Consider the following 70,587-nt stretch of genomic DNA (forward strand, 5'->3'; position numbering starts at 1 on the left):
GTCAATTAGACAACTAGATGTTAAGAATGCATTTCTTCATGGTTTGCTTAAAGAAAGAGTCTATATGGAGCAGCCACCAAGTTTTATCAACCCAAAAGTTCCAGACCATGTTTGTTTATTACATAAGTCTCTTTATGATTTAAAACAAGCATCTTGTGCTTGGTTTGATAGATTATCTCAATACTTACTTACTCTTGGTTTTTTGTGCAACAAAGCCGATCCATCTTTATTTATTTATAAGGAACACAACGATATTATTTTACTTCCTGTTTATGTTGATGATGTACTTCTTACAGGAAGTAGTTCAAGACTTATCCAATGTCTCATTAACAAACTAAGCAGTGAGTTCACACTAAAAGATCTTGGTCCTCTCCATTACTTTCTAGGAATTGAGGTCAAGTACTTTTCTGGTGGTATCTTTCTTTGCCAACAAAAATACATTTGGGATCTTCTCTCTTGAAAACAAATGATGCACTCATCTCCTCTATCCACACCTATAGCTGTCAAGCTGCCTACATTAGCCGATGATCACACTCTAGTCAATGAAAATGATTTTTGTAGTATTGTCAGGGCTCTCCAATACCTCACTTTCACTAGGCTAGATATTACTCACGCTGTGAACAAAGTATGCCAGCATCTTCACCAGCCAACTCTTGCTTACTTTCGTGCTGTCAAACTCATGCTTGGCAACCTCAAAGGCACAGTTACATATGGCCTTCATATTATCTCCTAAAGTGCTTTAACTCTTAATGGTTTCTGTGATGCTGACTGGGCTGGATGTTCTCTCACTCGACGAAGTACAACAAGGTTTTGCATTTATCTTGGCTCAAATTGTGTATCATGGTCTTCAAAAAAACAACCCACAGTTGCTTGCTTAAGTACCAAAGCTAAATATCGTGCTATTGCCTTAACTCCAGCTGAATTAACTTGGATTAGTTATTTGCTTCGTGATATTGGTGCCACCTTATTGCATCCCCTTAACTATTTAGTGACAATATAAGTGCTCTCAACATGACTAAAAACCCTGTTTTCCATGCTCTAATGAAACATATCGAGATTGACTATCATTTCGTACACGAAAAAGTTGTAATTGGTGCACTTGAAACTAAATTCATACCATCATTGCAGCAAATTGCAGACGTGCTTACAAAACCACTGCCAAAACATTCTTGTCGAATCTTTAGAATCAAGTTGGGAGTTCACAATCTTTTCCTCGCCAGCTTGAAGGGGCCTAATGAAGCACATATCCAATTAACCATCAATCATGACAGCAACAAAAAGGAAACAAAGGAAGTCAACCATTCTATCTAGCTGTTAAGGTTATATATGGCAATATATATTCTGGAAACACCTTTCACGGGACTGCATATTTATAGCTCCCTTTATTATTTTATACAGTTGCTTTGTTTCTTTCCTTTTACAAAGATTGACCTTTTATATAAAGACTTGGTTGAACATCTTGTTAAGTCAAGAAAGAGTGAATAAGAATTTTCTTCACTTCATTGCTTTCTTTTTCAAAATCATTAAGTTGTCTTATCTCACCTGGCAATTTCTTGATATGGGATCCGAAAAGGTCAAGAATTTCTAGGTTCTTAAGTTTTCCAATTTTAGCTATGTCGTCCACATCGAAGTCACATAAACACAAGGTACAAAGATTTTGCAAGGATGATAAATGTGAAGCTAACACCTTTGGATAGTCACCAAAAGCTATCCCAGAGAATTGTAATACCCTAAGCAGTTTTATCCTGTCAAGAAAATCACCTAGGATTATTTTCGAAGATCTGCTCCACATGCAAACCATTAACCGAAGCTGTGTATATTCAAACCTTTCAAAAAGTAACTCATCCAGATAACCATTAGGCAGTGAAATTTCTTTCAAGTTTTCAAATTTTTCCTCTCTCAAAAATTCTTCTACCTCACCACCATCTCTGAAACAGTGCATATTATGATTTTCTTCTACAATTGATTTTATAATATCTTGAACCACATCATGCATTTTAACTGCGCCAGAATCATCACCATCCAACAATAAACAACAATCTTTCAGAGTATTGACCCAACCATGCATTCGATCTCTCGTGTTTTGCAATGTCATGTCACCTCAAAACATGCCCATACCCCAATAGTATCTCATCAAACATTCCATTTCTATGTTTGCATCTTCTTTGTGTAGAGAACGTAGAGAAACTAATTTCTTTGTTTGATCATTCTCTAGAATATGGTAACATAATTTGATAGCAGATCTCACAAATTCATTTTATTCAGAATTCTCTACTTTGTCAAGGCATCTCTCCATAGAGGCAACCCGCAATTTTTCAATGAATTTGCAACAATTACACTAGCAAGGGGTAGGCACCCACATTTTTTAACAATCTTATTTCCAACTTCTTTCAACACACGAGTTTTAGCCACATCGCCCACTATATCATTGAACCAGTTACTTGCTTCATCTTTTGATAGAAGTTCAACTTTGAAATTCTTATCAACACCCATATCGGCACCCAACACTCATACAAATCTCGAGGTAATCAAAATCTTACACCCCTTCTGATCATTTTCAAAAGCTATTCCAACATCCTCAAGTTTTAGTTCACTCCATACATCATCTACAACTATGAGAAACTTATTTTCATCCTTCAATCGATGTCGTATCTCAAGTGCTCTTTCAGATATCATTTTCTTTTTCAACTCTAGATCTAGCCTTTCTGCAATACGTTGTTGAATATTTTCAAGGTCCGGAGTTTGTGATATAGTAACAATAACTAAATCATTAAATAACCTCGGATATTCTTTTAAGGCCTTTCTAGCAATTTCTTTAACAAGAGTGGTTTTTCCTACACCAGGCATTCCATGCAATCCAATCGTTCTGATATTAGTGTCTCCCAACTCCTCCATTATTTCATCCACAAATTTCTCTCTTGTGACAGATCTTAGATAATCTTTATTTTCAAAATGACTTTGGAGTCTTGGACTGAACGAAATGTGATCAAAGTCGATCTTGCCTTTGAGTTTAACAACGGTCTCTCCCATCTCCTGGGCCTTTCTACCCAGTTTGTACCATGAAGCCAACCATGAAATGGACCCCATGAAAGCACAAATTATAAATATATGAAAAATAAAAGATAAGGAAAAAAAATGTTAATAATAAAAGATAAAAAAAAATGACCGAAAAATAAGAGGGAGAGAATAGAAACAATAAAAATCTTACATTGCTGAAGAATGATGGAATCAAGGTGTTTAACCTGTATGACTTGGAAACAACAGTTTTCAATTCAAGGCAATCCTCAATACGAAGACCATTTTACAATGAAAACTCCATGAAAATTCTAGAGGAGAATGTGGACAGTTTTGGAAGATCCGTAGCTTTAAAGAATATAGTTTAGGAAATGAGATGTTATCCATCCTTTCATCCCTGCTCACTATTTCTTCCATGGCCTCACAACCTTTTACCACAATAGAGTAGAGCTATTTAAAGCTGACCGCAATAGACGATGAAAATACATATTTCAAACACTTGCAGTCGGATACCACCAGTTCTGTTAAGAAACAGAAAGAAGTAGAACTTGGTACGAGTTGGTCATCCCATAACTTCTTGGCGGCATGACAGTTATACAACTCCAACTTCTCCAATTTCAGGAAACAAAGAAACTGCAGTGCACAATTAAATTAATGTCCATCTGAATATATATTTTCTCATCTCAGATAATTAAAAGAAAAAATATAAAGCTTAATAAATTGTAAAGCAATTCACTTTCAGTATATTGAACAAACATGCATGTACCTTCCCATTGAAAAGAGGCATGATGTCAGAATCTCCAACAAATGTTTCCTGTTCCTTTTAGGATGTCAACCAATTTTCTTCAAGGAGCAGATTTCTCTAAGCTTTGATACATTCTCCAACTTCAAGGAGCACAATTGGAGAAACTCCTCAATAACTTGGTTGTTATCATCACCGCCATCTTTTATCTGATGAGTAAATATCTCCTCCATCGCATTGCAATTACTTATTTCAATTTCCTCAAGCTGTCTAGCATCAAAGAGCGACAGGAGCTTCTTCAGACCACCACAATTTGTTACTTTTACAACTCTCAATGTTTTGAATAACTCTACTGTATCTTCCCCAAGACATATCTGCTTGAGATTTCTCAAATCATCAAGGAACAATTTCTCTAAGCTAAAAAAGGTAGTACAAGGATTAATTTGCCCCATCGAATAACTAACCAAGTACTGAATTGTATTATTTCTATCTAATCTCAAACTCTTCAATTCTGGAAAGCCCTCTATATCTAATTTGTTTACTATATTATTCACACCATTTAATCCCACTAGCCACAACTCTTCAGGCCTTTTCATTAACCTTTCAATCTTGTGATCTCGTAATAAACTGCTTTGTTCATGCTAGACTAGCAAATGCCTTGAACTAGGGTTTTGTGAAGCAGCTAGCGGTCCAATTTTGGTGAACTAAGGAAATGATCCCCAATTGTAATATGATAGCGGTCCAATTTTGGACTAAGTAAAACTTCTGCCAGCATCACGGTGTCTGGTACGATTAAATGTAGAGCAGTCAGATGGTCCAATTGTTTTAGCTTATCAAGACTTGCATTATTCTTTGTTTCCCCATTATTGTCTACTTGATCAACTTTATGCCAATCCATAAACGTGCCCACATACAACTTTTCTAAACGTTTAAAATGCAGTATGACATTGGGTTCAATCACTTGAAGATGCCCACAACCACTCAAATCTAACATGCGTAGACAAGTAAGTTCCCCTAGTCACTTCGCAATATCTCGATATATGATCTGGAAAGGTCAAGAATTTCTAGGTTCTTGAGTTTTCCAATTTCAGCTATGTCGTACACATCAGACTTACATAAACACAATGTGCGAAGATTTGCAGGGATGGAAAATGTGAAAGTAACAAAATTGGAATTCTAATACCTTAAGTGGTTTTATCCTGTCAAGAAAATCACCTGGGATTATTTCCGAATATCTACTCCACATGCAAACCATTAACTGAAGCTGTGTATATTCAGACCATTCAAAAAGTAACTCATCCAGATAACCATTAGGCAGTGAAATTGTTTCAAGTCTTCAAATTTTTCCTCTCCAAAAAAGTCTTCTACCTCACCGCCATTGCTGAAATAATGCATATTATGATTTTCTTCTGCAAATGATTTTATAATATCCCGAACCACATCATGCATTTTAACTGTACCAGAATCATCACCATCCAACAATAAACAATGATCTTTCAGAGTATTGACCCAACCATGCATTCGATCTCTCACGTTTTGCAATGTTATGTCACCTTTAAACATGCTCATACCCTAATATTATCTCATCAAATATTCCATTTCTATGTTTGCATCTTCTTTGTGTAGAGAACATAGAGAAGCTATTTTCTTTGTTTCATCATTCTCTAAAATATGGTAACATAATTTGATAGTAGATCTCACAACTTAATTTTGTTCAGAATGTTGAAATATAAACTTGATTATTATTGCTTTTTTTAATTATTATTATTAATTTTGTGGGCCTTAGTTACTTAAAGTCGAAGTTTTTTCTTAGAGTCCAAGTTTTCTTTATGCAAATAGGGTTAGCAACTAGTATAAATATGTTGCTGGTTTGTTTTTGTTTTGCTAGTCTTGTAAGCCGTAAGAAACATAGCATTCAATAAAATCAGAGTTTGTTTTTCCTTCCATTTTGCTCTTTTAACATAGTGGTATCAGAGCTGGTATCTACGCGAACAATAGCATAAACAGTGCATTCGTGAACAGTCATGTGAACAGTGTCTACGTGAACAGTCGCATGAACAGTATCGGTGATTTAAAAAAAAAGGGCCAATAACGGTATGGTTCCCTTCCAAATTCCAACACTCAACAAGAATAACTATGATAATTGGAGTATCAAGATCAAGGCTTTGCTTGGCATCCAAGACGTGTGGGATATAGTGGAGAAAGGCTACATTGAATCAGAAAATGAAGGTGGTCTAACTCAAAACCAAAGAGACAATTTGAGAGACTCAAGAAAGAGAGACAACAAGGCTCTCTATCTAATTTATCAAGGATTAGATGATGATGCGTTTGAGCAGATCTCGGAAGCCAAGTCGGCTAAAGAAGCATGGGAGAAGTTTCAAATCTCCTACAAGGGAGCCAATCCAGTCAAAAAGGTACAGCTTCAAACCTTGAGAGCCGAGTTTGAAACGCTGCATATGAAGGAAGGAGAAGTCATATCTGATTATTTTTCTAGAGTCTTGGTGGTGACCAATCAATTAAAAAGGAATGGTGAAAAATTGAATGATGTTCAAATCATGGAGAAAATTCTTAGATCATTAGATTCAAAGTTTGATCATATTGTTTCCATTATCAAAGAAACCAAAGACTTGGAAGCTATGTCATTGGAGCAGCTCTTGGGTTCATTGCAAGCTTATGAAGAAAAGAAAAAGAAGAAGGAAGGAATAGTGAAACAATTGTTCAAGACTCAAATTAATGGAGCTCAAGAAGAATGCAGCAGCAGTTACAGTGATCGTAGCCATCAAGGACGAGGCCATGCGCGAGGACGTGGCTGAGGGGCAAGGACTTGGACGGGCTGGAAATTTGGTGATAATCACAGCAACAATTTTCAAAGAGGAAGAGGTTTTATAAGAGGCCGTGGGAGAGGAAGTTCAGAACCAAGGTATGATAAGTCCCACTTGAAGTGCTATAAATGTGGAAGATTTGGTCATTATCCTTCTGAATGTAGAACTCCTGATCATAATAAAATTGAAAAGAAGGAAAATTATATCGAAGAAAATGGTCCGGAAGAAGGTACATTGCTGCTAGCTTACAAAGACAGTGAGAAAAGTGAAGACAACACATGGTACTTAGATACTGGTGCCAATAATCATATGTGCAGCAAAAAGAATATGTTTTTGGAGCTTAATGAAACTGTGAGTGGTAGTGTGTCATTTGGAGACGAATCCAAAGTAGCAGTGAGGGGCAGAGGTAGCATTCTCATTCAGTTAAAGAGTGGAAAGCATCAATTCATATCAAATGTGTATTATGTGTCAGGTATGAAGAGTAATATCTTGAGCTTAGGACAACTCTTGGAGAAAGGTTATGATATTCATCTAAAAGATCATAATCTTTGTATAAGGGATCATGCAAGTAATTTGATAATTAAAGTGCCAATGTCAAGAAATAGAATGTTTAGGTTCAATATTCATAATGACAATGCCAAGTGTCTCAAGACATGTTATAAGGATGGGTCTTGGCTTTGGCATCTTCGGTTTGGACATCTCAAGTTTGAAGGTCTTGAGTTGCTGTCCAAAAAAGAGATGGTGAGGGGATTACCTTGCATTCGTAATCCGGATCAAGTGTGTGAAGGTTGCTTACTTGGAAAGCAATTCAAGAAAAGCTTTCCCAAAGAGACGACCTCAAAAGCTCGAAAACCACTGGAACTTATACATGCTGATGTGTGCGGTCCAATGAAGCCAAGTTCACTTGGTAAGAGTAACTATTTCCTTCTTTTCATTAATGATTTTTCAAGAAAGACGTGGGTATATTTTTTGAAAGAAAAATCAAAGGTGTTTGAGAATTTTAAGAAGTTTAAGGCTCTTATTGAGAAGGAAAGCGATGTTTGATCAAAGCTATGAGATCCGATAGAGGAGGAGAATTCACATCAAATGAATTCCAAAAATATTGTGAAGATCATGGAATTTGAAGGTTTCTAATGGTGCCAAGATCCCCCCAACAGAACAGAGTGGTAGAAAGGAAGAATAGAACAATTCTTAACATGGTAAGGAGTATGCTTAAAAGCAAGAAATTACCGAAAGAACTTTGGGCAGAGGCGGTTGCATATGCTATTTATTTATCCAACCGGTCCCCAACAAGAAGTGTGTGGGAAAAAACACCGCACGAAGCATGGAGTGGTAGGAAACCAGATGTTTCTCATCTAAAAGTGTTTGGAAGCATAACTCATGTGCATGTACCTGATGAGAAAAGAAGCAATTGGATGATAAAAGTGAGAAGTATGTCTTCATTGGTTATGACATAAACTCCAAAGGATACAAGCTCTACAATCCTAAGAGTGGGAAAACAATAATCAGCTGGGATGTTATATTTAAAGAAGAAGAAGAGTGGAATTGGGAATCACAAAAGGAAAATTACAATTTTTTCCCATATTTTGAAGAGGAAGGAATGGATCAATCAAGGTTGGAGCAAATAGAAGAAGAGTCGAACACTCCACCAGCTTCACCAATCTCAAGCGGTTAAGAGGATGAAAGTTCAAGTGAAAAAGCTCCATGGTTCAGGAGTTTACAAGAGGTTTATGAAGTAACCAAAAATCAAGAGAACCTGACCTTGTTTTTTCTCTTTGCCGATTGTGAGCCAACGAATTTCCAGGAAGCAATGGAAGATAAAAATTGGAAAAATGCAATGGATGAGGAGATAAAGGGGATTAAGAAGAACAACACTTGGGAACCAGCTTCACTTCCAAATGGATACAAGGCCATTGGTGTGAAATGGGTGTATAAAGCTAAGAAAAATGCCAAAGGAGAGATTGAAAAGTACAAGGCAAGATTAGTAAAAAAAGGCTATAGTCAAAGAGCTGGAATAGACTATGATGAAGTATTTGCTCCCTTACTCAACTAGAAATGGTAAGATTGATTATTTCTTTGGCAGCTCAACATGGTTGGAAGATACATCAAATGGATATAAAATCTGTCTTCCTAAATGGGTTTCTTGAAGAAGAGGTTTATATTGAGCAACCACGAGGGTATGAAATCAAGGGAGAAGAAAACAAGGTTTTAAAGTTGAAAAGGCACTTTATGGATTGAAGCAAGCACCAAGAGCTTGGAATGCTCGAATTGACAAGTATCTCCAAGAAAGAAGCTTTATCAAATGTCCATATGAACATGCACTTTACATTAAAGTTCGAAATAATGATATCTTGATTGTGTGTTTATAAGTAGATGATTTGATTTCACAGGGAACAATTCAAGCATGTTTGTTGAGTTTAAAAAGGAGATGACTAAGGAATTCGAAATGATCGATATTGGGCTCATGTGTTATTATCTCGGCATTGAGGTGAGGCAAGAAGATAAAGGTATCCTAATTACTTAAGAAGGTTATGCAAAGGAGGTACTTAAGAAGTTTAAAATGGATGATGCAAATCCGGTTGGTACACCAATGGAATGTCGAGTCAAGTTATCAAAACATGAGGAAGGATAAAAGGTGGATCCAACATTTTTTAAGAGCTTGGTTGGAAGTTTAAGATACTTGACATGTACAAGGCCGGATATTCTCTATGCTGTAGGGGTTATAAGTCGATACATGGAGAATCCAACAACAACTCACTTGAAGGTAGCAAGAAGGATTCTTCGTTATCTAGGAGGTACAACAAGCTTCGGTCTTGTATTATTCAACTTCCAATGATTACAAGCTTGTTGGATATAGTGATAGTGATTGGGGTGGAGACATAGATGATCGTAAAAACACAAGTGGCTTTGTGTTTTATTTGGGAGATATGGCTTTTACATGGATATCAAAGAAGCAGTAAATTGTTACTCTTTCAACATGTGAAACGGAGTATGTAGCTGCCACCTCATGTGTTTGTCATGCAATTTGGCTTCAAAACTTGTTAAGGAAGTTGGGTTGTCCACAAGAAGAACCAACCAAGATATATGTGGATAATAAATCAGCAATTGCCTTGGCCAAGAATTTTGTTTTTCATTATCGAAGCAAACATATTGATACACGTTACCATTATATTAAAGAATGCATTATCAAAGGAGATGTACAGCTGAAGTATGTGAAGTCTCAAGATCAAGTAGCCGATATTTTTACCAAGCCCCTCAAGCATGAAGTCTTTATTAAATTGAGCTGTCTCATAGGAATAACTAACCAAGTTTAAGAGGGAGTGTTGAAATATAAACTTGATTATTATTGGTTTTTTTTTTTTTTTGGGTTATTAATTTTGTGGACCTTAGTTACTTGGCGTCCAAGTTTAGCCCAAGTTTTTTCTTAGAGTCCAAGTTTTCTTTATGCAAATAGGGTAAGCAACTAGTATAAATATGTTGCTGGTTTGTTTTTGTTTTGCTAGTCTTGTAAGCCGTAAGAAACATAGCATTCAATAAAATCAGAGGTTTTTTTCCTTCCGTTTTGCTCTTTCAACACAGAATTCCCTAGTCTTATCGAGGCATCTCTCCATCGAAGCAACCCGCAATTTTTCAATGAATTTGCAACAGTTACAATAGCAAGTGGTAGGCTCCCACATTTTTTAACAATCTTATTTCCAACTTCTTTCAACTCACGAGTTGTAGCCACGTCACCTACTATAGCATTAAACCAGTTGCTTGCTTCATCTTCTGATAGAAGTTCAACTTTGAAATTCCTGTCAACACCCATATTGACACCCAACACACGTTCAAATCTCAAGGTAACCAAAATCTTACACCCCTTCTGATCACTTTCAAAAGCTATTCCAACATCCTCAAGTTCTAATTCATCCCATACATCATCTAGAACTATGAGTAACTTATTTTCATCCTTCAATCGATGTCGTATCTCAAGTGCCCTTTCAGATATCATTTCTTTTTCAACTCTAGATCTAGCCTTTCTGCAATATGTTGTTGAATCTTTTCAAGGTCCAGAGTTTGTGATATAGTAACAATAACTGCATCATTGAATAACCTCAGATCGTCTTTTAAGGCCTTTCTAGTAATTTCTTTAACAAGAGTGGTTTTGCCTACACCAGGCATTTCATGCAATCCAATTGTTTTGATATTAGCATCTCCCAACTCCTCCATTATTTCATCCACAAATTCCTCTCTTGTGACAGATCTTAGATAATCTTTATTTTCAAAATGACTTTGGAGTTTCGAACGGAACGAAATGTGACCAAAGTTGATCCTGCCTTTGAGTTTAACAACGGACTCTCCCATCTCCTTGGCCATTTTACCTAGTTTATACCATGAAGCCAAGTATGAAAAGGACCCCTTGAAAGTACACTTCATCTCCGTTGTGTCTTCCGCTCCAAAATATTTTTCTTCAACTTCAGTGATTTTGCCATCCACTTCACTTAGCCAGACCTTAACATCATCATCAATTTCATCACCTTTTCTTTTAGCTTCATCCACCAAATCCTCCATCTTTTTTTTTTTTTCTCGAGTTTTAGATCTTTTGTTTCAGTTTTCAGGTTGCCTGCGTTGCGTCCGTAGTGGAAGATGTAACACAGCCGAAGACCAACCGAAGCAAGTGCGTACTCCGCTATTTTTCAGGTTGCCTGCGTTGCGTCCGTAGTGGAAGATGTAACCCAGCCGACGACCAACCGGAACAAGTGCATACTCCGCTATTTTTCCAGCAATCGAAACCAGAAAATCCATAGTTGCCTATAAAATAATTAAATGTAAACAAAATTAAGGATGAATAATTCAGATTCTACACAAAGGATAAACCAACTATATATATAGCTAGTAATACTACTAAACTGAACCGCATAAACCAAATGACAATCACAAAGCTCAGCTAAGAAGTAAAGGACGTACCTAGCTCAGCTCGTTGTAAAATGATCTTTTGCACTTTAATTCCAAGAGCAGAATATTTAACTCCTTTCTTCTTCTTCAGCTAGTTGTAAAATGATCTTTTGCACTTTAATTCCAAGAGCAGAGTATTTAACTCCTTTCGTCTTCTTCTTCTTCTTTCTTTTTCTGTTTTGCTTTTTCCTTTTTTTTTTTCTTTTTTTTTTTGGTGGGAACTAAATGCAAAATACAACTGCAGCAACAGAAAAATCAAGGAGAAGAGAGACACAAACAAGGAAAACTACTAGAGAAATAGCAGAAGAAGACCAGCAAATGTAGCAACAAAGTAAACTGCTTTTGGATACAACGGACCCACGGCTTCAAATAAACTTCTTCTTCTTCCTCTTCTTCCTTTTTTTTTTTCTTTTTTTTTTTTGTGTTGGTTTTTTTAATTGCAAAGCAAATTGAAAGTATGTAAAAGTAGAAAGATAGTGGCAACAAGAAAATCAAATCAAAGGAACAAGCGCAAACCAGCAAGTGCGAAACTCTGTTTTGGTGAAGATCGGAACGAGTAAGACTGCATGAAAATGGAATATTTTAATTTCATATTTTTTTTAGCTAGTATACAAAAAGATCATATATGCATATCATAACAGACCCCTTTTTTTTTTTATTAAGAGTAAAATAATTATGTGTTACCAAAATATTCAAATATTCTTGAACAAAAGAAGGAGATTAATCTCAAAAGCCAATCAGAAATGAAAATGAAAGTAGCAAAAATGTAATGGATAGAATTGGTACCTACTGAAGCTTAAAGCAAAGAGAAACAATTTCCAGAAAAATCAAGAATGGCAGAATCAATATTAGAAGCTTAAAACGGAATGTGAATAACTTTCTACTCCTATTGGACTTAGACATTGAATTTGGCTCACATCCTGAATAATTTTGAGTTGACGGGTTCAAGCTCTCACCCTCAATAATTTTTAGTTGATGGGGTCAAGCTAAGGTAATAAAGTTAGTAACATTATTGTTCATTAACAATGATTTTGTAACACCACTTTTTCCCCTTTTTTTTTTTTAATTTTTTTTAGCTTTCGTCCAATCAAGCGATGCCAGATGCGATCAAACAAAAATCACTTAGCTTATCATCACCACTGGTATAATCAACTATAACGTCGATTACATTTTTGTGTTTTAAGCTATCATATCATTTACCTACAAATTTTGCCTTTATTTCATCTGGACTCAGCTACATTTAAAAAATATTCACTTACACCTCTGTAACGAGCAGTCTTATAGATGATAATCATTTAAAACCAGCCGATTGAATATGTTTGTAGATCAAATTTCAGAGGTAAATGGTATTTCCTCTGTATAACTTGGTTGTCAAGTTATTCCATTTTCAATGAATCCTACTTGGATAAGGTAGCTTTACACCCCCAATGTGGGGGCAAGGAAGAGTCCTAAAGTTACTCCACCATCCATGTGACTGTCATTATTAGTCATCAGTCCTCTACCATCCCTTTCCAAGCTTCGTGCAAAAATACCTTTTTCTTTTTGCCTTTTTCTTTTTGGTTAGAAAAGGCACCAATTATATAATAAAGCATTTACCCGTTATACATGCTTATCCAATTCACTCAGGTCAGTTATCCTTGATGCAAATTATCCAGCGAAAAAAAAGTTCAAAGTCTAGCATTCACATTAATAAATAACCTGTTTTTTAAGACAAAAACCAACTGTTCCTTTTCGCAATGACAAAACAAGAGGGGCGCTAAGTCTCAAGTTCTGAATTCCTTTTTCCTTTCCAGGTTCTATATGAGAACGGGTGTAAAAACACACGCCAGAACCTAAGAGAGTAACTAAGCAGCAATGTCATCCATGATATGCTTTATCATAATTTTGGGTAGATACAACTGATTTTGCATTGCTTAATTAGAGATAAAAGTTTATTCAAAAAATTTTACAAACTAAGAAAACAAAAACTTGACTACTTAGAAAGAGTGGCATGGCTAAAACAGGTTGCTCTTTGTTCATCTACCAATGTGCCTTTATATCTTCATTTGAGACACGAAAAAATCTCTTTCTGATTAATTATGCTTCAATTTCATAATCACCTGAGGTTTGTGTAGATTAACATTTCTAAGAGGCTGCACAAGAAACTAAAGTTTCCATCTCCAATTTTTGTGTATGTGTACATTCTGAATATAGCTGATTAAGTTGCATCCCAATTGGGAATGTTAGCAGTAGCTTCGTTCACCATCTTTACAAGGGTAACCTGCATATATAACCAAAGTGCACGTCAAAAGTTGGGATTTATGTGTTGTCTTAGGAGAAACATAGCACGGTGCATAGGAGTTTTAAGACAAACTGTGAAAACAGAATGCCAGGAAGTTGGGAGGTTTTGTAGCAGTACAGCAAACTAATGGCAAAAATGTAAACCCTTAACAAAAACCTCCAGTAAGTTGATGGATAAATTACATGGAGTCTAAGTCAGATATAAACATGAAATAAAGGCAGGGCAAGCAAAATATTCTTTCAAACTAGAAAGAAAGAAATTCAAGGTTAATCATATTCCAACACATACCACACTTTCAGGTACCCCAGGAGGTGGGAGGGAGAGGTTTCTTGGTGGAGGTCCACGTAGGTATGATCTCTTGTCAAATCGCCACTCTCCAAATTTGCCAAATGTGAGCTCACCCTGGAAGCAGCAACATTAATGGGAAGTACTAATATTCAATTATAGCTAGTAAATAATTGTTTATATTTTAGAAAAGAGATTCAAACTTTTATTTAAAAGGTGGGTTTCAGTAATGGAGAAGGGAAGAATAATTTACCTTTAGATTGTAATCACATCCATAAGTATAATGGATGATGAACTTCCGACCAATTTCCAAATCCCATGGAGGCTGAAAATCACACAACAAAAAGATCATCAGAAGTCACTTTAAATACAAGTATCGATGCACGTCTCATTTTATAGTCAAAAACCACACACACAAAAAAATTAATTAATTTCAAGAAGAAGAGGTTATCTCATTTATAGTGAAAAGCCACATGAAGTGTTAAGTTCAAGTATGAAAGACTTCACTAGGTCAGATGTCAACCTGAAGCATAAAATCCTTCCGAAGAATATGCTGGACGCCATGTAAAGCTGATGCCACAGCATAAGCATACCTTAATCCAACAAAGGAAAGAAGAAGACTCAAAAATAAGTACAGTATACTAGAAAGGACAGCAAATAAACTGCTACTTATTTTCCAATACTTACATTTCCAGCACCCATCCAAAAGTCTTATCAGTCTCCGGATCTTCTTTCATTCTCAATGAAACATTCATCCAGGTGGGAGAAATCTTTTCCAACAAATCCTAATATTCAGTCCACTTGATTATTTTATTTTTCCAGGCACATGTAAATTATGAAAGTAAAACCAAAAACTGTACTAACAATGATGAACAACAAACAGAACATTGGAGAGTATTAATGCGACCATTAACTTTAAACGCTTATGAATGTACAAAAGAATCAACATTTTGGAAAAAATAAAATAAAATAAAATGTCCACCTACTACCACGAGACAGAGGTTCCAAAATATTACCTTCCTGATAATTACAGGAGAATTGCCAATTGGGTCAACATTTGTAACTGGACCATACTCCTCAGGATAAAATTTCCTAACAATCTTCTCGTTTTGGTCAGGCTTAATGTAGAAAAATGGAAAACCAGCCGGATAGCCACCATGTGCCAAATTAGGAAGAGGCCTTACAAATATGTGATCAGGTTCTGCCATCAATATGTATCTGCAGCAATAGGAGAATTGACAATGATTAAATACTTCATAAAGGTAAAGGTAATACTATTTAAGATGATTGGATTTGGAAAAACTCACTCTTCCTCAATTGTAGTCTTTTCCAGCCATTGCACAAATGCCCATGGTCTGTTTAAGACAATATATCCCTGGATAGATAATTTTTTATAATGTTAACAAACTTTAAACAAATTTATGACTAGAAATGAGCAAAACAACAATGATATAACCTCATTATACTGACTAAAAGAGTATGAGGGGCAAAACCATGGAAATGTTTTCTTTTTCCTTTTATCCTTTTCAATGAAAAATTCTAATTTGAATAAAGGGCAAGCAAGAGGTCTAAAATAATAATCCAAACCAACATGTTCCACGTTTCCTAAGGAATAATTGCCACCTACAGAATGTTATAGAGAAATCCTTAATACCACAGCATGGACTGTTATATAGCTTGTCTTTTAGCAGCATGAAGTGTACAGTATTCAAGGGATGGTATCACTTATAAATGTGGCAAGCCATGTAAATTGTCATGTCATGAAAAAAGAAGATATTCTGTCAGATTTGGGACTGGCCATTCTTGAAAATTTATTGTTGTTTTCTCCTCTCAAAACCATTTCCGGTCCTCCTGTTCTTTTCAAATGACAATTAAGTCCTACAAAAAGTACTCATCTAATGTTTCCTGACCCCAACTCAACTTATGGATAAAAACGCATCAAAAGATTGAAATAAAGTAAAATCCAGGGAAACTGAAAGTGATAAATATAATTGATTTTGCAAGGTGCTAAACAAAGAATTTTCAACTGATCAGTAAATTAACGAGGAGAGAGAGAGAGAAGAAAGAAAGAAAACAACTAACAGAGAGAATGAAAGAAACCTCACCCTGTCTAGGCCTGCAGGAAGTGGATCAACGACAACAGTAGGAATCTCATCCATCAAGTTGTCCGGGTTTCCTGAATGCAAAATCCGAGTGAAACCTCCCATTTCAGATCCAGGCAAATCCTTCTGCTTCTTATACCAGTAATACATTATGCGACATTGCCATTTGCTATAAGAAGCATCAGTGGCTGTTAAAGCAACATGGAAAGGCGATCTGGAATTCTTTGGTTTCCTTGCATTCTCAGGCATCTCAACAACGGGGTCAGTGAGTAGCCTGCTATTTGAACCATTGCCTACCCATTTCCCAACAGATTTATAGTGGATTATCATAGTCAACAAATTATAAGTGGCAAAGAAAAAGCCAAAAGCCAAAAGAACCAAAAGTAACGGTGATGCTCGTCCCATGGTCTTCCTTCCTATCATTGTTGATCAGAAATAAACTCATCACATAGAAAGATTCCTATCCGTCAGAACTTAAGGTGAATGGTCCCATAAAAAAGTTATCCCAGTTCAGCAGTTCCAAAAGTGATTTAGCCTTGACTCATACAATTTACAGGGGGTTTGGAAGACACCTATAAAATTGCAAGCTCCAATAAGTAACAAATAAGAAATTAGGGTCAATTGAAGACGACTTTAGTTCACAACAGAACAAAACAAAACAATTATTCAAACAAGTCTTGTCCAAAATCCCTTTACAAATCCTCTTACATCTATCAAAACCATTCCAAAATCCTACCCCAACCAACATATTGTAGCAGCAATATCATTGAGAGAGAACATATCATACAAAGCTCAAAAGACTTTTCAATATATACACCAAAAACATAATTCAAAAACAAAAACAAAAACCAAGCATGGTGATAAAATGGATGAATACAGGGGGTCAAGAGTAGATGAACTTAAATGAAAATTCAAGACACGATCAGTAGCAATTGTCATGATTAAAGTTCAAACTCATTCAGAATGATTTATTAACCACAAGACTCATTCAATTCCCCCTATCCATCAGTGCGGAGCAGAATTACGAATTATATATTTCCGAAAAAACAAAAATTACATACTACAACAAGAAATCAAACTCTAACAAGCAAACCCGGCGTAGTACAGACTAAAAAACCATCAATGTGAATTGGCGGAATCAAGTACCACAAACTTTCCCAAAATAATAACAACATAATTGCCATAGATGCAGATCAAATAAAAGTCAAACCCATCATTGCAAAAGTCAACGAACCCATACATACACTTCCAAAATGTCAATCCTATCCGAAACATAAACAGAGATTGATAAATTTTAAAACTTTAATCATGCAAACAGAATTGAGACCACCGAAAACCATAATCATTACCCAAAAGAATCCAAATTATGAGAAACCCAGTAAACGACATCAAACACCATAAAGCAAAACCCAGAAAACAAACAAAGAGCACAGATTCGAAGAAATCACTGAACAGAGACAGTTAAAGCAAAAACATATAAAAATAAGAAATAAAAATTAAAAAAGAACAATGATAAGAAAAAAAGTAAAAAAGGATACAAGAGTCGTGAGACTTAAAAAAGCATTAAAGCATAAAGAAGAATGAGTTAGAAAAACACACCGAAAGAGAGAGAGAGAGAGAGAGAGAGAGAGAAAGGAAGGACCTTGACGTGTTAGCAGAGAAAGAGACAGAGATTGGAGGAGGAAGAGTACTTTGGATCAGAGAAAGACAGAGAGAGATTTGGGTTGGAGCATTTTCTTCCCATCATTTTCCATTTTTCTTTTTTCTTTATTATTTATTTATAAATTTATAATACCATTTTTATATGAGCCCCACCAAACCATCTATAAGCTTCATGAATCACTTCTATTCTCTATGTTTCTGTCAAAGCTCCTATTTTTTCATTTGGCTTGTTGGCTGTCTGCTAATTTATAGTAGTTTTTTTTTTTTTTTTTTATTCTTTCTTTTATCAAAATAATTTCTTATTATTAGGTTTAACGCTTATTAACCTACTTTTTATTTATTTATTATAGTTATTGAATTTTATTATTTTTGCTATTATAGTTGTTGAAATTAAGTTGTTCATACATGGTAAGAAATGAATCGATTAATTTTAAAAATAATAGCATTTTCTATAATTATGTGAAATGTAAAAGTGGAGATTAACAAAACCTATCCGTATATTTAATGTATAAAAATTTTTCTGCTTTTAATTAATTCTGTTTTTGAAAATGTGTAATTTAATTTTTTTTTTTGAAATAATGTGTAATTTAATTTAAGAAATAAATAATTAGAACGTGCCAACTAAGGGAAATAAACAGATATTACTAAAATAGTAAAGCAAAAAAAATGATATTACTAAAATAAGCCAATATATTTTACACTTTTAACAAAAATATGTTACTTTTTTGTCCAAAAGTCTATGTAGTAGATAACCATTTTGATTTCGCAATAATAATAATAATAATCATAATAATAACCAGTGATTTTATTTATTTATTTATTTATTTGGCTGAGAATAGTTACTAGTATATATACACTGATGTATTAGTATTTTAATTGGAAATAAAATAAGTAAAATTATCTTTTCAAAAACACTCAGAGTAAATAATTGATTTTTCTTATTTTCCACATGTGCTTATTTGTGTAAAAAATTACACTTGGGTAAAGTCACAATTGTATTTGCGCATATATCAAATTAAGACAAAGTTCTAATAAGATCTTAACATTTATAATTAAATTGAAGAAAAATAATACATATACAAATTTTATTGAAAGTGTTATCATATTGAAAGAACGATAAATAGAAGATAATCCTATTTGACTTGTCTAAGAAAAATTTAATTTATAGGTGCAAAATAATAAAAATCTAAAATAAAAGCTAAACCATTAAAAACTAGCATGGGGCAACTGCCTTCACTCTAGATCCTCACCTGTCTAGTTTCATAGCTTCTACTCTTACCAACCCCATATTTTCATTCCATTAAATAAGTTTACCAAATTTCAAATACTATAATGACTGAACGTGCTAATTGTCAAATTTCCAAAATTTTGAATATATATATATATGTATATATGTATATATGTATATATGTATATATAATATTAATACTTCGGGTAGGAACAGTCCCAGTAGCTTTGCCAAATTTCATTTAACAAATATGAGTTCGAATTTCCCGACCAAAAAAATATTTATGTATGTATATTTTGATAATTCAAAACATCTTTTCAGCAGCTCAACATTATTCACATTTTAATGCACAAGTAATCTCCCATGAAATTGCATCACCTTCAAGCAGAAAACCATCATTGACTCCAGAAATTTGCCTCTTGCAATTAACTAATGCAACCATGAACCTCTCATTCTCTAATGAAGATGGATACATAACTTGTTCTTCCTGCAATACCAGCACAGATTGATTTAGAGGAGAAAGCAGCTAGATAACTTGTTAGAAGTGCACAAAAATGGCTAAGTAAAAATGTGATATAGTTTATTTGAAAATTCAAACCATCTAAATGGCTAGGAACAAAAAATAGAACATTATCTATGTGGTGCAATTCTTCAAAAGTGCTTCTCATGGATTAAAATAGTAATAATAACTTTAAACAACATGTCTCCTTGTGTTTGAGTTTAAACAATCACCTCAGGGAGCTCATAGAATTCGTTGGGAGATATTTGTAACAATTCAGTTGCAGCTGGACCAGTAGACCAAGCAAAAACTTTCCCACGCTCATCTGCAAGAGTGATTTTTAGGTAGAAACTTCGGACAACTTCAGTATCGAAAGTTTGATGACAGAAGCTGCATTCTGAAACTCCAGCAGTTGTGTTGCTGATAAAATGACCACAGATGGAATGTGAAAATCTTGTATCGACATGACAATGTGCCATTTGAAGCCAAACCTGAACTATCTGTCAACATATGGGGAAGATATGTAAATAGAATTGTAACTTAAATGAAGATCTCTTAGAAGTTGTATCTATCTAATGGTTCAACAAGGCCCTTTCAAATGAAACCACAATTGCATATCCATCCTCCAAGGAAAAGAAGCATCCAAGTTAAATAGCTTGAAAATAAACTAAGAAAATCGCCATATCATGATTTAATAAAATTATACAAGAAACAAGTTCTTGAAAAATACGGAAAGAAGGGTAGTTCTGTGCAGCAAAGCTGCTACTGTATAATAAAACTGACCCTTTTTTTTTTGTTGGTCTATGCTTCTCTTATGCATATCAGGCAGATAATTACAATCTGCATATCTAACTACTCAGGCCCGCTGCTCATCTACAGTTATAGTTACTTTTATGAAAACAAGGCTCCATTGAATCATCTAATTGTTGTTCATAAACAGCAAAGAGAATCAAACACTAATATGTCAACAAATAAAACCAAATTTGACACCCAAAATGTACAGAATAGCTCCTGAAAAGTTATCTGTTATTTTTTACCAGCCAAAATGAAATCTCATGAGAAATTTATACCTGTGGACAGCTGGTTTGTTTAGATAAATTGGAAAGATTCGACAACTTTTGAAGACAGGATGAGTTTAACAAAGCTGGCATGGAACTGAGGTTGACAAAAGAAGCTCCAACATCATTTTCAAACCATAATGCTTCTAGACTGTCAAATAAAGTATCAACCAGATTATGAAATATTTTGGTGGAACTGCTCTAGAAATTTAGTAAATGCCAAATCAAACAAAAGCCACACAGGTCAGGAAATAACTGTGCAATACTTAAATGATTGCAAATGATGATGGCTAAGCTTGAAACCACGCAAGTTGATACTACACATGAACTGGAAATTGTTTATTTTCTCACCAATTCTGCTTTGTCATAGAGCATGTCAGGCCAGATATGTACACTGTGTGGCCAAGACTTAATCTTCCCAGTGACCTGAGAAAAAGATATTTCGGACCAAAAAGTACATAATTAACTATCTTAGAAGGGAATGCACCAAAAGACTATTGAATTACATCATCATCGATACCAAGATTTGGCAAAATGTAGCTTAGCCAAAATTTCTCCAGTAGCATCTTCGATTCTCAGAATGAAAACAGCTTGTGTAGTTCCTCTTTCTTTCATAATATTGGTGACAACGCCATAGAGGCTAATGCCAGTCATCTTGTCTTGAAGGTCAGTAACAAATGGCTGCAAGACTTAACACAAGTAAGAAAAGTTATTCTAAATTATAACCAGATGGAAAGGCAAAATGATAATTACAAATTCAACTTTGAATTGAAATTTTAAAACAAATATATACATATATATATACATATATTTCAATGAAGGGTAGCCAACTCCAGTTGAACATTGATGAGTAACTACCATGTAGATAAAAAACAGGAGAATATTTGAATGATTGCAAAACGGACCTCATGTTAGTAGGATGTAACACTCATGATGCATTGCTGGGATTATGTTTAAATGGCTCACAAGATCCTTAAAAACAAAGAATAAATAACTAATGACAATTATGAAGTCTTGCCATTGAAGGAAAAAATAATTTTGAAACACTGTCTATGAAACTAAAAGAGATGCTAAACATATAATATAAGGGTGAATATAGATGTAGACAGCTAGTTTCATATAATATCACATGAATGCTGAAAATCAACAATAATTATAAACAAGAGTTGATAATTGTGTAAGAAGAAAGTGAATTAGAATGATGCATTCCTTTAGAAGCAAATGGCTGTTGATCCTAATAAAAGGAAAATTAAAAACAATGGAATCAAAAACTCACTTGAAAAGGATAATTACTGAAGTCAATTGACCCTTGGGAATCTCGCGGCAAGGAAACTTGAGAAAATTTGGGGCCTGTACTGGGATGTACTGTACATAGCGGTCCTGATCCTTGATATCGATTTTGTGTCAAAGTTATAGAAATCTGAGTAGCACAGAAATTATTATATATATCCTTAACGACAATCATTTTCTATGCATTACATCATGATGCATGACTTACTTGTTCCTCATGCTGAACGAAAGGAACCAAATATAATTGCGTTGCGCTACCATACTCGAGACAGATTTCAGCACTTGCTTCAACTGCACCATCTAGAGAAGTTGCAATATATGGCCTATCAAGCGCAAGCATACTTCCAATGCTGTACAATAAAAAAATTAGGAAAACAAACATATGAAAGGAGACCCCAAAAAGAAGCTGTGTTTGAAAGATTACCTGAAAAGATTAGCCAGCAGAACCTGCTCGCCCCACAACAAGAACTTTAATTTATTATGATCATTGTCAACAAGAGTGATTTGTTTCTTCTGTACACTATCAATCTTTCCATGAATTTCCAGTGACCCAATAGATTCAATCCTAAATAGTAAAAAGGAAAGTAAGATAGTCAATTTGAAAGCAATGACAACATATCTCTATTGTCAAAGAAAAGAAGATTTGGAGTCACAAATGCAAATAATCTATATTAATTGGTCATAACTTTATGGATCAAGGCATCTACATAATGACATTTTAATTTCTATTAAAATTATTTAATCATCGCCTTGCTTCTTATTAGAAAGTATGAAAATGATTGTATTTATTATTCAATCACATATTCTTTTGAAACATATATTTAGCAAACTAAGTTATCATTTAGCAAACTAAGTTATCTTACCTTGCATAAAATGAATAAGGAACTCCTCTGTTGACTTTATCGAGAGAAATAGAAGAGAATGAATCTGAACAAAACTGAGCCGCTAGCAGCATTGCATCATCATCCTCATCCTACACAAACATATATAAAAATGTGAAAATAACAACAAAAAGATAAGCCTCAGAGCAATTTCGCCTATAATATAAATCCAAAGCTTCAACTTGGAGGCTTAGTCAACTTTGAAGCATGTTTATGAATTTCCCATGAATCAAGCTAGAAAATGAACAAACAATGTGCAAATTTGAAATTTACCTCATCCAACAAAATCACCAAATAGTCTGTTGGCAAAAGCCGTGGATAACAAGATCCTTCAGCAGCAGTACGAAGATAGCATCCAGTGAGAAGAATTTCCCTTCCTTTCTTCAATATCCCATTCGTAGGATCGGCCAGGTCATAATATCTACCAGAGACAAAACATCATATCTTTGGTTGCAAATGAAATTTCAAATCAAGAGTATGTAAAATAATAAACTCATAAAAAAGAAGTAACAAAATAAGTAGCAGTTGATAAGACCATAGATATGAAATATGGCATAAACTTCTTTTGCCAATACAAGTGATATCTGCCAGAAAAAATAAAAACAAAGGGCCCTCCTATTCTTGGTAGAAGATTTTTTGTAAGAATCATTACACATGCAACATGGTATTCACTTGCTGACCTGCGGTGGAGATAAAGATCAATAGTATTCGAACTCCAAATATCCCCCAACTTAAGCATGTAGATGTCCGTACCTAAAGGATATGATATGTCATCAACCAGAAGAACAACACAGAATCAAATATACTACAAGATATTTCACAGGTTTTTCTATTCAAATGACAAGATAATTAAAATAAACTTTAGGAAGATATCACACCATGAAAATTAATTACATAAGAAAAAAGGTCCTCATTACACACCAAAGAAAGAAAGGAATTTTACTCTTTTTCCTTTGGGAGGATATCCACATTCAACCATAGGAAATTTTCTTTTTCAGTTTGAAAAAAGTAAAGTAGGAACCAAACTTATCAACAGCATGATTATGAATCAACTTTGTAGTTTACAGAATTCACTTTCCAGTTCACTCATAGAAGAAGAAAAAGAAGAACATATGAAAAAACACAAAGGGAAAAAGGAAATCAATTGGACCAATGAAGAAGAAGAATATAACTGTATACCTTCATATCTTTTTCCTTTTTAACAGTGTACGGCAGGTTTTTTGCATAATATATTTATTCCACTTCGTTTTATTATATAACCACACGAAGCCTCCTTTGAAGTAAAACACCAAGAGGATTTTCAAATTTGCAAAGAGTACCTGGGAGAAAATAAGCATCGACAACAATAGCTTCCAAAACACTACTCAAAGACAAGAAATTTTTTTCATAAATGGAGTCAATCAAGACAGTGTTTGGAAGCTTTGATCTTCTATGTTTCTTCCTCAACTGGTTGATACATTCAGGCCTCTTCTTAGTGGTCCCATCTCTATGTTGCTCACTCCACGCCTACAACATTCACACATCCCCAGTTCCCCATTAGTAGAAACAAAACTTGGCCAATCTAAAATCTTTACCTCTACCCATTTTCCAAAACCAAAAACCCAAAATAAATGTTCAAACTTTGGATTATTCGTCTTTTCCCTCAATTTTCTCGGCAAACAAACACCAGAGAATACATTGAAAAAAATATCAAAGTAAGCAAAAAAAAAAAAAAAATGCTCTGTACCTGAGAGATATCGGAGAGAAGAATCGCAGGGGTAACACCACTGGAATAAGCAGTACAAGTCTTGAGGATCCGAGAAGCAATCCAATTCCAGCTGGGTCGTTTGGTCTCTGCTTTATTTCGAATTTTGGGATCCATATCTTGGTCTTGCTCTTCTTCTTCTTCAGGGTATATTATGGATCTGGCATATTCGATGAATCTGAGAAACGGGTCCTCCTCTTCTAATTCGAAATCTTCAATGGCCATGTCTGAATCCATCTTCTTTTTTCTTTTCTTTTTTTGGCAGAAATTCAGATATAAAATTTTCTCCCCAAAAAAATAAAGGCAGAGAAAGAAACTGGAAAGTGGGAGGGAATTCGCTTATGGATTTTTGCGCGGGGGTTTTTAATTTTATTTATTTGATGAATTGGACGGCTAGATTAAGCCATTTGCCCTTTGCTTAATGTTATTATTTTTTTTATGGGTTTTCTTTCATTTAGCCCTTTGGGCTTTCATTTGGGAGGCCCAGTCTTTTGGGCTCCTTAACAAAATTGTGAACCAATATCTAATTTTAAGCTTTCGAATGGAATATAACTAATCCGTGAAATATGTCAGCTGTTTTGACCAAAATTATATATATTTTATAATTCTTTAAAAAAAAAAAAAAAAATCTTTGAGACCCAAACCAATTTTCCCATAAAATAGCCGTTGTAATTTTTCCCCCAAAAAAAAAAAAAATAGCCGTTTGCATTTCAAAATTGAAGTTCTCTCCCTTCCTATAGCCGTTGCCTAAGCTCCTCTCTAATTTTCACACTCTCTTCTTCTTCTTCTTCTTCTTCTTCTTCTTCAACCTCTCTCTGCATCCTCCTCCTCTAGTCTTCTCCTCCGTTGAGTGAGAATGCAGAGGCAGCGTCACAGGCGTAAAAACTAAGGTAAAAGTTTTTATCACGCACACCATCTGTTTTTCTTTTGGTTTAGTCATTTATTTCAATATGGAATCTGCGTTAAATTCCTTTTTTCTTTTTTTTTTCGGTTTTCTTGGATGGTCTCGGCATGTGGTGGATAAGGAATTCCATTCCGTGTCTCGGAGTTGCTCGTTTATCGAAAACAGAGCCTGAGTTTCTGAGACGTTGATTGCCTTGGTACAGGTTTTCGTCACGATGTGGACAGGTTAGTGGTGCTTATTTTTTTGAGAATTATTTGATTTTCTATGCATACATAGAGATTCAACTACATGTCTGTATACATATAATTAATTCTAAGTGTCTGTTTTGATTTTGGAAATTGGTTTTTTTTTTCCGTCTTTTTTTTTTTTTTCCCCCTTGATCTAAGTGCTTTTCTTTCATGATCTTCTGCCTGGCTTTCGATTTATTTGTTGTTTTCTTTGGCTTTTATTTTTTATCACCTCCTTTATTCGTATCTGAGAACAAATAGAAAAACAATGAAGAAAGAAACTGGTTATTGAAGAATTTTGATAAGATGAAAACAATTGGATATGAGGGAGGCTCTCTGTTTTAAGACTAAATTAATGGAAATATAAAAAAGGAAACTTTAATAATAAAGAAATTGGGTTAATAGTTATCTCTCTGATTTTGTTAAGTTGAGAATGATTCATATGATGTATCATTTTGCCAATATTTAAAACAGTTATTTAAAATCTCTCTGTAAAATAAATTGACAGACACCAATAATGCTCTATTTCAGAGGAAAAAGGGATTTGGGAAACAATCATCAGGATCTTCTTTTTGATGTTTTTCACCAAAGGTGAAATACTAAACAGACAGATAATATATTTAATATTTTTGTTTTATGTGTATAAATTTGAGTGTTAATATTATTTATGTTTCATATCAGGATTGTATCGATTATGCATGACTAGACATGAAACTGGAAAAGAAGTACATTTCTTCATTTAACTCCACCGCATAATATGGGAAAGCTTCTTCAAATGATTCTTTGTATATTTACGTTTCCTGCTAGTGTTTAGGTTATTGTGTAGGTAGGGGTTCTGCATGGTTGTATAAGGAAATGTAGTACCGTCTTGCACTGTTGTTGTTGTTGTTGTAGTTGTAGTGATGGGATGTGGTTGTTGTTGTACAAGGAGGGATTCAGATTGTTGTACAAGGATGAAGGATGAGTAAAAATGGATGAATTTTTTTGGTTTGGGAGAGAAAAGACCGCTTGGGTGTGCTTGTGTGCTCTGCTTTCTTTTTCCTTCCCCTGCATTCCTTCTCCGCATTTGCCCTTTCACTTTTTCTCAATTTGGCTATCTATTTTACTTTTCTTACTTTTTTTTTCTCTAATTTCTCATCTCTCTCTTATTTTCTTTCTCTAATTTCTCTATTTAATTTGTGTGTATCTTCTTTCTCTTTCTAATTTCTCTTTTCATTTTATTTCTTTAATTTCCTCTTTTTAATTCATCTCTTTATTTACTTTCCACTTTATTTTTCCCACTTCAATTTTTTTTTTTCTTTCCAGTTTTTCACTTTACAGTCTCTTTCTGTTCTCTCTAGTTTCATGCTCTATTTTTTAAGTCTGTCTTTGCACTTTCTCTTAATACTTTCCTCTTCCAAATTCTCTTTATATTTTTCTCTCTGCTTTCTCTCTAATTTCTCTGTTTTTCTCTTTAATTTCTTTTTCTGTTTTGGCTGGATATTATTGTTTTTGGGTTAATTCGTTTGGGTTAATGCCTACTTTGAAAATTTCATTTGTCCTTGAAAAGTTAAAATGAGCAAAATTATAAATAAAACAACTGCTGTTAGAAATTTAGGAGCAACTAGAACGAAAACTAAGTAAACAATCTTTTAATAAGAAGGAAATTAACAAGACTAAATATTTTTAAAATTGTAAAAAAAAGTATAAACTATATATACAGCAAAGTAAAAATTACTTTTTTAAATATATATATATATATATATATATATATGTGTATATATATATATATATATCTCATTAACGTTGCTTTTTATTCACCAATACTTTTTATTAGAATAATACGAAAGGAAAATTATAATTTTACAATACTTTTTGTTGTGCTAAAAAAAATAAAAACTATACTTTTGGTTAGAATAAATCCGAAAAAAAAAATTATAATGTTATATATAAGACTTATTTATCAGATTTAACTATACTTTTTATTAGAATAAATTCAAAAAGAAAATTTTCTTAACATACAAAAAAAAACATAACTATAGTTTTATCAGATTCAAATATACTTTTTATTAGAATAAATACAAAAAGAAAGCTACTTAACATGAAAAAATGGTAATAAAAAAAGTCAAAAAACCGTTTTCATAAAAATATACATACTTATAGTAAAATAATCTTAAAATTAATTTTATTAGCTTTCAAAATGGAATATTTATTTTTGATCCCAATAAAAACAAAATATTTAAATTTTATTTATGAATTTATAAACTAGTATTTTAAAAATCTTACTTAAGTATAGAAAAATCTTACAAACATGAAATAATGGAAATAAAATAAAATGTGAAAAGGAAAATCTCAATTGTAAATTCACAACTACAAGATAAAAACTTATTGAAAAACTTATTGTAATCAAGGACAAATGAATTTTCACAAAACTTGACATTGCTAGTTTGTGGACCAAATGAATTTTATCCACTATAGTGCCATGCCAAAAGAAAGAGAAAGGCTAGAGATAGAAAGCTTGGAATAGAGACAAGGTGTAAAAGTAGAGAAACTGTAAAGGATGAACGTGTGGAGAGAGATAAAGTAGAGAGAGAAAGTTTAGAGATAAACTAAAAGGCAGAGTAAAAAGTAGAAAGAGCAGAAAAAGGATTTAGTGAAACTGTAAAAAAAAAAAAAAAAAAACTCTGAGAAAAATGTAAAGAGATAGTTTATAAATAGAAAAATTAATTAGAGAAGTGAGAAAGAATGTGGAAAGAGAATGCTGACTGTAGAGTGAAAAGAGACAAAATGAATAGAGATATTGAGAGTAAAGTAGGGAGAGAATGAAAGAAGAGGAAAATGGTAGGGGAGAATAACTAGAAAGTGAAAGCGGGGAAGAGAGAAAAGAAAGCAGGGGGCAGTTTTTGTTTTTTTGTTTTTTTTTTTTAATATCATGTATTTTATCTATATAAAAAAATAAATAAGAATTTATTTCTAATAAATAATATAGCATTGTTATCTAATAAAATTCTTCAATCTTGATGAACATAAATAACATAAAATTGTCCAAAACATTAAGACAGTTCAAAACATACACGCCTAAAATTGTTCCACTAAATAATAAAATGATTTGCTTCCAAACGAAAAAACCAATCAAATCAAACCTACATTTTTTTCTAAAAAAACAAAGAAGAAGATTTATTATCTCTCTTTTACACTTTTTGCATATATAGACAATGATGAACAAGTATTATATAACAAGAATATTTGCAATTGAAGGCACGCAAGTAAACTTGTTACATAAATAGACATTATCAACAAGTACATATAATAACAATAGCATATGCAATTGAAGGCATCGCATTAACGATTCGTATACTTTCTCAAATCACTATCTCTTTTTGCCTTCACAAATTATGTCAATATGTTATACAAATTAGCTCTTGACTTTCACTTTTTCTTTTTCTTTTTTGAGAAAAAAAAAATTGATTTGAGAATGTACAAGTTTGTTTTTTGTTATTCTTTTTTGGTTTTTGTCCATTTATGGATACCTGTATACATATATACAATAGATAATATAATGTAAATATAGATAATATATATATATATATATATATATTTTTTTAGGTACGCATGGTGTTTCTCAGTTTCTTTGTTTACTATGTAAGTTTTTTCTCGTTTATACACAGTTACATCTACTCTTCGAAATCCTTAAGTTTCTCCTGTTGTCTTTTTCATTTTTAGGATAAATTTCATTCAAGTAGCTGAATAGAATAAACTGTGTCTAACTATAAATGATAATGATTTACTAAAATAAAACTATAAATGATAAAGACAAAAAATGCGGATCAATGTTATATAAAAATATTAATGTTAATTAGAGAGGGAAATAATCCATACTCGACTGCAAATAGATGGAAAGATCGTGCCAAAGAGTTGTGATGGTATATATATATATATATATATATGTGATGAAGAATTTTGTATCGCTCATAGTTATATTTGTTCAGAATCCCAAAAATTAAAATCTTAAATGGTTCAAAGACTATATGTTATATAAAGAAGATCGCTAAAAGTTAGAGGCTTAGGGATTGTTATTCATGTAGTGTCAAAAATATAGTATTTGGGGTCGAATTAGCAAAAAGAGGGGCCCCCCCTTCCTTCCCAGAATTCGAGACACAGGAGAAGAATTTGAGGGACTTGTTGTAAATAATCAAATATATATGGACAGTATTTGGAAAATAAATAAATAAGTAAAAGAAAGAAAAGAAGTAAAAAAAGAAGAAGCATATTTTCTTTGATTTATAATTTATAACAAGTCAAAGAAAATCATGGATGTGTCGACAGTTGCTTAACATGCCCTGCTCCAAGCATACTCTTTTGACTCTTTGTTTCTTTGGATTAGTAAGTGATAATAAACAACTCCATATATTACAATATCAAAAAACTAATTTATAAACCCACATTTAATTTAGACCAAGAAAATCGCGATTACAATTAAATGTTAAAATTATAGTAGCAAGAAAATTACAACAAAAAGATTAGTTAAACATTAATGTAAACTGACCCTACTTCCATATATGGAAAACAAAAAAAATAAAAATGAAAAAATGAAAAAATAAAATCACCACCTTTTCATTTTGAGACACTTTTCATATATATCCCACTAACCTTCCTCTTCTCTACCTTTAACATGGATTCTTCTGCAACTCAAGTAGTAACCTTCCAAAATCACCATGGAAACACCAAAACCAACGAATCACAACAAAACCATCCACCTTCCAATAACCATGGTGGTTGGAGAGCTGCCATTTTTATCATCTGTATGCTACAATAAATAAATAAATAAATAAGCTGATCTTCTTCTTCTTCTATTCTCTCAGCTCTTTTCCTCAATTTCTTTTTTCCTTTAATTCTTTTTTTCTTTTTTGCTGAATTTTTATCTCTCCATTAATTACAGTCGTCGAAATAGCAGAGCGGTTTACATTTTATGGCCTCTCCGGAAATCTAATAACCTTCATCACAAAAGAGCTCAACCAGTCCACACCGACGGCAGCCAAAAACGTCAACACGTGGCTCGGCATCACCTCCTTCTGTCCGTTCCTCGGTGCCTTCATTGCTGACTCCTTCCTCGGCCGCTTCCGGACCATTCTCATCTCCTCCATCATTTACTGCATGGTAACTGAAACTCTAGTCCATCTCTCATAAGTTCGAGCTTTTAAGAACAGTTTTTTTTTTTTTTTTTTTTTTTTATGTTGAATTTTTTATTTTTATTTTTTGGTGGCATGCATGCACAAGGGGATGGCTCTTCTGGCCGTGTCGGTGTCGTTGGTTCCTCGACGGCGGTGGTATGGGAAGGCGGTGTTCTTTACAGCGCTTTTTGTGGTGTCAATCGGCGAAGGTGGGCATAAACCGTGTTTGCAGACCTTTGCGGCGGACCAGTTTGGAGAAGAGACGGAAGAGGAGAAAAAGGCCAAGAGCTCCTTCTTTAACTGGTGGTACTTCGCGCTTGTGCTCGGTGCTTCTGCCGCCACTTTTGCTGTCATTTATGTGCAGGTAACATGAAAAACACTTTTGTTTTTTGTTTTATAAAAGTGTTTTTGAAACTGAAACGCAATTTGAAGTACCATCTATTCCAGTTAGAAATTATTTAAAAAAAAAAAAATCTTGAAAAATACTGTCCATTTTTCAAAGTTGCACAATGAACTTTAAAAGCTCAATAACCAAACTTCGACTACTTTTCTTGCCCCCCCCCCCCCCCCCCCCCCCCAAAAAAAAAAAAAAAAAAAAAAATTTCTTATTTTGTTTGGATGTAGAGATTGAATTCTCAAAACATGCCGCATTTTTTTTTTTTTTCCCCACAAAGGAATTTACAATTTTAACTAAAATTTTACTGGTTTTTTTATTAGACATGCCCTGCTTCCATCAATTTAGAATAATGTTATTTATTATTGTTGGTCATAAATTTTAGAAAAAACACTTATGGATTTCAATCTTAGATTTTATGACTTTTAATCGAAAACTTATTATTGCCATAATAGAAGACCCTATTTCATTATTTATTATTATTTATTAAAAATATTGATCTTATGCAAGCTAATTGACTTTATTGAATTCCATATATAAATATATATATATATATATATATATATATATATATATATATTTACATGTATGGAATATTGGGTGTGGTTGTGTAGGACAATATTGGGTGGGCAGCAGGGTTTGAGATACTGGCAGGTGGAATTGGAGCGGCATTGGTATTGTTTTTATTGGGAACTAGAAGATACAAAAAGCAGGGTCCTCTGGGGAGTCCATTCACTGCAATAGCACAGGTGTTTGTGGCTGCAACTAGAAAGTGGAATTTGAATATTGTTGGTCACAATCCTGCTGACCATCCTTATTTTGGCATTTATTATGGAGATCATGATCACTCTAATATACTTAAGCCAAGGACTTTGCCTCCTACCAATCAGTTCAGGTATTAATATTATATAGTTTTTCTATTCATATGTTATTGACCATTAAAGACAATCCAACGATTAAAATTATTAGATTTTCATGCAATTATATTGATCTCAATTTGTTCAACAGTTGTGTTTTAGGTTTTTAGAAATAGAAAATCGGTGAAATTTATCACTTGAGATTCACATGGATAGAGTATAAACATTATTTTGAGTTGGAGTTTTTTTTAAGAAAAAAATATAAGAGAAATAATGATTAAGAAATAATGGTTATGTCCTATAAAACTATGCATATCATTTTCTCATTTATGTGAGGTGACTCTGTTAAGACTGATCTTTATGTTCAAATTCAGTCGAGAAGTTAAAAAATGTAGTATTTATTAATTTCCTCGTCTACCAGTATCCAGTGGCCTGGAGTTCTTATTTTGCTTCTGATAATTAATTGGAAAAACAAAAATAATGAAAATTTAATGGTTGACTTTATATAGAATGGCAGAAATTGAAAAGTGTGCCAAAATAATTAATTTTCGATTATAGTGCCACCGCCAATTATTTGTACATTTTGTTTTTGTTTTTTTTTTTTTTTTTTAACCAAATAACCATTTGGTGTGTGAAGTGATACTTGTTCAGTTGCTAAGTCACTTGTATCTATGGTTGAAAAATTGTAAGTTCTTAAGGGAAGAGAAAATTGTTTTTTTTTTTTTTGTTTTTTTGTGTTAAATGAAAGAGAAATTTATAATCTTAAAAGTATTATCTTTGTAATTCCTTGTTAATAATTGAAATGGTGGGTAAAAGGCTTGAATAAATACATTTATTATACCAAAAAGATTGGGAACCAAGTATCATCTTAATTTATAATTTCTTTAAACCATATAGTTTGTCTAATTTAATTTAATATTTATGCTTAAAAAATTTACAGATTTTTGGACAAAGCAAGAATGATAGACAAAATCGATGCCTCAAACAAAATAAGAAATCCATGGAGGTTATGTTCAATAAACCAAGTGGAAGAAGTGAAGCTTGTCCTCCGTTTGATTCCCATATGGATGACTTGCATAATGCTCCTAGTAGTTCAATCCCTTTTCAACACGTACTTCACCATCCAAGGCAGAACGATGATCAGGTCAATAGGACCAAACTTCAAGCTTCCTCCAGCATCACTTCAAATCTTTGCTGGTTTCACAATCATACTCACCATCCCAATCTACGACCGGGTTTTTGTCCCACTAGCCCGGAAACTCACCGGAAAACCCTCTGGAATCACCGTGCTGCAGCGGATTGGTGCCGGCCTATTTATGTCCCTAGTTAACATGGTGGTCTCAGCTCTTGTAGAGGCCAAAAGGTTAAGTGTAGCAAGAGAACACAAACTTGTAGACAATCCAAAAGCAGTAGTAGTACCAATGAAGGTTTGGTGGCTACTTCCACAATATGTGCTTTGTGGTTTTTCGGATGCGCTTTCTTTTGTTGGAATCCAAGAACTATTCTATAATGAAATGCCTGAGAGCTTGAGGAGTTTGGGAGCAGCAGCATATGTGAGCATCGCAGGAGTTGCAAACTTCATTAGCAGTGCTATTATATCAGTTGTTCAAGGACTTAGCTCCAACCATGGACATAATAGTTGGCTGGATGACAATTTGAACAGAGCTCACCTTGACTACTACTATTGGATTATGGCAGGATTGAGTGCTTTGAATCTATGTGCTTATGTATGGATGGCCAAGAGATTTGTGTATAAAAAGGTTGATCAAGAAGATGGAATTGAGGAGGGAAAAACTATAAATTAATTTGAATTGAAATGATGGAAAGTGTGTTTAATTATGGAGAAAATAGCTAGTTTAGGTGTTGCAATAAATGTCGAACTTGATCCAGAAAATTTTAGTTTTATTGGTTAGATGGTTGTTTTGTATGATACACATTGGCGTACACGGAAACGTGTATATTTACACTGAGCACATACAGAACCATATAAATAGATCAATCTCTGGCTTTATACATGCCACGTTGAAATACTATTATTTTGAAAGCTTAAACAATTGAAAAGTGGATAAACTATTTTAGTCTTTAAGCTCCACTTAATTTAATGGAACTTTAGTCTAAGGATTAACAACTTAATTGAAGTAAAGGTCATGATTTTGTGAGTAAAACTCTGTCATCTGCAAAGATCAAAGTAAGAGTTTGGTACTTATTTGTTTACTATTATTGAAAACCATGAATTATCGATGTCAAGATTCAGATAGGCTATCCTTTGCAAATAATATATTTTAAGTTAGAATCTGGATAAGACATGGAAGCTGTACATGTACATGCACATGCAATTGTCTTGTACCCTCTATATCCAATGAAGAGGTAACAATGGATAGTTGGATACCCATATCTAGTTGCCTTATTGTATAGCTAAACTGTTTGAGCACAGTGCCATATGGATCAATCTCTGGCTTTATACCATGTGGAAATACTACTATTTTGAAAGCTTACGAAATTGGAATATGGATAGACTATTTTAGTCTTTGAGGTCCATTAATTAAATGGAAGGATTAAAAACTTAATTATAGTACATATTTGACCCTCAAAAGTTCATGATTTTGCGAGTAGTAAAATTTTGTCATTTGAAAAGGTCAAAGAAATAGTTGGTACTTATTTGTTTATTATTATTGAAAACCATGAAATATCAATGTCAAGATTCAGGTAGGCTGTCCGTTGCGAATAATATATTTTAAGTTTGAAAAAGGATTAGACATGGGAGCTGTGCATGCACATGCATGTCTCTTGTACCCTTTATCTCCAATGAAGAGGTAATGAATAGTTTACCCATATTTAGTTGCCTTATTGCTAATCAAAAGTTCCAAATATAAAATTAAGGAAAAGCCATCTTCTTTGCTTGATTACTAATTTAAGATATCAACATACAGGATCTTGGAGATTCTGTATGGAAATCTGTCCAATCATGTATCTCCATGATTCTGATTGGCTTCCCCATTTCTGAGTCACACATGCTTTGTTGGGTTTCCATCACACTCATCATCATCATCTTTCCTTCTAGTTTTGTTCATCTTATTCTTGTTTTGGCTATTCTGCTTGGTTTTGGATCTATATTCTGTGCAGCCAAAAAAAATGGTTGTGGCTGTAGAATCTTAGTTTCATGTATTGGCTGTTGATGATAGCCTCATTGACAGAAAGTTGATTGAGAATCTCCTCAAGACATCTTCATATCATGGTAAAAATAAAGTTTTGATTTTTGCATTTACATTCACATTTTTTTCCCCCCCATTCTATTGAAATTTTTTAGGCCTTTGGGCTCTAAATCTTGTTTTGTTGTTTCTTGCTGTTACTTCAGTAGACTCTGTAAGAAAGGGATTAGAGTTTCTGGGATTGATTGAAGATCAACAGAGAGATGCAGAGGTTCCCACTGTTTCACCAAACAATCTCAATCAGGTATGATATTTTTTACTTCAATTTATGTTTCAAATCTCAACACCCTTTGTGGGATACAGGTCTATGAACCTCTAATTTATTTACTTTGTTTGTTCCGGCAGGATTTAGAAGTAAATCTGATAATTACAGATTATTCAATGCCTAGGATGACAGGCTATGATCTGCTCAGAAAGATCAAGGAATCCAAATCTCTCAAAGACATTCCAGTTGTCATGATGTCATCAGAGAATATCCCTTCAAGAATCAAAAGGTGAGAGAGAGAAACATAAAACCTTGTCTAATTCCTCAAGTTTTTCTTGTGTGGCATTTTAATTTTATTTTATTTTTTGTTCCTTAATCTATTTTTCTGTTCTGACATGGCTGAAATGCTGATGGGTATTATTGATCAGATGCTTGGCAGAAGGTGCAGAAGAGTTCTTTTTGAAACCAGTTCAGATGGCAGATGTGGGCAAGCTTAGACCCCATATGTTGAAGGTGTAAAGCTAAGGAAACAATCCCTTCCACAACAAACAGGAGTTGGAAATCTATGTTCTTCTTTGATTAATGAAGAAAAAGGACAAGAAGGGGTTGGCCAATTTTGCACAAATTGAATGTAAGCCCAAAAATCAAAATGTTCATTTGGAGGGCAGCTCATAATTCTCTACCTTGCAAAATAATTTGGGGCATATATATGAAGGATTCTTAGTGATCCTCTAAGGTAAGGTTGAAGAAACAATGGAGCATATACTGCTTTAATGCCTGTAGGCTCAAAAAGCATATGCTTTTGTCAGCCTTTGCAAGTTTTTAGATTGAAGCATATATAGCAGGCAAATTGAATTTTACTTTTGAAGGTGGGGGTTGTTGCAGTCTTATAAGCTTTCCTCAAGGATTTTAGAATGCAAAGCTCTGTTTTATAGAGAGATTCCATGGAAGTAGTTGTCAAAGCTCTGTTTTATAGTTACTGTCACATATCCAGCAGGAGATTTGAAAAGTCCTATACAAAAAATATTTTTGTAGCCTCAACCGGACAAGTTTGTTATCTCTAGGCAGCTTATTTCTTAATTGTTAGGAGTTACTCAAATCATAATCTTGATGAACCTTTGTAATACCCCTCGTAGGAGACAATGCTTTGCCTTATGATGTATTTTGGCTTCGTCTAATGTAAAATCCAAAATATTTTGCTATCTTAAATTTGTCAAAAGCATATATATATATATATATATATATATGGGTAACCAAGTTTCAAATATTATGTGAAAGTGCTTGGGATGGAAAGAGCTAAGTAGAGAAATGGCTTTTGAAAGCAATTTTTATCTATAGATAATTTACTTTAATTAAAGCAAGAAACAACCAGATTCCAACTAAATGCATTTGCAAGATATTAGCTAATCAGAGGAAGCATACATGAAAAACAGATATTCCACATCTAAACCGTTTCCATATACATATATATATATATATATATATAGCAGCAACCTGGCAATATAAAAACTCTCCATTATTTTCCAACGCCTTCTGTAAGAAACGCGTCGTGCATGCGCATTATAGCTGAACTATATATATAATATTATAAATTTTTTGCTTCTGTGGGTGTGGGATCGTCTGGCTTTTAATGGGGGAATAAACAAACTTTCGGCGTCCTTTAGTAAGTTATACGCAAGTATATGACAATCTGACGGTCATCTTTGGCTGAGGCCTATCACTTGTGGCCTCCACTTTAGAATTGCTGTTTATAATATAACCAAAACCTATGGAATATGCAAATGACCAATGAAACCTCCTTTTCAGTTTTAAGACACTTCATGCCTCCTACTTTCTTCTTCAGCTTCAATAACTCCCATGGATTCCTCTGCAACCCATGAAGAAACAATCCAAAACCACCATGAAAACACCAAAACCCAACAAAACCCATCTTCCAACAATAATGGCGGGTGGGAAGCAGCCATTTTCATCATCTGTAATATTCTACACTAGTACAAAATACTCTGCTTTCTCTGAGTTCTCTCCCCTGTTTTTCATTTTTGACCGGTCTTTTGCTGAGTTTCTCTTCTTTTCTCAGTCGTTGAAATGGCAGAGCGGTTCACGTTCAACGGCCTTGCCGGTAACCTCATCACCTTCCTCACAAAAGAGCTCAAACAGTCCACACCAATGGCTGCAAAGAACGTCAACACCTGGCTTGGCATCACCTCCTTCTTCCCCTTCCTCGGCGCCTTCGTGGCCGACTCATTCCTCGGCCGTTTCCAAACCATTCTCATCTCCTCCATTATTTACTGCATGGTGACAAAAACTAAGTCCTTTTCTTTTTTTTGCATGCCTGCATGCATTCCTTTTGTCACCTGTTTACAAACATTTCGACATTTTGATGACGTTGTTGTTGAGTTTTTGAAACAGGGGATGGTTCTCCTCACCGTGTCGGTTTCTGTGATTCCTCGGCGTTACCGGAAGTCTGTGTTCTTTATAGCTCTTTATGTGGTGTCGGTCGGCGAAGGCGGCCATAAACCTTGCATGACGACCTTCGCGGCCGACCAGTTTGGGGAAGAGACGGTGGAGGAGAAGAAGAAGAAGAGCTCCTTCTTTAATTGGTGGTACATAGGCCTTGTGTTTGGTGCTTCTGCTGCCACATTTGCAGTAATCTATGTGCAGGTAACATTAAAAGCCCTTTTTTTTTTTTTTTTTTTTTTTTTTGCATTTACATGTATAATTATATTTATGCGATGTTTATTTATGATTTTAATCTAAATCATATTATTTGATGTACAACTTATTTCTAGTACCATATGGGTAAATAATTCTAACCCTTTGATAAGGAAATTGTTTTTATTAAAGACAAATAAGAATTTTATCTATAATATATCTCAATTTTTCAAAATCAGATATATATATATATATATATATCTAGAGAGAGAGAGAGAGAGAGAGAGCATTTCTATAAGATATTTTGTAAGGCAAAAAATATCATCAATTTGCAATGTGATCATAATATATATGGCATAAATGTAACTATATATTGTCTTCAAAAGTATATATATATATATATATATGTGTGTGTGTGTGTATGTAATCATTATAAGATAATAATAAATTAATTGACGTGGAGGGTTTTATAGGACAATATTGGATGGGAAGCAGGGTTTGGCATACTGGCAGGAGCAATGGGAGTGTCAATGGGAGTGTTTTTACTTGGAATTAGAAGATACAGAAAGCAGGGTCACTTAGGGAGTCCTTTCACCGCAATAGCACAGGTTTTTATGGCTGCTGCCAAAAATTGGAATTTGAATGAGAATTGTGATGATTTGGTCATTTATTCTGGAAATGATCATGACAGAGACTATGTACTTGTGGAGGCTCAGCATACTAAGCCAAGGGCTTTGGCTCGTACCAACCAGTTCAGGTCCATATATCTATATATATATATGTGTATTTATAACATTCATACATTATTTTCCAATTTCTTGTGCTGTAAGTTATCTCTAATTGAGTAATTCATGGCTAAAAATTTACAGATTTTTGGACAAAGCAATGATGATTGACAAGAGAGATGCCTCAAACAAAATGAGAAATCCATGGAGGTTATGTTCAATAAACCAAGTGGAAGAAGTGAAGCTCGTCCTCCGCTTGATTCCTGTATGGATGACTTGCATAATGCTTCAAGTAGTTCAGTCCCTTGTCAACACCTACTTCACCATCCAAGGCACAACAATGATCAGATCAGTTGGGCCATACTTTGAGCTTCCTCCAGCATCCCTTCAAATCTTTGTTGGTTTAACAATCATACTCACTCTTCCAATCTATGACCGGATTTTCATCCCATTAGCTCGGAAATTCACTGGACAACCCTCGGGTATCACCAAGCTACAACGAATTGGTATTGGTCTAGTTCTATCTATAGCCACCATGGTGGTCTCAGCTCCTGTGGAGGCTAAAAGGCTAAGTGTAGCAAGAGAACACATACTTTTAGACAACCCGGAAGCAATAATACCAATGAGGGTTTGGTGGCTACTCCCACAATATATCATTTGTGGTGTTTCGGATGCACTTTCATTGGTTGGACTCCAAGAACTATTCTATTCTGAAATGCCTGATAGTTTGAGGAGTTTGGGAGCAGCAGCATATGTGAGTGTTTCAGGACTTGCGAACTTCGTATGCAGTGCTATTATATCTCTGGTGCAAGGACTTAGCTCTAGCCATGGACATAATTGGCTTGATGACAACTTGAATAGAGCCCACCTTGATTACTTCTATTGGGTGATAGCTGGGTTGAGCACTTTGAATCTATGTGCTTATGTATGGATTGCTATGAGATTTGTGTATAAAAAAGTTGAAGAGGTTGAAATTAACGAGAAGGGATTAGCAAATTGATAAATGAAGGAATATATATATATATATATATATAGAGAGAGAGAGAGAGATGAGAGTGCAGTTTTTATCTTTTATCTTTTATCTTTTTTTTGTATTTTATTTAATTGTTGCTGTGGTTTAAATGTTCAACATAAAATAGTTGGTCCTTATTTGTTTATTACTTATTTACTTATCTGAAAACCATGAAAATCTATATAATGATTCTGGCAGGCCGTCCTATATTTGCCAATAATATATTATATAGGACCCAAGGTGTCCCTTGAAAGTTTAACAAGGACATAATATTTGATCCATTTGGAAACGGATTAGACATATGGAAGTTGTACATCCACGTGAATGGATTTTGTACCTTTTCTCACCATTGAAGAGGCAATATTCAATATATGGTTGCCTTAACACTAATCAAAAGGTCCAAAATATAAAACAAATAACTTAAAAGGTACTTTCTTTGCATTCTCCATTAATTCAAGAATCAACATAGAAGATCTGGGAGATCCTGTAAGTGAAATCTGTCTGATCTTGTTACCCAAACTTCCAGATTTCTGGGACGATTATGTATCTCCATGATTTTGATTGGCTTTCCCATTTAAAAGTCACTCACCGTTTGTTTTATCATCATCATTATAATCAATTTCTTCTGCTGGTTTTCTTCATCTTCTTGATCTTGTGCTTGGTTTCCATCCAGCTTTTCTTGTATGGCTATGGCTGTAGAAGCCAAGTTTCATGTCTTGGCTGTTGATGATAGTGCAATTGACAGAAAGTTGATTGAGAGACTCCTTAAAACATCTTCATATCAAGGTACTTAATTTCATTTATATGATACAAGGTGGTCTTCTTGGTTTCAAACTAGATAAAGTTTTGGTTTTTATTTCTCAGTACTAAGTTAGGTATTTCATTTTTGGTGTTTTTGCAGTTACTGTTGTAGATTCTGGGACTAAGGCATTAGAGTTTCTGGGTTTGATTGAAGATGAACAGAGAGATGCAGAGGTTCCCTCTGTTTCCCCAAAAAAGCTTAACCAGGTAAATGATAGTTCTTCAGACAATATTTCATTTTATGTTGCAATTCTTAATTTCCTCTTTGGAGTTCTCCTATAGATCTCTAATTTATTCCCTCTGTATCTTGCAGGCTTTAGAAGTAAATCTGATAACTACAGATTACTCAATGCCTGGAATGACAGGCTATGATCTACTAAGAAAGATCAAGGAATCAAAATCTCTTAAAGATATACCAATTGTTATAGTGTCATCAGAGAATATACCTTCAAGAATCAACAGGTGGGGGGAAAAAGAAAAAAAAAAGAACATAAACCTACTTCAAGTCCTCTAGTTTGTCTTTTCAAATTTCAATTTTATTTTTGTTCCTTAAATCTATTTTCTGTTCTGACATGATTTGGTATTGATGATCAGATGCTTGGAGGAAGGTGCAGAAGAGTTCTTTTTGAAACCAGTTCAGGTGGCAGATGTCAACAAGCTTAGACCCCATATGGTGAGGGGGTAAAGCAAAGGAAAACCCTTTCAAACAATCTGGGAGTTGGAAATCTCTTTTAGCCAGTGATCTCATTGGTGATGATAAAGAAGTTAAAGCCTTGGAAAATCAGTTTGATTCGTTTTATCCTGGATGAGTCTGCTGCAAGAATGATATTGGAAAACCACATCAGCAAGTTTGCAAGAAATCGATCAATCATCGCGTAGTTTTGTCATTGACAGCTCATGTCATAATCTTGGCGGCCTTCTTTAGAGGGGTTAATTGGCCAGTTGCTTTGGCAAAGCCCAAATATCAAGATGTTAACATGGAGAGCAGTTCATAATTCACTATCTTCCAAACAGAATTTGGTGCATAAAAAGATTCTTCATAATCCTTAATTTGCAGTGAGGTTGAAGAAACAATAGATCATATATATCACTTCACTGCCTATGGACTCAAAAAGCATGGTTTTGCAGCCTTTGCATGATAACAGATCAAGTTCAATAACTCCAAGCTTTGGGATTGGTTGGAGAATATGGTAGAAAATGTTTTTCAAAGAGAGGAGATTGACCATGAACCTCACCAAAGCTTGTTGGACTAATGTACTGGTTTACTGGGAAGAGTAGAAGGGTTTGCAATGCAGTTGTCTGCCATGCAATTCTTCCAACATTCTTTTATACTGCCAAGTATAAAATGCTTTTTATCGTCAAAATGGCATATTCATTTGCCTTCAGATCGGCTAGTTTAGTATACCGCAGTAAATGAGAGGTGAAATCAAGATAGGTCAAGAAAAATGTACATCAAGTATACCATGAAAGTAACTAGAAATGGAAGCCACCTGGCTAATAAAGAGCAAATCAAAATTAATAAATCAGCCACTGGTGAAGTTGTTTGGGAAGGAAGGCATAGTGATTTTTGCTCTTGCAGTCTTACATATAACTCTTTCTAATAGTCAAGGATTTGCCATAGATACAAATTACAATTGGCAAAAACAGAAATCCTACAGAGATATACAGAGCATAAAGTATTTCTTTGGCCTGAACAACACAAGTTTGCTCTATCCACTAGGCAGCGTTTGCCTTCTGATGTATCACTTTAGCTTGGTTTAAATAAAAGTTCATTTAGATTATTTTGACAATTCATTCTCTTTTTCCTGTTTTAGTGTTGAAACTATTTCATTATTGTTTCATTGATCCTTTAGGTTAAGATATAAAGCAACTAATACCGGTGGCCGTTGGCATTTTCATTGAAGTTAAAGAGGTACACAAAATAAGAGTTATTGAAATTTTCGTTTGTTTATTATGCAATTGTTGTTGTGGATAAAAAAGTGTTAATATCTTTTAATATGTTTTAAAAATTTAAGTATTAACACTGCCGCAAATCAAAAAGCTAAACCAAGTTGGATTAGCCAAAAAAAAAAAATCTAGTAAATAAACATATATATGAAGTCCACTTAATTAAATTGATCAACATTATAGTTTAATGATAAAAAACTTAATTAGTATTTGACCTTAAAAAAGTTCATGAACCGTGAGGAAAATTTTGAAATCTGCAAAAGGTCAAATGAAATTGTTAATACTAGTTTGTTCATTATTTATTTATTTATTTATTTATTATATTTGAATCATAAGATACATCAATTTCAAAATTCAGATAGAATGTCCTTTGCAAATATTATTATATTGGTTTCAAAGAGTGCCCCTTAAGAAACTTGCAAGGACACTATTCAATTTTGGGAAAGCATTAGACATGAAATTTTATTTATTTATTTATTTATTTTATATGGTAAGTAAAAATAGTAGGTGACTAGATGGTGGCACGTTTATACTTAATCTTTCTAGATTATACATCTATACTATATGGTATATGGTGACATGAGTCGGTGGAGTCATGATTTGCGGCCTGGTTCTATTTATAATATGTGGTTCAGAAAGGGCTAGAGAATATTATTAATTAAGAAAGAAATAAACATGGCAATTGTGCATTCACATGGGAAGGATTTTGTTGCCCTTTATTTTCAATGAAGAGGCAATGGACAACCATGGCCTACCCCAATAGTTTCCCTGATCCTAATTAAAAGTCCAAATATTAATTTTTTGTTTTTTTTAAATAAAAGTCACATTCTTTGCTCGTTCAATAATTAGAAAAATCAATAAAGAAGATCCTTGAGATTCTGTATGAAATCTCTCTGATTTTGTTATCCAAACTGTCATATATTTCCCTTGACAGTGATGGTTTCCTTCCCCATTTAAAAGTCACACACCCTTTGTTGGGTATCCACCACATTCATCATCATCACCATCTTTCCCTTTGTTTTTCTTCATCTTCTTCTTTTTGTTTGGTCTGCTTGGTTTCCGGATCTAGATTCTGATACATCATCGCTGCTGCAAAAATAGTTATGGCTGTGAAATCTCAGTTCCATGTATTGGCTGTTGATGATAGCATCATTGACAGAAAGTTGATTGAGAGGCTCCTCAAGACTTCTTCTTATAGAGGTACTTAATTTCATTCACATGCTACAAAGTGATCTTGTTGGTTTTTGCTTTTAGATTCATCTTTTTCTGTTGAAATTCTTTATCTTTGGGTTCTAAATCTTATGGGTATTCTGTTCTCGGTGTTTTTGCAGTTACTGCAGTAGATTCTGTAAGTAAGGCTTTAGAGTTTCTGGGTTTGCAAGAAGACTCTGTTTCCCCAAATAATCTTAATCAGGTATGATACAGTTCTTCATTCGAATTATGCTTCAAATCTTAATACCCTCTTTGGAATACAATTCTATGAACCTTTTTGATTTATTAATTCTTTCTGTTATTGCAGGATTCAGGAATAAATCTGGTCATTACAGATTATTCAATGCCTGGTATGACAGGCTATGATCTGCTCAGAAAGATCAAAGAGTCCAAATCTCTCAAAGACATACCAGTTGTTATCATGTCATCAGAGAATATCCCATCAAGAATCAACAGGTGAGAGAGAGAGAGAGAGAGATAAAAACCTGCTCTTAATTCCTCAAGATTTTTTTTTGTGGAATTTTCAGTTTCTTTTTGTTTATTAGTCTATTTTCTGCTTCTGACATCGTTTAAATCTTGATGGGTGTTGATCAGATGCTTGGCAGAAGGAGCAGAAGAGTTTCTTTTGAAACCAGTTCAGATGGCAGATATGAGCAAGCTTAGACCCCATATGTTGAAAGTGTAAAGCTAAAGAAATAATCTTTTCCAGGAAATTGAGGTTTTGAAAGAAATCATTTATATAGTTTTGCCACTGACAACCCATGGAGTCTTTGATGTCAAATCTTGCTGTTCATCTTTAATGGAGAAGAAGGACAAGGAGGGGTTTGGCCAAATTCAACTCAAAACCTCATTGAATGAATCTCTTGGTGAAATTTAGCTCAATGTAAGCCCATAAACTTCGCCAGCATATGCAATCACAGAACAGCAATTAAGCCCAGAAACTTCGCCAGCATATGCGATTACAGAACAGCAATTAAGCCCAGAAACTTCGCCAGCATATGCGATTACAGAACAGAAATTTTGGTGCCTACAAGGATTCTTAATGGAGATCATAGACAGACTCCTTGAGTGCCTATGGGGCTTAAAAAGCATGGTTTGGTATAGGCTTTGCAGATTAGAAAAGAACAAAGCTTCAAAATCCAAATCTTCGGAAGTGATTGGATCTGGATCAGCCATGTGATATTCCAACATAGGGCCATATGGCATGCAAAATCCTTGTAAAACTATTTTTGATGGTTGATCAACCAAAAATAATCAGAGAAATGGAAACTACAAACCAAACCTAAAGGGATTTTGCAGTCTTATATATAACCATCATCATGATGCCTTGTAAAATGATATTGTAGGTAACAATGTTTGTCTTCATCATAATGATGTACAACTTCTGTTTGGTTTTAATAAAAGTAAATTCTTTTGAACAAAAGAATATTTATTTATGTTTTATTCATTCTATCTTGAATATGTTCATTACTATCAAAGAAATTAAACAAATAGAGAGAGAAATTCAAAGAACCTCGCTTTATAAGATAAAAAAGAAGTTTTAATTGTAATATTTACATAGAAAAGTCAAATAGGTTTTTCTAAGAACATCACAGTAGCATTGTCCGTTATTTCACATATAAAATATATTTGGGCTTAATTGCCCCAAATAACCATAAATAAAATGAAGGGAAAAAAAAAAAAGTGGACAAGTTCCAACTGCTAATACATGAAATGGAGGAGGTTCAATATATGAATATTACATATATAAATCATTAGGGGGTTTGGCTTCCTCGAATAGATGATGTTTGGCAGCAATCTGGATTGTACCTGCAGCAAGTAGGCACTGTTCCTTGGGTGCTTCCCATGAAGGCTACCATCACTAGAAGAACCATCATCACAAACTTCATCACTATCAAACTCATTGAGACTTCCATTGTTATTGGACCAACTTACCAACGAGGTTCACAATTATAGGGATTATAAATATTGCAGGGAGCAGATGGACTTTATATGGAAGTAACTGCTGGATTTTTATCTAAAATTATAGTATTATATATAAAGAGTTTTGATGTAGAGAAGACCATGTTCTTTTCATAAATTGAGAATTTAATGTTAAATAATATTTCAAAAGAACCAATTTTAAGCCAATGTAGACAAATATGTTTTATAAGCATTTTTTGTAAAAGAATACTTGTGCGGCACCAAACTGAACCTCTTAAAATGATATTCAATATTGGTTCTCATCTTATTGAGATAATGTGGTCCTCTCTATAGTAAACTGTATATATAAACATTATTAATTATTATTACCATTATGTCTTTAATTGGTTTCCATGATTTACTTATTATATATAATAACATTATTTTATTTTCTTCCAAAAAAAAAAAACAGGTTATTTTATTATAGTTTTAAACTGGTTTTATGATCCTAATTATAGTAGTTTTTTGTAAAGTTTTTCTACTACTATATATATATATATATGATTTTGATGGGAGGAAGTTTGATAAGATTAGATGATTTAACTTTAGTTTAGTTTTAAAAATATTTTTATCTTTTTTTTTTATAAATTATATTATTATTTTTTATATTTTAAAATATTCTTGAACATTAAAAATAGTGAAGGGCTGCGAGCAGTTTTTAACTGCACTTTAAAATTTCTTAAGAATCATTATATCTATAAAGAATAACGTATCACAAAATCCAATATAGAAAGGGGCGTTCTTTAAAAATAGTGCTATTGCAAATATATTTCAACAGTAACATAAAAAAATACACTACTCTATAAATGTAACACCCCTTCTTGAAGTACATTGGAAATTTCTCAAATTGATTGAAGTTGATCGTCGTTAATCGAAAAGGATCAAACTTTGACTTTTTAACTTGGTAAGAATTCTAGGTTGACCAAGGGCCCATTGCGAAGTATGCATTGATCCGAATTCGTAGACTAGTAGCATGTAAAAAATGGAACTGGTGTTTGAAAGTTATGAATAAAACAAATTGAGATCCGAACTGTCCGAGAGTACCAGAGTTGATTTTTTATTCTTATAAAATTGAGTTTTAACTTATATATGGTTGTGAAGTACTCGTCAATATGAGTTCGTAAACTAGTTGCATGCCCGATTTGGACATGTGGTTGGAAAGTTACAGACTTGTCAAATTTTTTCCGAAATAGCTGTTACTATTTATCTATATGAGTATGCATGAACAGCCATGCCATGTGTAATATTATAAAAGATCCCATGTGTCACGAAAATGTCACATTTCAGACAATTAAATATTATATTATATTATTTTATTATTTTATATTATATTATTAATTTAATATTATTTTATATATTTATTTATTTATTTTCTTTTTCTTTTCTTCTTCCCCACGTGAGAAAATACCCACCGAACTCTTTCTTCTGCCTTTCTTCCTCTTCTTCTTTCTTCTTCTCGATCATTCACGGCAACCATTTTCCATCACCAATTTCCTCTCAATTTTGGACACCCACCAAGAAATGTGTATACCAACTTGAAAATTACATTCCTAGGAAACCATAGCCATGTTTATCACACCACAAAATGGTCTAGACTCATCGGAAAGCCATGAAAACCGATGAGGGATGCATTTTCCGATCGCTGTCTTCTGATGAGCACGAGGTCAAATGGGTGGTCCTTTCCCACAAATTCAGACCCCCTAAGTCCATTTCCAAGCTTGTATTGGCTCAAAACCCGCTCGTCTAGGAGATATGACAAAACTCATTTCGGCAACAAGGTCCCGGCAGGATTCCTGCCACCTCCGGCATCGGTTGAACCAATTGAAGATATATTCTTGGTGCTCTCACCATAAGTTTCAAATTGGTAGTTAGAATGTGAATTATAGTTGAGTATTTAGGAAGTTGCCATTGATGAAGCTAAGTTATGTTTATATTGAAATTGGACAGAAATTAGACAAGTCTTCAGTCAATTGTCATTGCAGCTAAGTTCCTAATGATTGTTAGAGGCCAAAGAAATGATTAAATTAAATTAATCCTCAAGATGTTGAAAAACTCCAACTTTTGAGTTAAGGCCAATCGGGTTTTGTGTATATATGTTTATGTATACGTATGTTTGTAAATATATATGTGTTTCATTCATGCATACGTATGCAGATGTATGAGCTTGTGTATACATTTTATTTAATTGCTAAAAGAATGTGTATGCGTATATAACGAAGTATGAATGAATATATATATATATATATACATTGAAGATATTTATTTGTGCATATATATATATATATTTGCTTGTGTATACATATGTATGTGTATATATACACATAAATATATATATATATATATATATATATATATATATTGTTTTATGGGAATTTATGTGTTTAATGCCTTAATAAAATTGTTATTTAAAATTATAGTGCCAAAGTTATGTATAGCATTTGTATAGCATTTAATTCATATCTTCGAAATTAAGGAAATTGTAGTTTTCAATTGTTGCAAAATTACTGTTAATTTTGTTGTTGAGGTTATGATGCATAACAAAAGTATTCTCACTTATTTACTTATATATAACATTTTATGTGGTTCTAATGATATTTGGCATGAATTGATTTTATTAAATTACTGTGATAAAGAAAATATGTTTATGTGCTTATTTATTTATGAAATTGAATTATTGTGGAAGAGATTAATTTTATGAAATTATGGTTTAATTTTTTTTATTAAAATTATTGTTGATTTAAATGTCAAAATTTTGATGCATAAATAATGCATTTATATGATTTTAATTATGTAAGAATTTTTATATTGTTTTGGTGAAAATTAATTTCACGGATTTGAAGAAAAATATTAATTTAAAATTTAGTATTTCCAAAAAATATATATTTATACATTAATTAATAAATTTAGTTATTTATTCATAAACTTGATTTTATTTTATTTTATTGAGATTCCTTATTTTAATAATACTATAAAAATTTAGAGTTTTAGATACACCATACACGTACCGGTGTTCTGTAGTTGTGGATGTGATTAGAGTGCAAGTTGATTATAGGGTTGTTCTATGGTTGCCATCGGATCGAGAGTAGGTAAGGTATAATGCACAGTGAGCATCAGCCACCCCCCTCCATGGCCAAGACCCCTGTTAACAGCAGCGCGGTGAGACACTACGCGACCGTATGCTGATTTTTCTCTTTAATCTCCCCGTCAGATGGTACTTTGGGACGCTGGGCACCGTAGGACATCTTTGGTATATAGTATGTGCATCAAATATCTTTTGTATATACATATATATATATATATATATATATATCTATATTTTACATTTGTATGTATTATACTCTACGAGGATGGCAATCCGATGTGGTCCATGAAGAGCTAGCCTCGTAACTATATTGCTTACGAGTCCAGGGGATTGGATGGCCAATCTAGGTAACCACCTGGACTGTATTGGTAGCAGGTGCCGGTGACAGTTGAAGTCATGGATTACATAGTATGTTCGAGGGTATTGTTTGTACCCCTGATACGAGTGTATATTTCATAATATATTTTGAATTTTAAAATATTATTTGACCTCGTACTATTCTATCTATGCATAACCTAATTTTCTAACATTATACTTAATTGCTTTTATTGTTATAACTATTATTAATATTATTTGTCAGGAACCGTCCAAAATTCCTCGCCGGAACCCTAGATAAGCCCTGATCCCAGGGAAACTGACAGGACCCATCCCGGGAACCCTCTCAGGACCTCCCGCGTGATCTCGCCTAGTAAAGTCCCACTGGACAATCTCTAGAAAATATCCAATGGAACCTCACCTTACAACGTAGATAATCAACACCAGCATTAACTTTAATACCTCAAATATACAAATATATATATAAATAAGTCCACAACCGGCCTACTGTACTACAGGCCATAACAACACACATGAGTACTATGGTTTCTACTGAGTTCCATATTTAAAATCAGAGCATTCTAAGAGTGTCAACAAGGTTTATGAGTACAAATAAGTAATAAATAAGTCCAGAAGATAACAATAGGTAAAAAAAGGATAAATACAGCTGCTGTAGTAGAAGGAAACAAGCGGTAAGCTGTGCGCGAGGTAGACTGCTACTAGCTGCCTGGGCCTAGGGGAACGAATTTAAAACAATAAAACGTGAGATAAAGAATCTCAGTGAGTGGCATAGTATAATAGAAAAATAATGATTTACTTCTGAAAAATCTTTCTCTCAAGACCTCTCGTTCCACTCTTTTGAAAAGTTCTCCGTTTAAAATCATTTCACCAAAACCCAAACTTGTACCCCAATTAATATCATAAAAACTGATGCTCAAAAATATGAATGAATGATCATTGTAATATTATGAAATGTCTCAAATCAAGATATAACCATTTGAGCATACACTATAATAAATACAGTTCCACCAAATAAATATAAAAATGCAGAAATCGCCACAATATTTGTAAATCAACAATATAGACAAACATATACAATGTACCATACGATGTACAAATATACAAACCGTGGGATACACCCATATCACGATCCTCAATATATGAACGATGTCATGGAAATAATAAATAACCATCGGGACGTACCCAACCTCACAGTTCATGGCAATAATAAACCGTTGGATGATACCCACCTCACGGCACCGTAGCAATAATAATAAACCATCGGATAAACCCGACCTCACAGTCCGTGGTAATAATAGATAACCATTGGATGAAACCAACTTCACGGCACCGTGGTAATAATAATAAACCGTCGGATAAACCCGACCTCACAGTCCGTGGTAATAATAGATGACCGTTGGATGAAACCAACCTCACGGCACCGTGGTAAACCTAGCGCGCGTTAATATAATATAATATAATACTAATCCAAGGTATTGGCATTACATGGTACATCAATTTAAAATAACTAATACAGTATACATGAAACAATCTTGTAAGATTGTATATATATACTTTTCCAAACAATACTGTATCATAAATCATAATTTAACATTTAAACTTCCACCGCTTAATTAAATCCTTCAAAATCTCAAAACATCATTTCATACGAAAACCAGAAATACCACAGTGAAATATATTCACCATAAACCAATTTTAAGCATATAAAATTATAAAATATTTGATCGTGCTTAAAATTATATGATTTTCAATCTGGTTTCTCAAACCAAATAGTTTCCAAAATGATTTAAAATCTCAATTTAATTACCAAAAGTCCATTTATGGACCCATTAAAATTGAAAATCACTTAAAATATTATCAAAAGTCATATAAAATGATAACACATATATGTGAAGCAAATATTTATATTCGCATAAAACAACATTCTAATCAAATGATATATACGCAAAATATTTAAACCACATATATACTATACTATATATCCAAATCATTTAAAAATGATATAACCACTCACAGTACTGTAGATGCTCATGCCTGCTCCTTTATAGGATTGCCTCCAGGCTCAATTCGAATGCCTGTAATATAACATAATAAAATATTCCTTAGGCTCCAAACAACTAAACCTGAGACACTTGTATAACCCAAATGTCTCAAAATAATTTACAGTACTACAAAATTGCATAAATTGGACACCGGACAGTCCAATTATACCGCCTGTCCTTAGGATCCAGTACCCAAAATTGGGGATTTTCACCCGAAGCCTAATCTTTCGAAATTGAACCCCCAATTAGGTCCTAATATTATTCAATTTCACTAATCTAACTTCAATTCTAACCAATTTATCCAAAATCGTCCAAACACAGTCCCAATTTCTCCGAAAATTAACCAAATAATCCCAAAAATAGGAAAATTATCAAATGACCTCCAAAATTCACAAATTATATGTCAACGGAAAGCCCAAGAGACAAGAAGTTCACTAGTGGTCTTACCTTGGTCCGGTGACTCCTCCGGTGACCGGAAAATTGATGTAAAGGTTCGGCCGAACTTGAACTTGAGAGATCTCTCAAATGGTGGGGATTTTGGGCAATCTAACCATGGATATGGACTCAGAGGGGTCGAAAATGGTGGGATAGAGGTATGGGTCGAGCTGGGTTGGCCGGAAAACACAAGAAAAGAGGAGGGAGAAAATTTCTGGCCATCGGGCTTCTCCGGCTCGATCTGGGCGCGTCCGGCGACCGGTGGCCGTGAAATTTTGTGGCCAAGCTCGTCTCCGTCCCCCGTTCCTCTCTGACTAGCACGTGTAGCAAGGTGGTGGCTGCAGATGGGTCAAACAGCGTAAACCCGGTTGGAGGTAAAAACGGTCGGTTGAAGCCAGTGGGTCTAGGGTGTTTTTCTCAGGTTTTTGGAGAAGAAATGGGTATTTTTGGGCTTTTCTTCTTGTTTGGCACACTTATCGAGGCTTATATAGAGCCTAAATCACTAACAGATAAAAATTGGGGACTGGTTTGGACACTGATATAAAACTTATGTTTAAAACTTCTCAGAACCATAACTTTTTATCCGTAACTCGGAATTTGGCGTGCCACCAGTCTGTGAACTCGTAACAATGAGATCTATACAATGGTACCTCAGTCAAACCAAAAATATTAACTGTTGAAAAAGTCAACTCAGACCACATATTGTTCACTTGGTCAAAATTGGTCAAACTTAGTCAAACTTATTTAATTATGTGTATTTTTGGTACGGGGTGTTACAGAAACCCTACCGGACCCTCCAATGAAAAATCCAGCAGAACCTCCTCTAAGGGTTGGACTTATCACAAAATTATCCTGCACGAAAAACACTTCTAGAAATATCCCCTTATTCCTCCCACCTTACTACAATATATTTCCACGAATTTTCAACATTCCAAGTAAATGATAGAGAATCAATATATGATTCAATAAATATGTGTCCAATCAGCATACAGAGCATTATACAAATAATTATGAAATCAATATAATGACAGATGAAGCAATACAAGATGGAGAGGAAAAAGGGAGGAAATGCTTCTTGGACTTTCGGCAATGAACTGAGACATCGGGCTCGCCCAAGACGATCAACGTCTCCCAACTTGGGCCTAGGGGAACGGAATTTAAAAACATGAGATGCTAATCATCTCAATGAGTAACCCAATCTATTACATAATTATAATATTAATAATACAACAATAAAAGAAACTTAATTAATCAATACCAAACAATTAAATAAATAATTATAATAAATATCTGAAATAATATTTTCTCCCTTACAGTTCACTCAGTTGGAAAAGCTTTTCTTTTAAAACATTTTCACAAAACCCAATAATTGTACCCCAAAAATCAAGGAATAATTAATTAAATAAATTATAAATAAAATACATTAAATTAAAGATCTAGAATGTAAAATAAGAAACAAGAATAATTTTAATAACAATTATTAAATTGTACACAAAATGTCATAAACAAAATAAGCAAAATCACAATAAAATTTACATAAAAAAATAATCAAGGAAATATCAAATTAAATGGAATGCAATAATTTAGAATGCACATAAATACAAATATTAATTTAGAACTCAATATATACATTGAAAACATTTTAAAAATCCAATAATTAAATTTAGAATAAACATCACTAGATAAAATAAATAAAATCGTAAATAAACTTGTATTAAAAAACTTTGGCATAAAACAAAAATAAACTCAGTATATAAATTATAAAATTTATTGTTTAAATCAATGAAATAATCAAGGAAATATTTTTAATAGATTTTAAACCTCAATTTAAAATAGATAAAAGAATACAATAAAATTTATGTTAAAATTTCAAAATCTAAATAAATAATATCAACATGGTAAAATAAAATTCTAAAACACCAATTTAAAATAATTGATAAAAACATGAATAAACACATTTTAGAAATTATTAGTTTGAAATAAACAATAAAACAAAATTAAATATGTTTAATTTTAAATACGATTTTAAAGCATTTTGGTTTGAAATTCGTATCGAGAAAATAACTTGACGTACCATACTATATACCAGTGATGCCCTATGATACCCAGCGTCCCGAGCACCATCTGGCAGGAGGATAAACAGAGAAACTTGCATATGGTCACTTCGGCGTCCCGACAGAGCCGCTGCTTAAACCGTCATCCCAACCATGGAGGGGGGCGGCTTATGGCCAATATCAAACTTGCCTATCCTCGGTCCAATGGTAACTCACGGGAGACATTATAACTTGTGAGCTCATCCACATACACGGTACAGAACACCAGTACTGTATGAGTGCGTCTAAAACAAATAACTAAGTTTATTATTAAAATAAACTATTTTTCCAAAATTCACCGTGGGAATTATACTATTTTTCAAATTCATATTCCCACATTTTTCTTTAATATCATCAGCATAAATCCATCGATATAAATTCCATAAATTTCAAATCCATCAATGAAATCAACAATAATTTAAAATAAATATTCCTTCAATTCCTCAAATTTCAACATATAATTGAATCACATGATAAACATAGCAATTATAAAAGGAAATTGAAATCACAATTTCTTTTAATTCCCAAATATACTTTTGGTGCCCAAACATATATTAAAATAACATGCATTGGAAAAATAATTTAGATGGAAATTCTCTTAATATCAAATACATAAAACATATTTTTTAAATATCTAATTATAAAATATTCCAATAACAAAATCCAATAATTATTAAATTAAACCTCAAATTCAAGAAAATTCGTAAAACCCAAAATATTTATAATACACAAATAATTTAATTTCCTTCAATTTTTGCATAAAATTTCAATTAGAAATTTACTAAACAATTAACACATGAAATAAAATTTCCAAATATAATATCAACACAAAATATATACAATTTACCAACCCAAAATAATTTTGAAGGTGGGTCACTCACCTCGAACACGCAATCCAACCAAAATCCTCTATAGGATCAATTATGCGGCTCACACATGCTCCTAAAACAACAATATTACACAGGATCAAATAAATTAATATTTTATTCGGATAAATAATATCCGGTACCCGAGGGTTTAACACAAACGATGTCCAAAATTCATAAATAAGGTATCGATGAAAAGCTAAGGAGACGAGGAATACGTTACCAATCTCCGTTGGACTCAATTTTATCGGCAGGGACCGGTAGAATGGATGGGAAATTTCGACCGAACTTCAACTTGTCGTATCTCCTAAACGACAAGGAATTGAGCTGAATGGACCTCAAAATCGAGCTCTGGAGGTCCAAAATAGGTGGAAAGGAGTATCAATTTGACCGGATGGTGGTCGAATCGCCAACAGAGCCAATCTTGCCGTCGTCGGCAACAAACCCCAATCCGGCGACGATTGGTTGCCATTTTCCTACTACTGGCTGGAATCTTCCCCCCCTTCCTCCCCTCAGGCGCGTATGGCTTCATATGATCGAAAAAAAAGAAACGGGATGAAGTCGAGAGGGAGAAAGAAGGAAGGAGGAAGGAAGAAGAAGAAAAAGAAAAGAAAAGAAAAAGAAAAAGAAAGAAATTTTCGTGGGTGTTTCCCCACGTGAGGAAAAAAGAATTTAAAAAAAAAAAAATAATAATAAAATAATAAAAATAATAAAATAATAAAATAAATAAATAATATTAAGATAATATAGTATTTAATATGGTTAACATGTGGCATCTCTTCATTGTGACTCATGGCATCCTTATTAAGTCACACGTGGCATACTATTCACATATTTAAAAATAATATTAAAATAATATTATATTTGAAAAACTTTACAGGTCCATAACTTTTCAATAAAATGTCCAAATCAGGTGTACCGCTAGTCTACGGACTCGTATCGAGGAGTAATTCACATTCGTACATGAATCAAAGCTCATATCCCCAAAAATAAAAAGTCAACCGGCACCCTTAGACAATTTGGATCTCAACTTGTTTTGCTCATAACTTTCAAACCGTAGCTCCGTTTTCGATGTGCTACTAGTCTATATATTCGTGCTAATGTGTACTTCGTAACGGGACCTCGGTCAATGTGAAATTCCACCGGAAGCAAAAAGTCAACATTTGAATCCTTCTCGGTCAATGATGGTCAAACCTGGTCAACCTCGGTCAAATTTGAGAAATTTTCAGTGTACTTCAGGACAGGATATTACATTATTTTTGTTATTAATATTACAATTATTATTTATCATAATTGTGTTTACAATTATTTTCATTATTACTAATATTATCATCATCATTATGATTATTATTATTTTTTTTATTATTGCCATTATTTATTTTTATTTTTATTTTTTATTATTAGTATTATTATTATTATTATTATTATTATTATTATCATATGGTATATCCGGATAAGTATCATAGCTTACGGGTAAAAAAGATAGCTATTAGGCAAGTATGATAGCCCTTGGATAAGTGATTACCTTCGAGTAAATATGACAGATGATATTAATACTATTTTTATTATGGAAACGACTGTTATTATTATTATATTGTTGTTGATGTGATGATTGTTTTACTTTTCTTCCTATATTACTCATCGTTATATTTTGCAACATGATATTTGAAATGTATTGCAATGAGTAGGTGGTGTGGGCGGACGTGAATGATTAAAGATATATTTGGTTGTTTATTTAGTTGATTATTCCTATTGCATATATATATATATATATATATCTATATATATGTTTTATACAAATTGTTATTGAAATGCTGCCATTGTAGAAATTATTGTAGTAAGGTGGGAGGGATAAGGTGGTACCATATAAGAGTGCATTTTTGTGTAGATAAATTTTGTGGTAAGTCATTTCCTTAGAGGATATATTTTCGGATTTTTCATTGGAAGGTTTGGTGGTGTTTCCCTGGGATCAGGACTTGTCCAGGGTTCCGGTGAAGGATCTTGGACGGGTCCTGACCATAAAAGTTGGGGATCCAATAAAAAAAAAATATTATTTGTCAGCATTGATGAATAAATGATTACCAATGAAATATAAATGCTAGATGATAATTTAAATTATTATTATTAAAAGATTTGTTTTTAAAATTTGAGTATAAAAGATAATAGTATTAAGTGCTACAATTAAATTTTGTCATATTAATTGTTATTAATAATGACAAATTGTAAGATTAAAAAATTATATATGATAAAAGTTTAAAATTTAACTAAGAGAAATTCTTTTTACAATTTTAAAAGAACTCTCTGCAATATCATTCTTTATACATTACCATTTAAATATATAAAAAATATAAAATAACTTTATACAACATTTTCAATACCTAAAATATCCACAATTCATTCAAACATACCTTTTTCTTTTTTTTTTTTCAAAAATCCACAAATCGTTAACAAATCAAACATCACTCCACAGAAACACTTTTAACACTTTTGGACGAAATTGATGGTGATGAAAATTCTACAAAATTTTCTTTCCGATTAAAACATTTTTAGGCAATGAAGAAATGTATTAGTTGAAGTGTTCGGTCTTAAAATTGTGAATGTCTTTAAAGATATTCGGTTGTATACTTCTGAACATATTTGAAATACTCAGTTACATATTTCTGAACATATTTGAGATGTTTGTCTCTGAAGTTATTCAGTCGTATACTTCTGGATGTATTTGAGATATTTAGTACAATACTTTTAAATACATTTGATATATTCATATTTAAAAGCATTGGATCATATACTTCTAAATATATTTAAGATGTTCAGTCACATACTTTTGAATACATTTAAAATGTTCAATCCTATATTTCTGAGCACAAATATGTTTAATTAGTAAATTTTTTTAATAGTAATTTTAAATGGCATAAAAATATGAATTTATAATAAAACTGTGCAGAATTTATTTGATATTGTGACTAGAATCTTTTTTATAACAAATTTTCAATTTAATTATGCAATGACATATATGGAAAGGTCAATATATGAAATTCAATACTCATCATGAGCTTATCATAGCTAGCTGCTAAGCCAATCCATTTTGTTACCCGATACATTTTGTTATTTTCAATTAGTTACCATAATTGAATTCATAATATGATCCTATTAATTAATTTCAATCCATTTATGTTCAAAATTGATAAGATCATTTTTTTCTTGGTCACTAGTGCACAAATATCCGAAATGTTGCTTATTTTATGTTACTTTTGCGGATAAAAATAATTTTTAACATCAGATAGTTGTTTGTCTAGTTTGTGTTGCAAGATTCATGTTTCATATGAAATAATAATTAATGGTGTACGTGCAAAATTCGTTAATTAATGAAAATGACAATCTATTTCTCCTCCTCCTTTTTATTTATTTTTTTTTTTTTGGGGCACCACTTGTGTAGGAGCACGTCCACTGAATTTATGGATGAGCATTTTGCACCAGTTGCGGAGGAGCACGTCCACTGAATTTATGGATGAGCACATGCTCTTAAATGAAATATTCAGAAAAAAGAAAAAGAAAAAAGAGGGGTATTTATAAGTTGTATCAGCAAAATACAAAAAATAAAATAAAAAACAATAGAAGTCTTAAAATGACCCCGGAAGGTTACATTTCAAGGATTTGGAACTTAAAAATTAGATTTGTCTCATACCATCGTTTTTCTTTTTTCAATAAATGGCGACCACTGAATTTAATAATATATTGACTTATGATAATAATTGGTTAATCGTTATCCTTATCTTTTACAGTGAGATAAGACAAGCACGAAATATTGGAAGTTAATTAAATTTACAACTTTTTAAAGATATTATTTGTTTTTTCTTTGTTTTTATTTGTTCTAAGAAAAACTAAATTAGTTAAATCTCAAACTTTTTATGGTAATTTTGTTATTGTTTGGTTATACTATTGATGGTAAGTGGTAACGTCGGTACTTATGTTACTTCCATACAAAGTCCTTGGCAATATAGATAATGTCCAATTGCAGTGAACCTCCTTAGTATATAAATTTTAACTTGCTCCATTAATTCCAACAACAAAGGCATTAACAATGGAAGGTTCAATGAGGTTGATTATGATGAAGTTTTTGGTGATGGTTGTCCTAGTGATGGTGACCTTCATGCTAAGCGCCCAAGGAATAAAAACAGTACCTCCTTGTTGTAGGATAGATCCACTGTGCTGCCCAGATATACCTACTCAAGCAAACCCAATCCCCTAAGATACATATTTATATTTACATAATATTCATAAATAGAACCTCCTCTCCTCCTCCTCTTCTTCTTCTTCTTCTTCTTTTTTTATTTTTATTTGTTTGGTTTTTTGGCCTACTCAAGGCCAAATCTATGTCAGTTGTGGAATAGTGATATTGCTACTAAGCTATCCTGAAAAACACCTAAATGTTGTAACTTATCTATTATTACATAAATAAAAACGTGAGGTTCTTGGATACTCTCTCTCTCTCGCTCTCTCTCTGTATGTGTGTGTTGACATATTTATATATATTGTATAGAATTTTGCTGTAAATTCTTCATGTTCTTCTACTTTCAACGCTAGTGGGACTACTTATGCCTATCTATACAACACCATCGGTCCATTTTCCATCCAAAATTCCGTTAAGTAAAACGGATCAAAGTGCAAATTCGATATAATCATGGGATCACATATAAAATTAACACTAAAGAGGTGTAAAAAAAAATTAAATAGAAAATATTTTTCAAAATTACTAATTATTTAAAAATATAATAAATTATATTTATTTATACAAAATTGGGGAGAAAAATACATAATTGCTAATTTTTGAATTTATATATATTTTTTAAAAAATAGAGATAAAAGTTTTTAAGAATAAATATAAACTATTTTTTAAAAACTTAATTTTAAAACCATTTGTCACATACTAAATTTTCTTTTTACTTCCTCCATTAATTTATTGTAATAAATTTATTTTTTTATTTCAACAAAAATTGTAAATTTTTAAATTTTTATGTTTATTTTTTAATTTATATTCTCTTAAAAAAATCCAAAGCTCTAGTATCCAATTCAATTATTTAAAAATGCTTTTGTTTGAAACATGGTTTAAAATATCCAAAATTTCCTTGATATTTTTTCAAAAATTTTTTTTTTGAAAGGATCGAAATAAAATAAATTCCCATTATCTTTTAAATTTTTTTATCAATAACTGATATTTTTTCAATATTTCCATAAAAATTTCTGTATTTTGAACTTTCGATATTTCCATCGATATCCATTTTTTGAATCTTGGTTTGAAAGATATATTTATTTTCTTCTTACTTCCTTTCATTTACTTATTGTAACAAATTTATTTTTTATTACAACAAAAAATTATAAAATTTTTATATTTAGTAGTTTAATTTATATTCTGTTAAATACTTTTCAAAACTTTAATATTCAGTTCATTTATCCAAAACATGGGTCTGTATAAAAATTAAGATTTGTAGAATTTTAAATTATTTTTGGGAAAAAAATTCAAACTTTTTTATTATTTTTCTTTTTTTTTAATTGTATAAATATAATTTATTATAATTTTAAATTAGAAATAATAATTATTATTATTATTTTTTTTTTGGGGTTCTTAGTTCCAAAAACTGTCAAATCTGCACTTTGGTCTCTCCTACCTAACGGAAATTTGAATGGAAAATGAACAAAACACTAATAGTGCAAATAAGCTGAGCTTAAGGGATAAAAATGCCACCCAAAAAAAAAAAAAAAAAATCAGAATTGTTGATGCATGAATCTAAATCACCATGGGCCGTCATATGATAAACTGCAACCTAGATTTTACTGGCAAAAGAAAGAGAACATGAAGATCTCAAGGGTATCAATACAATATCAATCAAAGACATTCCAATGCTCAAATCAAACAGTACACTTTAATGTCAAAGTTGAATATTAGGGTTACTCTTAGTATTTATTGCGTACCTGACCATGAAGAATAAAGATGTATTTATAAATTCTTGGTATTGGGTTAATTTCAATGTTTCTCAAGAAACCAACTCACTAACCTAAAAGGCTAGTCTATAGAATCTCATATTAGAAAAGCGCTAACTATTCTAATTTATTTTAATTAGAATGATCTTGTTAAATATTTTTATGGAAGTTTCCTATTTTGGATAGCTGAGACACAAATCTCTTATATTATCTCTCAGAATACATAAGGAAGACACTTTCTTAGTTGGACTAAATCCTATATCAAACGAGATAAAGCTCATAAATATTCTCTCAGAAATTCTTCTAGGACATATCCTAGAAGTAAAGTTTCACTCAATCATTTTATCTTAGACATTCCCTCATAATCCCATACGCAGGCCCCTTTTTTAGGTTTTTATCAAATAAGAGGGAGGATTTATTAGTTTTAATAAATTTATTGCCATGAGATAATAATTGATTAATCGTGATGCTTATTTGTAACAGCTAGATAAGACGAGAACATAGTATTGGAAATTAGTTAAATTTAAAACTTTTTAAGGTATTTTTTTTTTATTTTTTCTTTGCTTTTATTTGTTCTTTAAAAAAAAAAACTGAAGATTAGTTAAATCTCAAACTTTTTATGGTAATTTGGTTTTCGTTTGCTTCTACTATTGATGGTAAGTGGTAACGTCCGTATTTATGTTATTTCCACAAAAGCCCACGTCCTTGGCAACATATATGTCAGGACCCGTCCAGAATTCCTTCCCCGAAACCCTAGACAAGCACTGATCCCAGGGAAATACCACCGAACCTTCCAACGGAAAATCCGGCAGCACCTCCCCTAAGGGTAGGACTAACCAAAAATTACCTGCACTGAAAACACACTTCAAAAAAATTCATCCCCTTATTCCTCCCACAATACTACAGATTGATTCCACAAATTTACAGCACTTCAAATATAACAACAACTCAGTGCATAACGAACAACTACACGTCCAGTACAGTATACAGAGCATTATACAGATAATGTGGAATTTATAAAATGACAGATAAAAAGCAATACAGGATGGAGAGGAAAAAGGGAAGAAATACTTCTTGAACCTTCGGCAACGAACTGAGACGTTGGGCTCGCCCCGGACAATCAACGTCTCCAACCTAGACCTAGGGGAATGGAATTTAAGAGTGTGAGATGCTAATCATCTCAGTGAGTGACCCTATCTACTGAACACCTTTAATATTAATAATATAAAAATAAAGGAATTTAATTAAGCAATACCGAACAATTAAATAAATAAATAAATAAATATTTGAAGTAATAATTTCTCTCAAAACCCTCACTATTCACTCCGTTGGAAATGTTCCCCTTTTAAAACATTTTCACAAAACTCGATATTCATACTTCCCGAAAACCAAGGGACCAAATAATTTAATAACAACAAATAAATAAATAAATACCCCAAATATAAATAAACTGCAATAAATTATAATAAATAATTTTGTACTCTTTGGGGTTTGAAACATTATTTGCAAATTACACCTGACGCACCACACCATATACCGGTGATGCCCTCCGATACCCAGCGTCCCGAGCACCGACTGGCGGGGGGGTTAAAGAGAGAAACCTGCAAACGGCACTTCGGCGTCCCGACAGTACCGCTGCTGAAACCATCTCCCGGCCAAGGAGGGGGGCGGCTGTGCGCAATAACAAACTTGCCTGCCCACGGTCCAATGGCAACAACGGGAGAAATAATAACCGCGCGCTAAACCACATAATACATGCGCGCTACCACGTGTCCATACACCAGAACACCAATACTGTATGAGTGCATCTAAAAATAAACATTATTAACCAACCGTACCGTTTTCCAAAATTACCGAAATACATTAAATTCTCACACTTACCATCCCACATATTTTTATTTAATAAACCGGTACGAAACATTGATAACAACAAACCACAATTTTCTCGAAGTACGAGATGCAACCATAAAAATACCGCGGGCATAATTTATAAAATTTAAACAAATATTTTCGTAAAATATTTAACCCAATTATGCCCGAAAAATTAATACTGAAAACCACGTACAAATACTACCGAAATACACTTTGCTCATGCATAATAAATTAAACCACAATAAAACCATAATTAAATCACACCACATGAGCATAATTTAAATACCAATTTAAATACCAATTAAACATAATTAATTGCCCAAAATAATTTTTGAAGGTGGGTCACTCACCTGGAGCACGCAATTAAACCATGATCCACCATGGGATTAATTCCATGATTCACCCGTGCTCCTAGAACAAAATTCACAGACAGTTAAATAAATTAATATTTTATTCGGATAAATAATACCCGGTACCCGGGGGGTCAAACACAAACGTTATCCAAAATGGTCGAATAATATACCGAATCGAAGCTCGTGGAACGAGGAGCGCATTACCGGTCTCCATCGACCCCAATTCCGCCGGAGGTGGCCGGAATTTGGCCGGAAAGCTTCGGCCGGTTTTCAATTCCTCGTATCTCGTAAACCACTTCGAATTTTTGAGATTGGAGGCCATATTTGGACTCAGAGGACCCAAAATAGGGGGAGAGAAGGTTTAATTTGGACTGGGCTGGCCGGAATACGGCGAAATCGCCGGAAAAATTTCAACTCGCCGCCACGACTTCGCCGGCCCGATCTGGGCGCGTCGCCGGCCGACCGGTCGCCAAATTTGGCTGGTGAGCTCGCCGGCGTGTGGGCTTGGACGGTGGCTGGTGCTTGTAGCGTATGGGTGGCCGGAATTTGAACAACATGGGAGAGAGAGAGACGGGCGGGAGAGAAAGAAAGAAAGAAAGAAAGAAGAAGAAGAGGAAGAAGAAGAACAGGAATCGGGCCCCTGGCCCTTTTTTCCCACGTGGGGAAAAGAAAAGAAAAATAAAAAAAGGAAAAGAAAAAGAAAAAGGAAAATAAAAAGAAATGATTTAAAATTAATTAAATAATTTTAATAATAATATTATTATTTAAAATAATAATAAAAATAACTTGATATTACACATGGTTGACATGTGGCTTCGCAACATGGTGACACATGGTCACCTTCATTAAGTCACACGTGGCACATCGTTACGCGTTTAAAAATAATATTAAAATAATACGGTGTTTGAAAAACTCTACAGGTCCATAACTTTCAAACCACATGTCCAAATCGGACGTGCCGCTAGTCTACGGACTCGTATCGACGAGCACTTCACAACCATGCATGAGTCAAAGCTCAACCTTGCATGAATAAAAAGTCAACTCGGGCACCCTTGGACAGTTTGGACCTCAACTTATTTTGCTCATAACTTTCAAACCGTAGCTCCGTTTTCAACGTGCTACTAGTCTACGAACTCGTGCCAAAGTGTACTTCGTAACGGTACCTCAGTCAACCTAGAATTTCAACCGGATCAAAAAGTCAACTTTTGACCCCTTTGGTCAACGGTCAACGGTCAACCTCGGTCAACGTGCAAAAATTCCGACATGGTTCGGGACGGGGTGTTACAATATATAATATCAAATTGAAGTGAACCTCCTTAGTATATAAATTTTAACTTGCTCCATTGATTCCAATAACAAAAGCATAACAATGGACGGGTCAACGAAGTTGATTATGATGAAGTTTATGGTGATGGTTCTTCTAGTGATGGTGACCTTCATGCGAAGCACCCAAGGAACAGTACCGACTTGTTGTAGATACGATCCAAGTTGCTGCCAAGAAACAACAATTCAAGGAACCCGAATCCCCTAAGATATACAATAAATTGATAAGCTGACTGTGCTGCAGCCATCTCACAGTCAGCAGACATGTCATCACATAGCCACGTCATCATACAATCTGGATCAACAAGAGTTTGCTTCAAACAAATCACCTCCAAATGATAAAAACAAAACTAGTGCAAGATAAATGTTATCAGCGATAAAGCTGGTGTAGCTGGTGTAGTTATCTGTCATTGGTAATCCTTATTTTGCCTTTTCTTGTAACTAACGTATGGGAAAATACTTGTATAAATAATGCTGTAAAAGTCAATATTAGAAGTAGAAAAAAGTGCAGTAAACAGTTAAGTAATACAATATACACAAGCACATTTTTTTGTTCCTTTCTTGTTTTTTATCATGGTATCAGAGCTTGGAAAATCTCCAAAGCTTAATCTGAATGTAGCTTTGGAAATTGAACCAAGATTAACCATCCAATCTTTTCATCAATGTTCCAGTTTGATATCTTTAAAACTTGATTTTTCAAATTATCTACTATGGAGATCACAAATGCTTCCCTTGGTTCGAAGTTTGGGAATTCTACATCACATTACTAATGCTGAACGTCCATTAGAAGAACTTCAGATAGAAACTAGTGGAGGTAGTGGAAGCAGTTTGTAATCCAAATTATCAACTATGGATCAACAATGATGGCATGTTTATAACTTGGTTGCTTGGGACAATGACAGTAGATGTACTCAGCTTCACCTTCGGCCTGGAGACAGCTTTCAGTGATTGGCATGCCATTGAAGAGCAACTGCTGCCAGCTACGAAGGAGAAGGAAATCTACTTAACTGATCGTTTGATGGGTTTGAAGAAAGGATCTGCAACCTTAGATGAGTATCTCAAAAACTTTAACTCTATTTCTGATAATTTATCTGCAATTGGAAAACCAGTGAATGACTTGGATAAATGCTTTCATTTATTTAGAGGATTAGGCCATACTTATCAAGATTTTAGGTTGGCTATGTTGTCAAAGCCCCCATATCCGACATATACGCAGTTTGTTCTCTCTTTAAGGTCTCATGAACAGGTTCTAAGTAATTTTTCAGAAGAAAAACAAGGCCTAAATCAAGAATATGCATTTGTTGGGCAACGAAGTTGTGGAACAGGAAGAGGACGTGGTGGCAGATTCAATTCCCGTGGACGTGGTTTTGGACCCGCAAGCTTCTCTGTGCCAAATCATGGAGGTTTCAGTCCTACAAACTTTTCTGTCCATAATCGTGGAGAAAGTCACTGTTCAACACAAGGCCATGGTAGCTATTTTTCCCGTAATATGGCTCCAGCACCAGTTTCTAATAGCACTCAGACCCTGAAATCCTCTCAAAAAGAAGCAATCATATGTCAAATATGTGGTAGACCCTATCATACTGCTTCCAATTGTTGGAACAGATATGATCCTATAGATGAACCCGATGAACACCATGAAGCTAATGTTGCCCATAAAGTTCAAGAAGAACCCACATTTTTTGTAGATTCTGGAGCTACATCCCACATGACTAATGACCCAGGTACCTTATCAATTTCTAAACCTTACAAGGGATCAGATGTTATCTATGTGGGTAACGGGAAAGCTTTATCAATTTCCCATATTGGAAACACTACACTTAAATCTCATCAGAAAAATATTTCTTTAAAAAATGTTTTGGTAGTTCCAGAATTGACAAAAAATCTACTTTCAGTTAGTAAATTGATTGATAATAGTGCTTGTAGTGTGGAATTCACCTCTTCTGGTTTTTTGATTAAGGACCTCAACAATCAAATAATAGCCAAGGGGCGTAGACAAGGTGGACTGTATGCTTTGAATGATGACAGTTACAATCAAGCGTGGGCAGCAATAAAATGTGGAGGTGGTTCATCTGAACTGGGGCATCTCAGATTGGGTCATCCAAACACTCAGTTCTTACAAATCTTAGATAAAAATAAAAATATGTCTGTTTCAAGTTGGATGACAAATTCCTCTGTGTGTGAAAGTTGTCAGTTAGGGAAGCAATGTAAACTTCCTTTTGGTACTTCCAATAATCTTTCTACTGCTCCTTTGAATAAGATACATTGTGACCTATGGGGACCTGCTCCTGTTTTATCTACTCAAGGTTTTAAATATTACGTTATTTTTATTGATGATTACAGTAGATTCACTTGGTTTTATCCTTTAAAAAGGAAATCAGATTTCTATGATACTTTTCTCAAATTTCAGAAGATGGTTGAAAATCAATTTGATAAAAAAATTAAAATCTTTTAAAGTGATGGTGGCGGTGAATTTCAGTCACAGATATTTATATCTCATTTGGATTATTGTGGTATTATTCATCAAATTTCTTGTCCAAGAACACCACAACAAAATGGTGTAGCTGAACGAAAGCATCGTCACCTTGTTGAAACAGGTTTGACTATGATGTTTCATGCTAAGATACCACCTAAATATTGGGTAGATATTTTTTTGACTGCTACATATTTGATAAATAGGCTGCCAGCTTCTTCATTAAAACTGGAAATTCCATATAAAAAATTATATGCACAATTGCCACATTATATGGGTCTTCGAGTTCTGGGTTGCAGATGTTATCCATATCTTAGACAATCGGGAAATAATAAGTTTATGAAGAAAACTTATCCATGTATTTTGATTGGCTACAGTCCTTCTCACAAGGGGTACAGATGTTTGGATCCAAAGACGAATCGAGTAATTATTTCAAGGCACGTTGTATTTGATGAAACATTATTTCCTTTCAAAACTAATATTTCTTCTATTTCACAGGAACCTCTTGAACTGACTACTTTCTTTAATGCTGATGAGTGGTATGCCACACCCAAGGACCAAGGCTCACACGACACTCAAAACCAAAATTGGTCACCCAAACCTTTACCCAACAGTTCATACAGCAAGAACCAGTCCACAGCACCTATATTACCCACCAGCTGTTGTGAGGAGACAACCCACTTACAACCAGTCTTTCCTTCCTCACCTACCACCTGCTGCCCTCCATCTCAACCGGTCCCCACTCACACACACACCCCCATGCCACCTACCTCCTCACCTACCCCCTGCTGCACTACATCACAGCCAGTCCCCACTCACTCACAATCATTTTCTGATCACGTACCACCCTCTCCTACAACCATCACAGTTCCTCTTACTCCCACTCAAGACATCTCCTCTCAATTATTTGTGGACTTAGACTTCCCACCGTTACCATCTCCTTCCCCTTAACCTCCCATTCAACCTCATCACCCCATGCTCACACGCCATCAGCTCAAACAAAACCCCCACTGTATCATTGAGCTTCATCCTCATAATACCACCAACACTGCTCTTCTCCTTGAAATAACCCCTGTTCCCGTTCCCAAATCAGTCAAGACAGCCCTTACTCTCCCTGAATGGCGCAATGCCATGCTTCAAGAATTATCTGCTCTTCACACCAATGCCACTTGGGTCTTAGTACCTCGGCCAGTGAATGTTAATGTGGTCGGTTCCAAATGGGTCTGTCGTGTGAAATACAAAGAAGATGGTTCTTTGGATCGTTATAAAGCACGCTTGGTGGCCAAAGGTTATACGCAAATTGAAGGCCTCGACTATGATGAGACTTTCAGCCCGGTGGTGAAACCCACATCTTTTCGGTTGATCATATCCATTGCTCTTTCCTATGGGTGGCCGGTTAAGCAACTTGATTTAAAAAATGCTTTTTTGAATGGCCATCTTAAAGAACAGGTTTTTATGGAGCAACCTCCTGGATTTGTTGATCGTACCAACCTAGATTATGTGTGCCTTCTCAAACGATCTCTTTATGGCCTCAAACAAGCTCCTAGAGCTTGGTTTGATCGCCTCTTACAGTGCTTACTCGGCTTGGGTTTCCAGTGTAGTAAAGCTAACTTTTCTTTGTTTATTTTTAAACAAACCACTGACATCGTTCTTCTCCTCGTCTATGTCGATGATGTTCTCTTAACAGGTTCTAATACTTCTTTACTTGCTACTTTGGTCACCCGCTTGAACACTGAATTTGCTCTGAAGGATCTTGGTTCTCTTCGTTATTTTTTGGGTATTGAAGCTCGGTCTTTTTCTGGTGGTTTGTTCTTATCTCAAACCAAATATGCTCATGATCTTTTGCAGTGGGCCAATTTGTTAGGTGCTGCGCCCATGGCCACCCCAATTTCTATCAAACAAACCTTTCACAGCCAAGATCATCTTCCTGTCAATGCAACCGAATATCGAAGCCTGGTGGGAGCACTTCAATATCTCACATTTACACGGCCGGATATTCAGCAAGCTGTTAATCATGTGTGTCAACATTTTCAAACTCCCCAACAGCAGCATCTTCGGGCCATTAAGCGTATCCTCCGATATGTTTGTGGTACCATGGACTATGGTTTACGTTTCTTAAAACAAAGCTCCAATTGTCTTCAAGGCTGCTTTGATGAAGATTGGGCTGGCTGCCCTTTAACTAGACGCACACTACAGGTTTTTGCATTTACTTTGGTGCCAACTTGATCTCTTGGTCCTCCAAAAAACAACCTACTGTTGCTCGTTCCAGTACGGAAGCTGAATATCGAGCCATGGCCTCCGCTGCTGCCAAACTCACTTGGATCTCTCACTTGCTGCAAGAAATCGGTATCTCGTATGATAGGCAGCTGAAGCTGTATTGTGATAATCTTAGTGCTCTTCATCTCACCCTCAATCCGGTCTTTCATAATCGAACCAAACACTTTCAGCTCGATTATCATTTCATTCGAGAGAAGGTTGCCTCTGGAGAAATTATCACCCAGTACCTGCCATCTTCTTCTCAAATTGCAGATCTGTTTACAAAACCTCTCAGCCGTTCTCAATTTCTTCATTTTCGCGGCAAACTGGGAGTTCACAAGCTCCCACTCGCCAGTTTGAGGGGGGATGATAAGCTGACTGTGCTGCAGCCATGTCACAGTTAGCAGCCATGTCATCATACAATCTGGATTAACAAGAGTTTGCTTCAACCAAATCACCTCCAAGTGATAAAAACAAAACTGGTGCAGGATAAATGTTATCAGCGATAAAGCTGGTGTAGCTGGTGTAGTTATTTGTCATTGGTAATCCTTATTTTGCCTTTTCTTGTAACTAAGGTATGGGAAAATACTTGTATAAATAATGCTGTAAAAGTCAATATTAGAAGTAGAAAAAAGTGCAGTAAACAGTTAAGTAATACAATATACACAAGCACATTTTTTTGTTCCTTTCTTGTTTTTTATCATAAATATCATAAACAGAACCTCCTCTTCTCTTCTTCTTTTTGCATTTGTATTTATTTATTTTTTTGGTTATTTGGCCTACTCAAACCCAAATCCATGCTTCGTGTGGAATAGTAAATATTGCCACTAAGTTATCCTCAAAAAGACCAAACTATTGGAACTTGTCTATGATTACATAAATAAAACAGTGAGGTTCTTTGATCTCTCTCTCTCTCTCTCTCTCTCTCCCTCTCTCTCTGTGTTTTGAACTCATATATATATATATATATATATATTATAAAATTTTGCTATGAATTCTTCTTGTTCTTCTCCTTGCAACCATATTGAGCTTACGTAAGTTTATTTACAATCCTATTGGCCCATTTTCCATTCAAACTTTCATTGAGCAAAACAAATCAAAATGCAAAATCGACATAATTATGGGATCACATATGAATTAAACGCCCAAAAAAAATAAAGAGAAAAAATTTCAAAATTAATAATTATTCAAAAATATAATAAATTATATTTATTTTTTGTAGAAATTTGGGAAAAAAAATAATTGCTAATTTTTCAATGTATATATATATATTGAAAAAATGAGATAAAGATTTTTCAAATCTATGTAAACTATTTTTAAAAAACTTTTGTTTTTCAAACTATTTTTCACCTACTAAATTTTCTTTTTACATCCTTCATTTATTTATTGTGACAAATTAATTTTTTTTTTTATTTCAACAAAAGGTTGTAATATTTCTAAATTTTTATGTTTAGTTTTTTAAATTATATTCTATTGAAAAAATTTCAAAGCTTTAAAATCCAATTCAGTTTTTTAAACATGGTTTTGTGCCAAAATATATTTATTTTCTTTATACTTCCTTTCATTTATTCATTGTAACAAATTTATGTTTTATTACAACGAAAAATTATCAATTTTTATATTTAAGGTTTAATTTATATTCTTTAAATAAATTCCAAAATTTTAATATTCAGTTT

General features: G+C 33.6%; 8 protein-coding genes and 2 long non-coding RNA genes across 14 annotated transcripts; 6 read left to right on the top strand and 4 right to left on the bottom strand.

The window, feature by feature from the left end:
* Positions 1-2,508: 2,508 nt before the first annotated feature.
* Positions 2,509-3,087, bottom strand: LOC125421342 (probable disease resistance protein At1g61310). The gene has a single exon (XM_048470031.2). It carries the CDS (start codon positions 3,085-3,087, stop codon positions 2,509-2,511), a length of 579 nt encoding a protein of 192 aa, XP_048325988.2.
* A 7,479-nt stretch (positions 3,088-10,566) lies between these two features.
* Positions 10,567-11,130, bottom strand: LOC132804999 (putative disease resistance protein At3g15700). Its single transcript, XM_060819605.1, has one exon. It carries the CDS (start codon positions 11,128-11,130, stop codon positions 10,567-10,569), a length of 564 nt encoding a protein of 187 aa, XP_060675588.1.
* Positions 11,131-13,280: 2,150 nt separating this feature from the next.
* LOC107403869 (hydroxyproline O-arabinosyltransferase RDN2) lies at positions 13,281-18,044 on the bottom strand. Of its 4 annotated transcripts, none has more exons than XM_016010779.4 (9): positions 17,825-18,044; positions 16,186-16,754; positions 15,388-15,455; positions 15,097-15,298; positions 14,768-14,865; positions 14,604-14,673; positions 14,334-14,405; positions 14,084-14,197; positions 13,281-13,774 (listed from the first exon to the last, which is right to left on the bottom strand). In XM_016010779.4, exons 2-9 carry the CDS (start codon positions 16,603-16,605, stop codon positions 13,712-13,714), a joined length of 1,107 nt encoding a protein of 368 aa, XP_015866265.2. In that variant the 5' UTR covers positions 16,606-16,754; positions 17,825-18,044; the 3' UTR covers positions 13,281-13,711. The 4 variants fall into 4 exon arrangements, with proteins under 4 accessions (XP_015866265.2, XP_024924170.2, XP_015866266.2 ...); XM_025068402.3 differs by having other exon boundaries at positions 17,782-18,044; XM_016010780.4 differs by lacking the exon at positions 17,825-18,044 and adding an exon at positions 17,532-17,702.
* A 1,157-nt stretch (positions 18,045-19,201) lies between these two features.
* LOC107403862 (uncharacterized) lies at positions 19,202-24,895 on the bottom strand. Its single transcript, XM_048470234.2, has 13 exons — positions 24,527-24,895; positions 24,120-24,306; positions 23,481-23,553; positions 23,074-23,221; positions 22,783-22,892; positions 22,344-22,484; positions 22,128-22,269; positions 21,906-22,049; positions 21,150-21,310; positions 20,981-21,055; positions 20,642-20,780; positions 19,805-20,071; positions 19,202-19,559 (listed from the first exon to the last, which is right to left on the bottom strand). Exons 1-13 carry the CDS (start codon positions 24,779-24,781, stop codon positions 19,404-19,406), a joined length of 1,998 nt encoding a protein of 665 aa, XP_048326191.1. The 5' UTR covers positions 24,782-24,895; the 3' UTR covers positions 19,202-19,403.
* Positions 24,896-25,196: 301 nt separating this feature from the next.
* Positions 25,197-26,701, top strand: LOC125421381 (uncharacterized). 2 transcript variants are annotated; one of them, XR_007239691.2, is made up of 3 exons: positions 25,197-25,672; positions 26,207-26,266; positions 26,357-26,701. It is a non-coding gene; the product is annotated as an uncharacterized LOC125421381 (long non-coding RNA). The 2 variants fall into 2 exon arrangements; XR_009640455.1 differs by lacking the exon at positions 26,207-26,266.
* Positions 26,702-30,246: 3,545 nt separating this feature from the next.
* On the top strand, positions 30,247-34,110 carry LOC107403855 (protein NRT1/ PTR FAMILY 5.4-like). The gene is made up of 5 exons (XM_016010768.4): positions 30,247-30,456; positions 30,594-30,811; positions 30,932-31,189; positions 31,834-32,114; positions 33,017-34,110. Exons 1-5 carry the CDS (start codon positions 30,327-30,329, stop codon positions 33,879-33,881), a joined length of 1,752 nt encoding a protein of 583 aa, XP_015866254.3. The 5' UTR covers positions 30,247-30,326; the 3' UTR covers positions 33,882-34,110.
* A 774-nt stretch (positions 34,111-34,884) lies between these two features.
* LOC107403861 (uncharacterized) lies at positions 34,885-36,692 on the top strand. The gene is made up of 3 exons (XR_007239693.2): positions 34,885-35,311; positions 35,435-35,529; positions 35,631-36,692. It is a non-coding gene; the product is annotated as an uncharacterized LOC107403861 (long non-coding RNA).
* A 527-nt stretch (positions 36,693-37,219) lies between these two features.
* Positions 37,220-40,041, top strand: LOC107403859 (protein NRT1/ PTR FAMILY 5.4-like). Its single transcript, XM_048470240.2, has 5 exons — positions 37,220-37,465; positions 37,568-37,785; positions 37,900-38,151; positions 38,616-38,899; positions 39,012-40,041. Exons 1-5 carry the CDS (start codon positions 37,348-37,350, stop codon positions 39,865-39,867), a joined length of 1,728 nt encoding a protein of 575 aa, XP_048326197.2. The 5' UTR covers positions 37,220-37,347; the 3' UTR covers positions 39,868-40,041.
* A 195-nt stretch (positions 40,042-40,236) lies between these two features.
* LOC107403858 (two-component response regulator ORR9-like) lies at positions 40,237-42,607 on the top strand. Its single transcript, XM_025068404.3, has 5 exons — positions 40,237-40,365; positions 40,553-40,665; positions 40,781-40,887; positions 40,994-41,142; positions 41,275-42,607. Exons 2-5 carry the CDS (start codon positions 40,563-40,565, stop codon positions 41,363-41,365), a joined length of 450 nt encoding a protein of 149 aa, XP_024924172.2. The 5' UTR covers positions 40,237-40,365; positions 40,553-40,562; the 3' UTR covers positions 41,366-42,607.
* Positions 42,608-43,313: 706 nt separating this feature from the next.
* On the top strand, positions 43,314-45,280 carry LOC107403864 (two-component response regulator ORR10-like). The gene is made up of 4 exons (XM_016010775.4): positions 43,314-43,827; positions 43,959-44,041; positions 44,147-44,295; positions 44,434-45,280. The coding sequence occupies exons 1-4, from the start codon at positions 43,731-43,733 to the stop codon at positions 44,522-44,524; spliced, it is 420 nt and encodes a 139-aa protein (XP_015866261.1). The 5' UTR covers positions 43,314-43,730; the 3' UTR covers positions 44,525-45,280.
* Positions 45,281-70,587: the final 25,307 nt, after the last annotated feature.

This window comes from Ziziphus jujuba, chromosome 8, assembly GCF_031755915.1.
Source record: "Ziziphus jujuba cultivar Dongzao chromosome 8, ASM3175591v1".
Taxonomy (NCBI): Eukaryota; Viridiplantae; Streptophyta; class Magnoliopsida; order Rosales; family Rhamnaceae; genus Ziziphus; species Ziziphus jujuba.

Bases quoted from the DNA above. Each gene is read 5' to 3' on its own strand.
- LOC125421342 (XM_048470031.2), bottom strand. From the start codon at position 3,087: ATGGGGTCCATTTCATGGTTGGCTTCATGGTACAAACTGGGTAGAAAG.
- LOC132804999 (XM_060819605.1), bottom strand. From the start codon at position 11,130: ATGGAGGATTTGGTGGATGAAGCTAAAAGAAAAGGTGATGAAATTGAT.
- LOC107403869 (XM_016010779.4), bottom strand. From the start codon at position 16,605: ATGATAGGAAGGAAGACCATGGGACGAGCATCACCGTTACTTTTGGTT. The intron at 15,456-16,185 runs GTGAGGTTTCTT...TTATCTATCCAG, and splicing joins TTCCTGCAGGCCTAGACAGG to GGATATATTGTCTTAAACAG. The intron at 15,299-15,387 runs GTGAGTTTTTCC...CTATTGCTGCAG, and splicing joins AAGACTACAATTGAGGAAGA to ATACATATTGATGGCAGAAC.
- LOC107403862 (XM_048470234.2), bottom strand. From the start codon at position 24,781: ATGGATTCAGACATGGCCATTGAAGATTTCGAATTAGAAGAGGAGGAC. The intron at 22,270-22,343 runs GTAATCTTTCAA...TTTATTGTACAG, and splicing joins CTGCTGGCTAATCTTTTCAG to CATTGGAAGTATGCTTGCGC. The intron at 21,056-21,149 runs GTATCGATGATG...TCTTTTTCTCAG, and splicing joins CTACATTTTGCCAAATCTTG to GTCACTGGGAAGATTAAGTC.
- LOC107403855 (XM_016010768.4), top strand. From the start codon at position 30,327: ATGGATTCTTCTGCAACTCAAGTAGTAACCTTCCAAAATCACCATGGA. The intron at 31,190-31,833 runs GTAACATGAAAA...GTGGTTGTGTAG, and splicing joins TTGCTGTCATTTATGTGCAG to GACAATATTGGGTGGGCAGC. The intron at 32,115-33,016 runs GTATTAATATTA...AAAAATTTACAG, and splicing joins CCTCCTACCAATCAGTTCAG to ATTTTTGGACAAAGCAAGAA.
- LOC107403859 (XM_048470240.2), top strand. From the start codon at position 37,348: ATGGATTCCTCTGCAACCCATGAAGAAACAATCCAAAACCACCATGAA. The intron at 37,466-37,567 runs GTAATATTCTAC...TTCTTTTCTCAG, and splicing joins AGCAGCCATTTTCATCATCT to TCGTTGAAATGGCAGAGCGG. The intron at 38,900-39,011 runs GTCCATATATCT...AAAAATTTACAG, and splicing joins GCTCGTACCAACCAGTTCAG to ATTTTTGGACAAAGCAATGA.
- LOC107403858 (XM_025068404.3), top strand. From the start codon at position 40,563: ATGGCTATGGCTGTAGAAGCCAAGTTTCATGTCTTGGCTGTTGATGAT. The intron at 40,666-40,780 runs GTACTTAATTTC...GTGTTTTTGCAG, and splicing joins TAAAACATCTTCATATCAAG to TTACTGTTGTAGATTCTGGG. The intron at 41,143-41,274 runs GTGGGGGGAAAA...ATTGATGATCAG, and splicing joins ATACCTTCAAGAATCAACAG to ATGCTTGGAGGAAGGTGCAG.
- LOC107403864 (XM_016010775.4), top strand. From the start codon at position 43,731: ATGGCTGTGAAATCTCAGTTCCATGTATTGGCTGTTGATGATAGCATC. The intron at 44,042-44,146 runs GTATGATACAGT...CTGTTATTGCAG, and splicing joins CCCCAAATAATCTTAATCAG to GATTCAGGAATAAATCTGGT. The intron at 44,296-44,433 runs GTGAGAGAGAGA...GGTGTTGATCAG, and splicing joins ATCCCATCAAGAATCAACAG to ATGCTTGGCAGAAGGAGCAG.